The sequence below is a fragment of the Lycium ferocissimum genome, chromosome 2 (genome assembly GCF_029784015.1).
Source record: "Lycium ferocissimum isolate CSIRO_LF1 chromosome 2, AGI_CSIRO_Lferr_CH_V1, whole genome shotgun sequence".
Classification (NCBI taxonomy): Eukaryota; Viridiplantae; Streptophyta; class Magnoliopsida; order Solanales; family Solanaceae; genus Lycium; species Lycium ferocissimum.
This window is the reverse complement of record NC_081343.1, coordinates 44733102-44805190: the sequence shown is the minus strand read 5'-3', so window position 1 is coordinate 44805190 and position 72089 is coordinate 44733102. Positions and strand designations below refer to the sequence as shown.

Genomic DNA, 72089 nt, shown 5'->3' with positions numbered 1-72089 from the left:
GCAAATATCTGTAAAATAGTGAATGTGTGCTTAAATTGTCTAATGTCTTTCATATTACAAATGATTTCTGAATGATTATATTTGGCGGGAGCGGAGTAGCGAAAAAGGGGTTCATTAGAATTCTCTTGTTGGAAAATTCCATTATACATACAAGATTAAAATTATTTTTACATATAGTATATGTTGAATCCTCTTGAATTCTTCATGTATTCAATTTTTTATAATATGAATTCTTTTAGTGAGAAATTTTAGTGTGTTAAAAATAGTTCCTTAACTATGAGGGTAGGTTCAAAATAATTCCTTAACTATGCTCTTAATAGTTTTGCTCCTTTAAGTTTGCCACAAGTTAACTAAAATGGTCCCTTAACTGTGAGGGTATGTTAAAAATAGTCCCTTAAGTATAAACTTAACAGTTTTGGTCAAGTTCGCCAAAAGTTAATACTTTTAGTCTTTGGAAAAATATTCGTCGAACTCTGTTTGTTAGATTTGACGAAGCGCGAAAAAAAGGTAAATTAGGGAGAACTCACATTTAGAGGTACGAATTACTAAAGAAAAGGCCAAAACTCAGAATAAAATCGATGGACATCCATCGGTTATAGTGCAAAACTGAGGAAAAACCAACACACTTGATAATTTCAGATAATAGTGCCTCGAAACATAAAAACCGACCGACTCTGTAAGTTAAAACCTAGAGACTCCATCGGCTAAGTAAAATACACTAGACTTGATTTTTATTGTAAACTTGGTATAAAAATAAATACTTCCATTGTAGTGAGTTTGTTTTAAGAAAAAATAGTTCCAGCGCATTTTTGCCCGAAAATAACTGACGGACGTCTGTTGGATTTCATAAAAGAAATTAAAAATTAAAAAGAAAAATCATTATGTTTTCTGATAGTGTCCCTCGATTTTATCCGTCAGTTTTCATTTAGTAGTGACAATTTTTTTACTTTCTACTATTTCTAATTTATTTCTAAAGTCTGGTGTATTTTACTTAGCCGATAGACTCCCTCGGATTTGAACCGACAGAGCCTGTCAGTTTCGTGTTCCAAGACACTATTTTTTGATATTATCAAGTCCCTCGGCTTTTCCCTATAACCGACAGACGTCAGTCGGTTTTATCCCCAGGTATTTGGCCTTTTCTTTAGTAATGTATACTTCTAAATGTGAGTTCTCACTAATTTTCCTTCTTCTTTTTTTCATAATTCTCGTCAAATCTAAGAAATAGAATTCGATGAATATTTTGTCGGAGAACTTAAAGGACCAAAACTGTTAAGTGCATACTTAAGGGGCTATTTTTAACCTACCCTCATAGTTAAGGGACCATTTTTGTTAACTTGTGGTAAACTTAAAGGACCAAAATTGTTAAATGCATAGTTAAGGGACTATTTTGAACCTACTCTCATAGTTAAGGGACCATCTATGTCGTTTTCTCGAAATCCTAGCTTCACCACTAATGTTTGGGGCGGGTAACTTGGGGTTAGTGTCACGACCCAACCAGAGGGCCATGACGGGCACTCGGAGCTAACACACTGAGCACCTCTAAACATGCATTTCATAATCATTCCTGGGTGGACCATAAAGATAGCTCATGGATATCATAATCTGCAAGGATATATATCATAACATAAAGACACATCTCTGTATAATCTTCAACAATTATGTCCATCATCACCAGCCGACAAGGCAACTAAAATATTATGAAACGTCTAACTGTACACACACATATCTACGAGCCTCTACATAGAATACAAGTGACCATGAAGACCAATACCAATAGATTGCAGCTCCGAAGTAAATGGAGTGCTCCTGAGATTCCGCTGATAAAGCACCTACGGATCTGATCCATCTCCCTTCCTACCTGCGGGCATGAGTGCAGTGTCCACAATCAAAAGGACGTCAATACGAATAATGTACTGAGTATGTAAGGCATGAATAACAACATAACAAGAAATATGGAACATAACATGAGATAAGGATAACCTGTACATCTGATTGCCTCATAAGGCGAAAACCATGCATGCTTAGCTTTCAAAAGAAAACATGTCTCATATACATATATAACATAATCATTAGCCCGCGTCCGGGCCTCCCGCGTTCGGGGTAACCATCTCACGCCGCCCACTAGTGGTGCTGCCCGGCCATATAGGCACGGTGTTATTATCATTATCCATAAGCCGCCCACTACGCCCACCGTAGTGGTGCTGCCCGGCCGTATAGGCACGGTGTTAATATCTTACATCAAGCATGCATGAGAGCCCAACTAAAAGCTACGACTCTATCAGAGTGACGTAAGGTCGGTAACCTCCGATTTATATTATAAAACAATCATCATCGCTATATCTCACCTTGAAGGAACAATTATTATAAGGTGAGATCAACAACAATGAGTAAAATCGAGAAAATCGTGAAATAAGCTCAATAATCTCATAATAGCATTAAAATCATAAGCTTTGGAATTTCTAGAATTAAAATCATCATCATCATGTTCATCATAGAAAACATCTCATCTTTAGTATCACAAGAAGCTTTTAAGAATCATGAACTTCTAACTTTTGGAAGTAAGAAGGTTATGAAAACATATATGGAATCATAACATAGAAATCATGCCTTTTGAAAGAAAGGGACTAGCCTTAACATACCTTTCGGTCTCCTTAGCCACTCAACGTTTATCCTTCCAGCTCGTAAATCTCCATATAAACAATTCATACTATTGTTAGGCTCAATGTCATACATTCATCTTAAGCCTTAATTCCGTTTAGAATCTACCGAAATTTGGGAAGCATATTCCCTGTTTATATGCCTAGCCCGAAATCACAATCCAAACCAACAACAACAACAACAATACCAACATCACAACTATATTATCAACACTAATAGGCTCCATAAAACATCCCACACGATGTTTTCCAAATTTCTCAACTAACCATAACAATATCCACAATACCATAATCAAAGAATTATATTCAATTTAATCTCAAATTAATCCAAAATCTCCTTTCAAATTCATTCCATAGTCATCATCTTCACTTTAATAATTTGCAACTTCTCTACTATGATTCTCTTCTTTTATAGGACTTGCTAAACCTTCAAATCAACTTAATCATGAGAAATAGGATAGAGAACATACCTTACACTAGAATAACTTCATCCCATTCAACTTCTTCCAAGACCAAATTCATCACAACATTAAGTAGAGACAAGAACAATCCTTCTCCATGAATTAGCTTGGGGTTTGGGAGTTTGATCCTCTTTTATGAGGGTATAGAATGTTTTTGGAATGATGGAGAACCTTCAAGAATACTCTTATAATGGAGAGAGAGGTGTGGGAAATTCTAGAGGGGTGTAGAGATGTCAGGAGATTTCTAGAGGGTTGTGGAGTGTTGTAGAACGTTCAAGAATTCTCAATAACTCTCTTATTGTGGAGAGATAAGTGTGGAAGGCTCTAGAGAAGGGTGGAGATAAGAAATGGCGAGAAATTTGGTGATTTAGATGACTTAAAGGGATATATGTAGCTGCCCAATTCGGGTGGGGCTAGTAGGTCGAATTTAATGGACCTTTTAAGAGGTTTCTAGAATTTTCGCGTAGATTCACGGCTTCTGGCAGTCCGTTTTAAAATGCTCATAACTTCCTACTCCGATGTCATATTGACGAACGGTTTATTGCGTTGGAAACTAGACTCGACGAAATTCATTTTAGGCTTTTGAAACACCTTAAAACTCCTAATATACCTGGAGATATACCCCTCCAAAGTTGACCCAAAATTCTGCCAACTTTTTTTTAAATTTTCGACAAACTTATTTTCTTCGATTTGCTTGGTCCCGGAATCTTCCAAAACTCTCCATACATAATATTTATCATTAATCATACTTGATAATAGTCATGTCCTTTGGTTCCAAGGTCGTCCTTCCCGATTACGACTTACGAGATCGTAATTCATCCTTTACTTCATTATTACATACTCTCTATGGCATGTACCTTCCAAAACTTCATGGTACGTCTCTGATACTCCATTAATACGGTGAAGTACGTAGCATACTCATGCTCTGAAAGTGAGAGGTGTAACAGTTAGGATCCAGTCCAATGATATTTGCTTTAGTTTTGCTTGGTAGAGTGTTAGATGTAGGACACTTTTTTAATTAAAAATGAAAGGACAAGGTTTGTTTGACTGAAAAGGAATTTTAACCATGGTTCTTTTTTCCTAGTTTATCTCAATACTCGGCCAGAAATGTCGAAGGGTCCCAGAGTTTGCCGATAGAGACTAAGGAGCACTGTACACTTCTCCAATTTTGTCAATCCCCCATTATCACCACCTTGCCTCCCTTAATGAAATTCACGAGTCTCTCTTATCTTTCCTCTCACCATAATTACCATTTGAATGGAAAGAGTGCCGCAACTGCTTTATTGGGTGAAGAAGCTATAAAATCAAACAGGAATGCCCATAAATCTCAATCAGACTTAATATTAATAGCCAATCCTTTGAGGCACTATCCGATTCTTCTCAAAGCATCCATTTTCTCCGCTATGGATGAAATAGAAAATGAAGTCTCAAATTTACTACGCACTAATGATATCCTAGAGAAGAAGACGGCCTAAGATGATTGCACCCCCTCCTCAATAATAAGAAATGCTTGAACAATTTAAATTACTTGAAGGCAAGAAAATATGTGCCTTGGACCCATGGTGAAGTCAATGGGGGTAACGAGAACCATGGTTAATAGCTTAAAATTCCTTTTCGGTCAAACAAATCTTGTCCTTTCATTTTTAAATAGACATGCGTCCTACATCTAACACTCTACCGAACAAAACTAGAGCAAATATCACTAGACTGAATCCTAACCTGGTGATTTGTGGTCAACATTATTGCGCCATTGCATTTGATGTTTCTTGAGTCCGAAACCTAAATGATACCAAAGTACCCTTAACGCATGAATTTCCTGCGTTAGAGGACTTAACTATAACGGCTCAGTTAAGTCCTTTAGCGCAGGAAATTACTGCGTTATAGGGCCAACAAACCAATAATTCTACTGATTTTCAGTATATTCTACTGCTCATCCGTACTTGATTTGACGTAAAGTTGCATGGCGCAATAATTTGTTGTGTTATATGGTACCTTTAAACTCATTCAAACCTTATATAAAGCAGATTTTGGACGAAAGAAAAGTGAGGATGATATTAATCCTCAAAGTCAAGTACAACGGTTAGAAGCAATGATGAAAAGTCCTTCACACTAGGAAGAACTGAATTCGCAGCACCCAGTTCACCAGCAAGAGTCTATGCCGCAAAGCCAATTTGACCAGAAAGAATCGATGCCGCAAAGCCAATTTCAGCAGCAAGAACCGATGACGGAAGCAAGCCCGATTCAGTGGCATTTGAATGAGATTCCCTATCTTGATCATCTTCAAGATCGCCTTGATGCCTTTGTCTTTACTAGGGATGATGATCATATTCGTCCAAGATTGTGGAAAGAGCCAAACAATCTTGTAAAAGAGGATGTTCATATTGAAAAATGGATGTTCCAATGGGGAGATACACTTGAAAATGCTCAATTTGCAAAGATTTTGGTCATGATAAGCGTAAGTGTCCCCTGCGGGGTCGTAGTGAAAGTACCTCTCGTGGCGGAAGAATCTTTCGTGGTGGCGGCACATCTCGTGGTGGCGGAACATCTAGTCATGGGCATGAATTGATGAATCTATTTTAAGTATTTTCTTTGATGATGTATTTTAAGTAGTTTCGGTTTGTTAGTAATGATGCACTTTAATTATTTCAGATTGTTATGAATGATGCAATTTAATTATTTTGATATTCTTATGAATGACACAATTCAGAAATAACTTATCTTAAAAAAAGGATAAAGACATAACAATGATAAAGTCTCATAAAATACAATGATAAAGGTTCGTCACTTTCTGGGACGACCTCGTCATCATCGTCATTTTCATCTTCCTCTTTACTTACTTTATCTTCTTCATTGACTTCCCCTGCTTCATCTTCATCATACTCATTGTAGTCTAGACCCCAACTATCATCATTAGGAGCACTTGCTTGGTTTACGCAACATTAATATGGCACTCCACAATCTAATGTTTGAGGTAAATATTTTGGAAGGCCTATCCATTCTTGAATAACTGGATAAGAAGAATCTCGGTGAAGGTTTTTATTTTCTAATAGTTTCCAATGCTCTTCTTCATCCGCTCCACGAAAGTTAAGATAGTCCAAAGCATGATACAAGTCCTCGTATTCTACACTCTTGGTTCCCCTAGCAACTTGAAGGTTTCTCATTGCTTCTTTGAAGCATTTGTGGATCTCTTTTAGCAACATATAAATGCTGCCTTGCTTTGCCTCTTTCTCCATTTCCTCATATTAATCTATTTCGGCCGGAACTCGAATTCTTTGGGTTGGTATAGGCTTGTGTTTCCGCTGCATATACCGGAGGAACATATTGTGTGTTGGGAGTGGCAAAATGTGCCCCTTGTATATGCTGGGTTGGATAAGTTTGGACAGTGGGAGTGTTTTGGACTGGTGGTGGTGTGTTGTAAGCGGTATTTGTAGGCAGTTGGTTTGGTTGGTTCAGAGGAGTAGTTGTAGGTGGCGGATTAGTGCTGGTAGGCAGCGGAATATAAGGAGTGTGGACCTGTGATTGATTTGGTGGGTTGACGGGAGTGATTGGAGGAAAGTTGTTATTGGCGGATGCAGTATTTTGTGGAGGAAAGTGTTCAGGGACTGGAGATTCAAGCGATGAAAAACGGGGTGGATTTGGCGCGACAGTTCTGGGTTCAGGAGGTGGACTTTGGAGTGTAACAGATAAATTGGTCAGGTCCCTAACCCGATTTAGTTCGCTACGTAGGTCCTCAATTTCTTGAGTCGGGCGGGCGATATGTTCGTCATGTTGCATAGTATTTCTATGAAGTCTCGGGGGATCACTCACGATGTTTTCCAAAAGTTGAGAGAGGCGGGCGGATCGGACAAAATAACTTCATTTTCCTTCAACGGCCCAACTACGTTCGAGTAACGATGACGTCTTTGACCTCGTGATGTAAGGATGATCGGCCATCGAATATCAACACGAATCAACTCTTTTGGGAAATAATAAAAGAAACACAATAGTGTAAATGATGTCAGTCTAGGTAAAGTCATGATTACGTAAAGTCAAGTAGATCATGTAGCAAATAATTCATCAAATAAATTCAAACAAGTTGTCAAACAAATGTACATGGATATATCAAACAATAACGCGTCCTAATATGCATATGACCTCTTTGTGCCGTACTAACGTTGTTTGAAGGGTAAAGTGTGCCATAATACGTCATTCCATTGCTTTTGATTAATTAAACCAATTCTATTTCCCCAAAATAAAGTACAAAGTAATGTGATATTTATTACATCCCAAATGAATACAACATAAAGTTTTCCTAATCTAAGTAAAGTAAATGTAGCTTCCTATGTCTAACTTCCAGCTCCATTTGTGTCGTCTTCGATCTTCGTCATTTGTTGTTCTCCGATGCAAGATCCATACCTGTCATAAAACGTTAGTCCTCCTAAAGTTTAATTAATTAAAGCAAATAGTCGATATTTAGGCACAGTTTCCCTTCAAACATGCACATAAAGTATGATTTAGTGTCACTCGGGGTCGTGGACCCACTTGGACGTTTGGGTAAAGTCATCTAATGGATTTAATACACCAAGGGTATTAAACCTCCTAGGTCATGAAATGTATGCCCCTAATAACGGGTGTTGGTTTAGCTCTATCTTAGGCTGACTAAGAATTGGTTTACTAGACGCAAGGTTCCCGAGCGGACTACTCGAGTGAGAAGGCTACGCGGTCACCGGTATTCGGACACCCCGCGCATATGCCAACTCTCCTAAAATTTGGGATTTTTGAAAGAAATTTGCGGGTGCGCAAAACACACCTCGCGTGTACGTGTGATAGTGTGAGTTTCCAGAAGTGGAGAAATATGAACGGGATGACAGTTTATATCAAAACAGTAACATGTAAGCAGTTTATATCAAACAAACAATTAATAGCATGTAAAATCAGTTAACAATCAATAAAGCAATTAAAGTAAGCACACAAAGCCTATTACTAAGTCCGTTATGGTTAGAACCTAAATAGTCCCCAGCGGAGTCGCCAAGCTGTCATACCCTATTTTAACCTAAGTCAAAATAGTTTATAACATCCCGGTAATTCCGGGGTTATTTAAAGTTAAGGAGTCGCCACCTAATTATTTACGGTGAATTAGGACACCTAAAGTTCATTAAAGTAATTATCTAAAGTCAACTCTGTTTAAAATCTACGAAACCAAAAAGATTCTAAGTACGGGTTCAACTAATCTAGAGGGAAGGTATTAGGCATCCTCTAAATTCCATTAATAATGGTTAATCCGACCGGACTTAAGTGAATTAACTAGGCTAAGTGTAGATATGACATTTTAAATGTTTTGGAAAATAACTAATAAATGTATTGCTAAAATTTTGAAGTAAAATGTAATGATGTAATAATGTTATAAAAAATTAAGACTTGTAAGAATAATGATTTGTATAAAAGAGTTTAGTTATAAATAAATTGAAAAAGGTGTGAAGTGATACAAGGTTTTACAAATGTTTGAAGCAACCTAATAACTAGATGTTAATTGATTTTAATAATTATATGTTATATATATATATATACGTATATTAAATGACCAGATAAGATGGACGGGTGGCTAACGCAAAAGAATAACAATAGGCTTTCTTTAGCTAATCATTTAGTAAGATAAATATTAAAGCCCTTTGAATTAACTCCCAACCTATAGTAATTTATTCACTATTAATTAAAGACTTGAAGATTTGTGTATTAATGACATTTCTAAATTTCTAAGATAGTAAAGTGAATTTTAGTTCTCAAAATATGTAATCGTGCTGTTTCAGAAATTAATCACTCTAATAAAGAATATTTTAGGTGCTATAAATAACTAAAAAAAGGATGAAACCTATAGAAATAATTGCTAGTTTTCTCTTTAATTTAACTCTCATCACTCTAAACTAGTAATTCTACTAAGGTTCATCTAATCTAAGCAAATAAGACAACTAAAGTGTTAGTCATGTGATCAAATACATAAATAAAAATGAGATTAAAAGAGTAAAACAGAAATTGCTTTAAATGGGCTCAGCCCATTTTAAGACTGCTACTGTTCATCGTCCCTGTTATGGGCCTCGGCCCAGAATTCTGTTTATTTTTTTTGCTGCGAGTGGGCTGACTCGATGGGAGGATTTTGTTGGGCTTCGGCCCAACGTTGAATGCGGAAGGCGACGAGTCCCCTCGGACTCGTGTGTGAGATGGTCATGCATAAAACAAAAGAAAAGGAGAAGGATTAGTATATAATCAGTGAATAATGTTAAATGTATAAAAATATAAACTCAAAATAAATCAGTAGGCTATGTATATCTTTGTGTATATCTAATGTGTATCTCCTACACGCACAATCATAAGGGTGTATAGAAGGAGAAGTGGACAGCGGGGAGCAACGACGTGAAGTATCACATTAGACATAAATTGCATCTGCTGTTCCGCAACAGCAGTTTGGTCGAAAAAAAAGCAACAGTTCGGCAGGAAAAAAAAACGACATTTGTTGGGCTGAATACAGCGACTGTTTGTTTATCTCATTGAGTATGGCAACCAAAGGCAGCAATGATTTTACATAGATAGACAACCAAGAATTTGTTCCCAAAATGCAGCAATTTATGGTCCAACGACAACTCAATTGAATGGAACAACAACTCGTAAAAATATTTTAAGTATTTGGGTTTAAACTTACTACTTGTTTGGGCCAAAACCAAGCGCATAAATTGTTGCTTGAAGAATTAAGAATAAAGAGAGAGGGGAGTGAAGCTTAAAGGTTATGCTTCTCTAAAATATTTCACTACATGGCATACTTCATTTCTCACAACAAAGACTAACAAATCATTTGGGTCAAGAAGAGAATGGACACACCTGAGACTTCATTTCACTCTAATCTCATTAAAAGTTTGGTTTTTTAATTCAATAATGTCTTAAGAAAGAAGAGTTTGGACGTAAACTTTTAAATGCCCAGGCAGCTTAATCTTAATTTCAGGTACGTATATGCTTCCAATCACTTTGCGAATAGATTCTAAAAGAGCTATTTCTTCTATCCGAGCCCAGTCACTTAATCCGAATCTAACATGTTCTTCTTATCACGGACAGACATTTAGTACATCAGCCACCATAGTCACGAGTATTAAACTAAGAGTCACTTTGATAAATTCGGGCTAATGATCCTAGCAGGTTAAATGAAATATCTAAGGCCAAGTTTGCATTGGCGAACAGAGACATGGACCATGCGGGAGGGTGAATGTTAGCATGTAAATGGACCACTTAGATCTAACATACAACGAGTCTCATGGAGTAGAAAACGAGGTCAAACATGCCACTTCCAAAGGAGTTTAAGCTTTCTTAAGTGGGACAATCATACTTGATTTCTCTACAAATGATATAACCTACTCAAACAGGAACATTTGTAAGACTCACGGACAGTTTTAGAGGAACTCAAATAGTAAGGGCAGCAACAACAAGATGAATCGTGCTAAGAAGAAATTAACACTCGAAGTCTACATATAAACGGTACCAAAACAGGGCACACAAGATAAGTTCGATGCACTTAAATAGACAGGATATAGTAAGTTAAAAGCTGCAGACTAAACTCGATCTTATTTTGACATTCTCAAGGACTATCAGCGGTAGACTTATACAGGCAAATGACCGAATAATACGGCGAACGGACCTGAACGGAACCATACGAAACACTATTAACCACGTGATTCAATCGGTAAAATGAAATACTAGTCATACTAACTAGATTATCACCAATGCTAAGGTTCAAACGACCAATGAATACATGTATTATACGGACCTACCATTGATTGATAACTGATTACGAAGGGGTAAACGAGTATACTAAATCATGTCGAGCTTTTGTTAACCAAGAGTTTATTAAAGCAGTGTCTAAGTTACGAAACAGATTAAGAAAAATGACGTCGGAAAACTAACGACGATAACATTTGACTATCATTTGAACTCTCGGTGAGAGACTGACTTAACATGCTCCCTAACCAAAATATCATATAACTAAGTAGAACAGATCCCAACTATGAGTGTACCGATAAATTAAAACGAACAATGCTAACTTAGTCATCCACACATGAATTTATATGAACAAATCAGCATTACCAGACTGAAGCCGAATTAAACTAAGTTACGACGCGAACATGTAAACATTGTTAACTGAATCGAGATTAGACTAACTAAAACATGAACATGCGTAATACTACTAAGCGGCTCAAACTGAAATTTGGCCAAACTGAAACAACAATCACACGAACATATCATAAACTTCGAATTTGAAAGAAAAGAACACACTGACCTTTTGTGGGTGCAGTGAAGTGGGGACGTCACGGTCTCGAATCTACAATCGAACGCGACGAACCCGACCCGATTAAAAACAACCCGAACTTCGAATATAAAATCAAAGTAAAGTAATGTGTCGATTGTATTTTAGAGTGATGCTATCGCTATTGAAAAAAAAAAAACCCTTTCGGCTGAAGGTTTAAGGCCTTTTTATAGGTAAAAGGCTAGGGTTTTTCGGATTCGAAATTTTTGGCTCCAAACACAAGTTCAAAGAGCCGTTTGAAATGGTCCGTGAATGCTCAGATCTCTGAAAAAAGTTTTCTTGGCTTCTTGTGATATATCTGTTGGAGATTAGTCTCGATCTCTTACCAATTGATTTTCAGAAAAGTATTTTGTCTCGTTGTGTTGACACAATCGTTGAAAATAGGAGGGAAATGAGACTTGTATGGAAATGGCAAACACAATCTGCCATGGCTGAAAGAAATTGAAACTTTGTCCAAAACAAGAAAGAGATGAGAGAGGAGGAGGAAAGGGAAAAGTGTTGCACGAGAACGTACAGACATCTTGCCATGGTTGAAAGGTGATTAGGTTTTTAGCTAAAATGGAAGAGATGAGAGAGAGAGCGTGAGAGAGAGAGAGAGAGAGGGAGGCGGCTGGAGGTTTAAGGTTTAGGGAAATAAAAAAAATGGGTCGAGTCGGGTGATGTGGTGCGGGATGGACCGAATAGAGGGATTATTTGGGCTGGTTGGATTAGTTAAAAATAGTGGTAATGGGTTGGTCCGTTTGGGCCATTAATGGGCAGAAAAATGTTGATCTTTTCTCCGCTATTTAATTATTCTTGGGCTTCTAATTTAGTAACTAGTACAATATATATTATGTGAAATTATCATGTAGAAAATAAAGACTTGATAAAGTATAATTAGTTTAACGAGCATAAAATCCAAAAATGACGACGAACCGTTTTGAAATTTGTGATAAGATAATGCTAGTAACGTTGATAGTGAAGTAGTGAAAATTAATAACAATGAAAATAAAGTGTTTAGCTCGTCAATAAATTTAGAAGCCCGAGGAAATAAATTGGAATAAAAGAGGGACAAAATTGAGTGTCAACATCCAGCACCTTTTAAATCAGCATGGATGCAAAGAGGTCGATTATCAAAGGGCTGAACAACACCATACCATTTTTCATCTAACAAATATGTGTAACATCCTAATATATCTTTTTCAAAATAAGATTCAATTGTGTTTGTTTTTGTCCTACCATAGGGCTTCCTTGAGCTACCTTCGCCTTTTTGTCTATTTCTAAACTAACTGATGAATGTAATATTTCTAGGCATTCTGAAAATGTGGGTTTTTTTTTACCTCAATGAATACGATTATCGTTGTGTTTATAACGTCATAAATCCACCATGCATAAAGCATATAAAATTAGCGTCATATATGTGTGTCATATAAAGTGGTCAAACGCGTGCATTGTGTTGTCAATTAGGGTTATCATTCAGAAACGTCATAAATCCACCATGCATAACGCATGTAAAATCAGCATTATATAAGTGCATCATATAAAGTGGTCAAATGCGTGCATTATGTTATCATTCAGAAACGTCATAAATTCACCATGCATAACACATGTAAAATCAGTGTTAATAAGTGTGTCATATAAAGTGGTCAAACCCGTGCATTATGTTGTCAATCGGAGTTGTCATTCAGAAACGTCATAAATCCGGCATGCATAACGCATGTAAAATCAGCGTTATATAGAAATAAAGTGCTAGCAAGTGTTATATAACGTAATAGACGAATAACTAACAACCACACAAAATCGAGTTATTATGTCATTTTTTAACCAATTTTAAAATATTATATTACATCGTTCTTTTCAGGAGACATATTTGAAGCAATGGATTGGACATGGGAATTGGGTGAATATTGAATACTCAAATAATCCAAATGAGAGATACAATCAACGTTACAACAATACAATAACAGATGAGTGAATACTCCACAAGAGTTGAATTTTGCTCTTAATTGTTTTCGCGATGAGAACTGTCGAATGAAAATACATTGCATTAGGGATGGATATAGTCGCAATGGTTACGTCACATCAACTCGGACTGTGAGATGTCCAATGACGATGATTCTCTATGATCTTATTAATATTTGTTTTAAATAAACTAGGTGGGGTCATAGTCATGACCCCACAACCTATTGAGCTTGATATCTATATAAGTAGCCTTTCGCTACTTAGTAAACTACTAAAAATTCAATGTCGAATAGTAAAAATGTAGATTGGTCGGTATTATTTCCAAAGGATCCGAATAGTAGTGGTGATGACAGCTCAAATCATAGCAGCTATTCGGGTGATTCCTCAACTGATAACAGTGAATTCGTGCTAGACGATTTGAAGCTCCACCTTTTAATAGAGCGTAATGACGATTTTCGCGAGCTGAAATATTCAGTTCCACGTGAATATTATTGTGGTTTACGTCGCGAATGGGCATATCGGTATGCCAAATCACAACGTCTTGTTCGTGACTTGAAAAATCTCAACACTTCAATCCCAACAAGATTCTTAATGAGCATGCCTCGAACTAATCAAGATTTTAGTGAGGTTGCGATAAAGAGGGTTAGGAAAGAAAACAACCGAATGCTAGCACGACGTTGTAGATTTTACATACTCAAGTTCACCGAAGAAAAAGCATCGTCAACCAGTAGGGAACTAACATCTACAAAAAGAAGATTTGTCTTAAAAAAACACAAGATATTTATCTGAGGACGATATTAACTTCAACTGTGATGATTAAGAATATTGTGATTTTAATTATATTTTTAATTTATGATGATGTCATTAATTTGAAGAATATTAGTATGTTTAGTTTTGCGTTTATTCTTATATTTTATTATTTACTTACTTAAGCGTGTTAGAATTGACAAACATTATATACATAAAATTACATATAAAGTGCAACGATTCAAATTTTTATAGAAAACACAAATAAACTACTACATAAAAAGTGATGATTACATAATACATAAAAAGTGAAACTACTAAATTTAAAAACAAACTACATAGGAAATAATAAACCTAACCGACAATGCAACATTTCAAAATTACAAACAACAACAAGAGACCACAAATCATCCTCCAAAATTTCACTCTCTTTCAAAGCATTTGTCTCGCGTTGAGAGTCTCTTAGATTATCCTTGAAAAAACTCTTTTTTTCTTCCGATTCTTTTAGCAACATCTCAACAAGTTCAATTTTTTTCTAGAGCTTCCCTATGTTAACACTACAAATCAAACTTCACGGTATGTACATTGCTTCGTGAAGTCGCAGTATCTCTATCAACCGGAGGCTTTTTATACTTCCCCGCTACCGTTTTATCCACGGGAACTTGATTTTCCCACCGAAAATATGTGCATCCACCATTTGCCTAGTAAAATAACAAGTAAAAGTTAAGTTTTGTAAAGTAGAAAATTTAGACAATGTGACAAACAATCTATAAAAAGTTGCAAAATAAACTTACTTCGGGCACTTTACAACTCCAAAAATGACGGCCTAAATTTTCTGGGGTCTTGGATATTTTGAGCCGGCAATATACACCGCAATATCGATAGCATGAAACGATGATTCGGAGTTTTGAGATATGAGTTATGAGGGGGTAAGTATGGCAAAAGAGTGAAAATGAAGGAGAATGGAGAAGTGTTGGAAAATGGAGGTTCTGCCCTAGTTTTAATGACTTGTTTAATGGAGGAAATTCCTGCGTTAAACAAAGCCCTATAACGCAGTAATTTCCTGCGCTAAAGGACTTAGCTGAGCCGTTACAATTAAATCATTTAAATTTGTTGCATTAAAGATAATTTGGTATCATTTTTTTTCTTGGAATATTTTGGTTCATTTCTTCTTTTTTTGATCATTTGGGTTCAGGACTCATGTTTCTTTAACTTAATTTATTAAAGCAGTTAGAATTGTGGGAAACATGACAAAAAGGAGTGAACGTCTGGTTGGGTGGAAAGTGTGAACACACGATCACATTTTGAATGCAAGCCAACTTAGCCATAATTTCAGGCGAGAGATGGTATGTATCAAAAGTTAACTTGATAAATGTGTTGTAGTGTTGTTCTTCTTTGGTCTTTTTTTTTTTTTTTTTTTTGATAATCATCCATTTTAACGGTTAAACCAAACTTGCTTTGAGAAGTGATGATCAAAGGAAAAAGTTCATTTTTATTTGCAATATTTTGGGGAAGAAAGCCAACAAAAATGGATCTGACTATCAAAAATCTGTTTAAATCCATCTAGCTATATGCTAAATGGCTGCAATGTCCAATGGACAACTCATCGTGAGCATGGGGAGATTTTTTATTTTCCTTAGAACGATAAACATAACATGTTTAATTGATAAAAAAATTTAAAAAATTAATGAGGTGATTAGATAAAGTACTCCCTACTAATGTCATAGCCCACATGCTGCTGCATGACTAAAAAGCTTCATCATATGTAATTTTGAAACTTGTTAAAACTTTCAGTATTCTTTTGTCTGGGATTGTTAATAGAGGTCGTAGAGTACTTCAATAAACCTGCAAAGGTGGATTTAATCGTGGGTAATTCATCAGCATATAATTTCAATCCCCAATTCAACCAAACTTACTATTAATCTCCAATTTCAAATTCAAACTATTTGACAAAAAAGCCCATGAACTTTATTGAAGCGATAGTATTCGCTGGGCCTCCATTGCCATCAGTGAACTCCACATTATAAATCTTAAAATCTTGATATGTCCCAACTGATCAAAATTTGTCTGAACTATGCGAAATGGTTCAAATTCGACCTAAATTATGCTTTGATGGTGAATATTAGTCTTCATAGTTGATCATTAGTCAAATTTAACCTATCGATTGTAATAAAAAAGATAGATCTATCGTACCAATTATTAATTGAAGGCAAATTTGGACCATTGTATATATAGTAGTCCTAAGAACAAATTTTGACCTTTTTCCCTTGAGAAATGCTTAAACTTTTAGCGAACTAAAACCAGGAAAATAAGTTTATTTCCATGATTCATTATTTAGGCCACGCATGTAAATTGCAATGTTAGCTAGCTAGTTAGTGACATGTCAGTGTCAGAGATAAAAGTTGTGCTCGCCATATCATATAAATATCTTATGATTAAATAATAGTACTCCAGTAAATTAAGGCAAGACTACATATTAATTTAGTGAAAACATTTGGAGTAGATTAGTTCCTTCCTAGGAAACCGGTAGTATTAATTTTCTCGAATCAGACAAAAGTTAGATCAGACTCTTCTTCTTCCTTCTCGTCGTGCTCATGCACTCAAAACTCACCAAATGCTAATTCTCTCCGATCTGAAAAAAAGAAACTAATCAAAATTCACAATAATGATCCAAGTGCTATTCAGTGTAATATTCGCCGAAATGGCGTTAATCGTGCTATTCATATTCAAGACACCATTAAGAAAGCTTGTGATAATGAGCCTGGATAGTGTTAAGAGAGGCCGTGGTCCAATTGTCGTGAAAACTACCGGGGGCACCATATTTGTGGTAATGTTGTCGACGTTATACAGTATGGTGTCCATCCGTAAAAGGTGGATCGATGAAGATGGGAATGTTACACCTACTGATCAGATTCTTATGTCTCAGCATCTTCTGGAAGCTTCTCTCATGGGTACCTAATTTCATTCAATACTCCATCTTATATAACTTTTCCGTGTAAATTCTGAATCAGTTTTGCAGATTTGAGTGATTGATCAATTCGTAATATACTCCCTCCGTTTCAATTTTATTTGTTACGTTTTGCTTGTCGAGAGTTAATTAACTGAAATAGATTAATTCAATATTTTGTAATTAAAATTTAGATGTTGAAAAACTATACAAAAAACTATAAGTTGCAATTCTTCTCATATTAATATGATGAAAAAATACGTCAAAATCGATATAGGTTGATTCTTGAGAAGCGAAACGTGACAAGCAAAAGTGAACGGAGGGAGGGAGTATATACAATCATAAAACTTTTGTTGCTAAAAGTCAAGAATGTGTACTTCGTGTTCATATAATTGTACCTTATACGTAGAGATGTATGTATATCATATAGTTGCGGTCATGCATTGGAATGTGCTTCGGATCTCAATAGCAACCTTAATCTTATGTTATCTACATGAACAACTTTAATTTGTGTTCTTTATTAACTGCAAAGTGATGTTTTTTTGTTATCTCTGTAACTATTTTTCTGATACAATCATTCAATGAATTGAATTTCTATTATTATATCTGATAGGAGTACTAATATTTGGGAAAATTACGCTCATGTTTACTGGGAGAAAATATTTACGCCACACAACTCATATTTTGAGTTTGTTACCCGATTTAAGCCCATATTTGTGTATAAACACCTTTTATACAAGGTTGATATATTATGTATAATGCTTTTCCCCAGGTCTAATGTTGTATAATGTAGGATTATTAATTAGTTGTGAAAGTTGAATGAACATCAATGATTGACTCGGAACTAAAGCTTTTTCGGGGTTTCACTTACAAAGAATCATTTGTTGTTGATGACAAAGGGAATAGCTTTTGTTTCATTTGAACGTTGCAGACTGAATTATTGTCAGAAGACTGAACTATTGTCAAAAGACTGAATTATTGTCAAAAGGTTTTGGATTTGTTTGACCTCTTAACTTGCTTATATGGATTGAGATAGAAGTTGGATTTAAAAGAAAATTTGAGAAACAATCTCTATTTATGCTTTTTCTTCCTTCCTTACAAAACATTGTTTTGACAAACAAATCTCTTCGCTTTTCTGCAACACTTCAATCAAGAAGCTCTAGATGTACTTGGATGGGACTTATATTATACCAAGTGTACAACAAGGGTTATTTGTTTAGCTTTGTAAAGTTTTTCTCTTTTTGTAACATTAGGTGATGCATTTTATCTTTATTGTCATCAGAGGCGTATGTAGCATATTAGGTGTGGGTTAAACTGAACCCCAACTTTCGATGCGGAACATAAATTTATATGTAAAAACTTATGAAAATTACAATAATAGTAGACATGAACCCATAGCTTTTAAAATACAATGGTTCAACGCTAAGAATCTTAAAAGGTTGAACCCCTAAAGTTTATATCTTGGATCCGCTTCTGATTGTCATAAACAGAAAGGTATTAGTGGAAAATAATGCTTGCAAACCTTGGTGCTCTTTGAGTGGATTGAAACCTCTTTCATTCTGCTAAAATTGGATTAGATATTTTTGGGGGGGATTAGTCAAAATTTTCATTATTAAGCACCAGGTCGGTGTAAAAAATATGTACAAGTTGTTTAATGTTTATATGATCAAATTCATCCATAGGTACCTATGAAGTTTCCCAAACTTTCATATAGAACACAATTCTCCAAGGAGGTCCTGAAAAAGCAATCTCATTCTCCTTAAATATAAGTAACTTTATGCTCTCATTCCGTCATTCATTAGCATTTAAGAAGTACGCAGCGTGGGAGGGGAATCATTTTTCCAGGTTGAGGAGTACTAATTCAAACATGTCATGGTCTGTTGTTGCTATCTTTCAGTTGCCGTTTGCTTACGGAGCTGGAGTTCTCCTCCCGTTCAAACTTGATGGGTCTGAAAGATGGTTTGGGAAAACAATGGAATGATTGAAGTTACACTAGTTAAAAGAAAGATGATGCACAGTGAGAGAATTACTTTTTTCTTAGCTTCTAACTGTATCTTCCACTTCTATGATATGGAGAAATACAAACTTTCCTTCTTAGGAGATCATAATGCACATGAATGTGGCGTGATCAGGTCATTTATGTTTTTTGGCATAGTAACTGGTGTCCTCGTAAAACTTACGTCCTCTTTACCTGTTTTTTTTTTTAAGCCTTGTGTTGCTCTATTAGTGCTATTCCATTCCTGACTAATGGGATAAAATTAAAACTGGTTTCTTATGTGGTGAACTCCACTAGGTTATGCTCAAATTCTCCAACTTGTTGTGTTATCAGTATAGACATCTTCCATTTTCTTAATTTGGATTAAAAAAATTTAAGTCTAGGATGAGAATGCCTAGCGGCAAAGACAGAAAGAAAGAGAAGTGACCAAAATAATATTTTGTTTCTTCTTTGTTTGGATTCAAAACCTGTCCAGTCTAGTATAAGAAAGGGCAACATTCTTTGTTTGACAGAGGGAAGGGATGGAATTTCCTGGTCCTACCACTACAGAAGGGCAAAAAGTTTTTAGGAGAACACTAAGAAAGCTTTGGGGCTTTCAATGGACTTGATGTGTTTTCTGTTTGGGGTATCGATGCATATTGATCTAAAAGTAAACCAGGAAGTTATTATTCAAAGAATTTGTTGACTATTGAGGGGTTAATATTTCCATTGAAGAGCATGTGTTTAAAATTAAACTTTGTTTTGGTGTGTGGCGGAACAATCTATCTAATGATGTCTCTAGTAGTAATAATTCTGTTGCCTTTTTGCTCTTCATTCTTCTTACTCCACTGACAGCTTTCTTCGAAGTCTTACTTTCACATGGCACTTTCTATGCAGGTTTTTCCCTATTCCTTGCTCTGATGATTGACAGACTGCACCATTATATAAGAGAACTTCGTATGAGGAGGAAAAGCATGGAAGCAGTGAACAAGCAAAACAGAGGTTTTGAGGACGGGAAGAATGGATCTTCTGACGAGATGAAGTCTTGGGAGGAAGAGGCAAGTGCATTGCGTTTGAAAATAAAGAAGCTAGAGGCTACTATCGAGGAAAAAGCTAGAGAAGCAAGCGATGCAGAAGCCAATGTAGTTGCTCTTAAAAAGCAATCAGAACATTTTCGTCTTGAAAATGATGACTTACTTGAGGATAACCAGAATCTTCACGCTCAATTGCAATCACTGAACTCTGATAGCAAAAAGGCTTCATAAGGAATCTCGGCACATGTCATCCTGCTACTCATAATTTGAAAGTTCTGTGATGGTTTTCTTTTAATAGCTTAGTGCCTTTCATGCTCAAAATATCATGTAGAAACTTCTAAGTTCCCGTAATTTTTTGCGATTTTTCAAGGGACAAGGCTCTATTGAAGTGATCGAACTTTAGCCTTACGAGCTGCATTTCCAGATGGGGTATTTTCCTCAACTAGTTTACCAAGCCTCTGAAAGTAATTCTTGTCTATAAGCTGTTATTGCCTAGTTCATCTGTCAAGACGGCTTTCTACAAAATTCATTGTAGGTTTGATTTTGGTATCCTGGTTTTAATGTTTTGAGCTGTAATTAATTTTTAAGGAAAATTTGTGCATTCAAGTAACAACCTCTTTTTGATCTTCTAGCTTTTCATTTTCTTCGGGTAATGATGTTTCCGTTAGTTTCTCTTCGCCTAGAAACAATATCACATGGGCATAAAACTTCAAATTGGCAAAAAACGAATTATGCCTTGGCGACATTGGGAACTTCATCTATCTTATCTCCGAAGCAAAAAGGAAAATGCCTTACAATGCAAAGGCAGATTCAAAATCTAAGCTCTTAGTCAACCCTTACGATTCTTACTATTTGCATTTTTAAAACCGTAGGGTTATACCTACAATTTTATTACAATTTTACACAAAGTAATGATTCGCTTCGGAAATACTGATTCAGATGAACACATTGAACCAAGTGAAAAACAATATATCCTCCTCTCTTAGCATGCCCGGAAGGCAATTGCACCACGATGATGATGAATTGGTAGAAACACTACCAACTAGTATATCAAGGCAAGTAAAAATATGCACGCTAGTCCCTCTCTAGGTAGCCATTCCTTGCTCACTAGTTGATTCATATTTCAGATGCTTCTCCACAAAAATGTCACGAGTCGAAGAGTGGTACACTCAATCCTAATACAGCATAAGCAGATCATCGCTGCTTACCTAAATTTATGACGACTCATAAGATACGGACCTTATGTTCATTTACTCATTTAATGCCCTATAAGGCTCTTTCAAATACACGTCTATTTTATTTATTTTTAATTTTTAAACTGGTAACTATCAAATCACGCTATTTTTATGTGGTCCTCATTAGCTAGGCGCAATTGCTTAAGCTTTCTTGTCAACACTAAGCAGCAACGAATTTTAATGATGCACCACAACACATTCACCTATATTACGCCATGATATATATATAAGTATATATTATAACACACGGAAAAAAGAAAAAGAAAAAAGAGAGAACAAGCATGCCCCTAATAGTACTACATATCCAGTCACGGAGAAGCCAATATTTACAAGGTTTTTCTCTTGCAATACCTTCTGATCCACACTTCCACAATTCCATTTGCTAATGACCTACTTAAGGGCAAGTCACTACACAACAACATCTGGGAGCAAGGGAACAGGGGGTGGGAAGGCTTGCTTTTTTTTTATTTCATTAAGCAGCTTCTGCAAATCCCACTCTAAGTTTGCCATAATCAAAGACGGTGTGGTATCGACCCATAAAGACATCCCCCAAGATCCTGCACCAACAACGTTTATCGAATAAGACAGGTTAGCTGGTGAAACTTTACAAAAATAACAGAATTTGCGCATGCGAGTGTTAGCACGAGTGGAAAATATACCAGAGGGGTCCACGGGGTGGAGGAATGTCCAAAGCAGTGAAGCCACTAATACATTGTGCTGCCTGACCCTCGCCCACCTTGAGTATGTACTGTGTGACAAGACAAGATTGCAAGTTTAGTACGACTGTAAATGTTTTAACTTCACAAGCAAACAAGACAACTCAAAGAAATTGATGTATTAGGAACCTTCCACAAAGCATTAACCATCAAATCAATGCTTTGAGGTCATGTTTAAATATTTCACTAGAACAGATTAATTCCTACTGCTCTTAGCAGCAGCGAGATGCAATGAAAACTCTCGACTGATAGAACTCCCTTGATGCAAGCATGAACAAAAGATTCTACTGTCAGCCACTTAATTCAAATGAAGAAGAGTCCAAAGAGGCATTTCAAATTTTAGAGACACCAGACACTATGTATATCTATAGATATTAATATCGAACATTGTATATCTATAGAAATTAATATCGAACATTGTATATCTATAGATATTAATATCGAACATACCTCCTCGGGAGAGAGGTCAAACGTTTTGCCACCAATTGTGAAGGAAACACAAGGCATGCCAGAAAGCTTTCCACAGTCAACAGCTGATTGTCCCATTGGGCTTGGAAGTCGCTCACAGAGCTGTTAAAAGCAGGTCAGCAGTCTGGACTAAAGTAAAGAAATCAAAAAATACGTGATGGAAGATATTTACCTCATTCACGTAGTTCAAAATGCGTTCTTGAGTCTGGTTCTGTCCAAGCTGGTGCTGCATCCAAACAACCGCCATTTCACAAGCAGAGCACATAGCATCATTCCGTCCAGAAGATTTGCCAGCTTTCTCATCTACAACACTTTCAATGCCCATGCTACACGTGGAGGACAGAAATACACTCAGCACACAAGTCATAATAGGATTTGGCATATCAACTGTATGACCTAGGCGAGGAAAGAAAGGGCCTGAAGCCTAACCTAACACCTCGAGTTCCATCAAAAGTGCATAATCCAACCTGTGAGCAAATCTTCTTTGGGTGTGCCTGTTAAGATGCCAATCCATCAGAATATTGGGAAGGCAGCTAGTAATATTAAAGGGACCAGCTCATGAAAAAACCAATAAAAAGGAATACAAAGTATCAACTTAAACATATGGTTGCTCACCTCTGTTAAAAGCATATCCATTATTGTTTGCCCATACTGTTGAACAACAGCTTTGCATTGTTGGCTAACAACTCCGGAGGCCCCAATGGCATGATTAATCATAGTGATTATAGTCTGCAAGATAGAAGAGGAAGGAGACAGAGGGTAGAATGATGAGGACTGGAAATGCAGCAGTAAAGCCTTTCACTACTATAATTGTCTGGGCAAAACGCTGAAGTTTTTTCCTTTTATCATATCGTCAACCACCATAAAGGCCTTAGAGATAACAATATAGAAGCAGTTTTCAAGTTGCACTATTTTTTCCTAGTAAAGAAGATCCGCAAACAAATAAGACACTAACAACAGGGAAAAAGCCAAAGGAAGAATTTGTCATCAAAGGAAATCAATAACGTAGTATATCCCAACACTGTAATGAGAATCAATTTCATCACAATTCTGATCCTCATTTCATGGCTTAAAAAGGGAAAAAATGAGAAGTTCAAATGCCTGACTGATTAATAGTAAACTGATACTCCGAATAAAAATTAAACCTAGTCAATCCTCTCATACCGAGCCAATTTGATGAAGCTACACAAGAACAAGACTGTACAAAACATTCTGAGATAGTTCAATGTCGATGATGGTAACAAATAGCTGAACAATAGGAGCAAAAAAGGGAAAATTTGTTTTGGAGAATACCGTTGGACCAGCCAAGAGAGAAGTTCCCGAATCCGCTATTGCAGAACATCCACCCTCACAGTAACCTACATAATTCAGTATGTCAAAACAGCAAAATAGCAGGGACAACCAGGGCTAAGTGGTCTCATCAATATCCTCAAAATCTCCAAATTAATTTCCTGTTCGAAAAGAGAGAGAAACACAACATACCAGTAGCTTGGCCATCGATCAGAACATCACCCATATCAAACTGCCAATTATATTCTGAGATTAAAAAATCGGTTGCAGAAAGTCGAACAACAATTTTCCAAAGATATAAAGACAGTTACCTGCCAGTAACCTTTCTGTGTGACTGGGACATAAGTGTGTTTTCCCCTATGGTGGTTAGGATCAACCCCACCAAACACAATTTCACCGCCTTTCTCTTCCTCAGTGTTTCGGTTGAGCCAAAATGAGAAGACAGGCTCCTTGACAAGACCCTGTTTGACCATGTTGTACCTATAAAACCCAGAAGAAACTCTCAAGATCAATATCAGGTTATCAACTCAACTTTCTTATATAGGGAGGCATTCAGGAAATCCTGCGATCCAGAGGATGAAAGAACATTTTGAAGTGATAATAAAATGTCCAAAGCATGAACTTAGTCAATAGGAAATTGAAAAAATATTTCAAAAGAACGCAAAGAAAATAAACCAACGCACCATACTGGAACAGAATTTCCAACAGAAATCTCACGGAATCCAAGACCCAATATACCATCAAACTTGGCTACCAAAAATGTCACACTGGGTTCTCTAGTCGCCTCAATGAACTCCTGTTGGCATTAACAACCTCCATAGATGAGGGACCATATGTCCAAGAAATCTATAAACCAGAAGACAGAAACCACATTTCACCTGATTTTTCACAACAAGGTCACCAACTTTGACATTATCTTGACTGAAGAATCCAGATATTGCTCCAGTGCCATAATGAATTGCAGCAGACTTCCCTGTATGGCATATTAAGCAAAAAAGGTGTGAATTAACAGGTTCTTATTACAACACCAATTCAACATGTTAACCAACTTAGAAAGTAGACACTGAAGAATGACCAAAGGTCATGCCCGAACACACAGCAGACATCAAGTTTCCAGGAAATTTGAATAGATATCAAAACTCAAAAAAGGAACTCCACCATAACAGGCTCCTTAATAGACAAAACACTCCACCATAACAGGTTCCTTAATAGACAAAACACTTCAAAAGGCACATTTTTTTATTACCTCATATCATAGAATAAAAAATGAAGAGATAACACGAGCAGCATCTTTTGGACGGAGAGCATGTTATCAAATTATATTTCTCAAGAGAATTGATGTACATCACATAATTGTATGACAACCATAAGAATGGTGAACGCCTTCTTTATTTTGTTTTTGTTTTTTTTTTTTTTTTTTTTTTTTTTTTTTTTTGGTTCGGGACCTATTACAGGTCACGTATACGGCCAATAATGGCGCACTTCCTCTTATAGACGATGAGTTTCAATTTATGCCACACTATAATATCCTTATTAATTCGTTCCAAAAAGAATGACATGTTTCTATGTTTGAAAATATTTAAATTTAAACTTCCCATTTGATCCTTAATGAGGAGCTTTTATAGCCACACAAATGTTGTGGCATGTATAAGATCGCAAGTTTCAAGAGACCTATTATTGCCACACAAATGCTACGACATACTTAAGAGTTTCAATGATAAACTGTTCACATCAAATATAGATAAAGGTCAGACACGAACCATTTTTCTTATAAGTACTTGATTGGCTTGACTTATACTTGGAATGGAAAAAGCAGGGAACCTGCACGAATAGAGTAGCATAAATATTGATGATCATCAATTATGGCCAATGTTAGCTTTCTTTATACTTTCCAACAGTAACGGTAAAAGAAGCTTACTGAGAAGTAGCACTTTGCTGAAGGCACCCACAAATTAGAGCTACCAGTATCAAAGATCACAGTAAACTTCTGAGGGGGAGTGCCAACACCAATCTCCCCAAAGTACTGAGCATCCATATAGTTTTTCAGTGCTACAATGTCTGTATCCTCGGATGACCCAAGATTACCACCGAAATTGTACTTCCTAACAGAGGCCCTCAAAGCTTCCCCCTCCTTGGACTCGACGCGAGCAGCAAGTCGATTGTTTTCATCAAATTTCATCTTTTTTAAACCAATTCTAACCAAGCCATCATTTGATGTGGAGAAGGCCAAAGGAAATAACAACGATGACAGGAAAAAGGCGACAAGAAAGGCTTTTGCTCCCATATTGACCTATGCAAGTTCAAATCACCATTTTGCATTAATAAATTTGAGCCAATCAGTTAGTGAAGACAAATCTAAAACATTACATCAACAAGAGTAAAAGCTCAGTAGATTAGATCTTTCATGTTAAGCCTATCGCGTGTTTTTGCCAGCTATGAAAATTAAGACCGACAACAGCATGCAAGATGGATAAATGACTATCTAATGAAAACTTAAAAACTAATCAATCAATCAACTAAGCCTCAATCACAAACTTGTTGGGGTTAACCATATGAATCCCCTCATATATTCTGCTCTATTTCGCCACATTTCACTCAGATACTCATAAGTTACTTGTGTTTTAAGGCAAAATATGATTTCACTTATGTTTATCCAAGCAAATATATAAGGCAACTGCTATGTACAATAAAATAGGAAAACCAACTTACCAAAGTGAAAAAAAAAAAAAAAATGAACGAATTATCAGACATAACTTGCCAGCTTGGTACACATTCAAATGGTATGAAGGTAGCTAAAGATTGGAGCTTTGTTTATTTTCTCTTCACTAATCATATAGCTTACTCCCTAACAACAAAACCAACACACACACACACAAAAGGAATACTTATACACAGTGGCAATTTTTCCCCAAAAATTAGGTTCTATAACAGCAGCCCATCAAAGCATATAAACATTGTTAAATGTCATAAAAGAGGAAAATATAACATTAAATAAAAGACAAGAAGAAACAGACACCCAAACCCTCAACTTTTCATCAACTTGCAATAGAAACACAATCCTCCATAACAGCAAACCGAGCTTCACAAAAAAACATAAACAAATTTAAAAAAAAAAAAAAAAAAAGTTCTTTCATTGCTAGAAAAATACCCAACCGACTTAAAAGTTCTAAAATTGCGAGACAAATATTATTATATATGAAATAAAACCCAAAACCTCTGATATCTCACAGAAACAACAACAAAAAAAAAAAAACAAGAATATATTTTAAAATGATTTAATTTAAACAAAAAAGAAAGAGAAACAGAACAAGTACTCACCAGTTTGATGCAGCAGGAAAAGGAAGAAAAGGTGAATAAGAATAGAAGTTTGGAGATGTTTTGCATGAATAAATAGGACAAGAAAAATGAAAAAGGAAAAAGTAATCAACTTTCAAGCCCCACTATGCTGAGATCAGCTACAGTTCCTCATAAACTCTCAACCGTTGGATTTATTAAATTTAGACCTTTGATTACCAGTTACAAAATCGCTTTCCCAATATTCTTATTTTTCAAGAACAATTCTTAGTTAAAAAAGATTTAGCACACAATCGGAGCCGTTAGTTTTGCAATCTACGGTGGAAACAGGGTCATAGGGATAAAGTGGGTCCAAGGTAGAAGATTAAAGAAAAAGTATTTTTTAAGTAGTGATAAGGACAGATTAAAGTGAGTGAAAAAGACACCAGAGAGTGGAGAAGAGTGGGGGCATGATGAATAACTGAAACCTTACGCGTCAGAAATGTATGAAACTTCTTTTATTTGTTGTCGAGCTTTCTACGCGACACATTGCTTTTTCTTACGTCATTCTGCCCGCTTCAAATGGAATACATTACTCCCTCCGGTTTGAAAAATTGTCCACTTAGCAGTATTAAGTTTAATGCAAAATAGGTAAGTTCAGTACCCCTGTTAAATAAGCATTGGACTTTAATCACTTGATACTTATAAGAGCAAACTTGAAAAAAAATTAATTATTTTTTAATTTAGTAAGTGAACAATTTTTTTTAATCAAAAAACAAAGGGTAAGTGGACACTCTTTTTTAACCGGAGAGATAATTTGTTTCAATACCAGCATTGGAGAACTATATTTGGATTTGAGCCGCTTAGGATCCATTCAGGGAAAGCGCTTCCTACGGAGAATTTTTTCATACCAAACCTCGAACCCGAGACCTTTGGCTAATAGAGGAGCAGCCCTTACAATGAAATATTAAATATCTTCTAACCGTTTATTTATTCTCATTATCTCTAATTTCAATTATATAAAAGGTTTGAATTAGAAAAATTTTAGTTTAAAATGATATGAAAAGTTTAAAATTTGTTTGAATAAGTTATAGCGAATAATCACTTTTCTTTTGCTAATATTTCGTAAAATTGTGTTTTGGTTAGAAAAATTAGTTTAATAATTTTACTGCAATTAAATTATAAGTTCGATCATTTGTGTAATTAAGCGAATCAACAGTGCAAGAGTATCGTTTTTCCTCAATAATTTGAACAAGATCCTAGTCCATATCTCACCGTTTGTATAATGACAAAGTGCTTCAACAACTTTAGACCAAAAATAATAATTCAATTCGTACATGAGGGACATACAAAAAACACTATAATTCACTAAGACTAATGCGGCAACAAACGAGGAAGGTGAGTAAAAGAATATGTTCCCCATGCCTTGTCGAAAAGAGCAGAAGGGAATTGGAGAGATCATGCCATATGTTGAATACAGTTTGATATAAATGAATATTATTAACATCAAGCTCAAATAATTTAGACAGTTTCTGATATTTGGCGCAATCTTTATAACTTTGGACTTTTTCACTGTGCAATAAGGTTGCATCACTTAATGGGCAAGAAAAATGGGAGCCCCCACGGCCCCACCCGCTTAAAAAGGTAAAATAATATGTAAACTAAGCTATGGCAAGTATTGTATAGATGACACTGCTTTATCTTAAAATGGACAAAATTGGTAAATGCATTATCAAACTTTTAACTAACAGTCAACTCATTGATGGCACTGCTTTATCTTAAAATGGACAAAATTGGTAAATGCATTATCAAACTTTGAACTAACAGTCAACTCATTGTCTAAGTAGTACCTTTCTGTAAAATTGTGTATTATTTTGGTTAGAAAAAATTGTTTAATAATTTTACTGCAAATAAATTTTAAGTTCTATCTTTTATGTAATTAATCTAATCAACAATGCAAAAGTATCATTTTTCCTTAATAATTTAAATAAGATCCTAGTTCAAATCTCACCATCTCGCATCATGACAAGTGCTTCGAGAACTTCAGACCCAAGAATAATAATTCAATTTGTACATAAGAGATACTAAACAGTATCTATATTTGGTAGTCTATCTAATAAGGCGACAAATGAGGAAGGTGAGAAAAAGCATTGGACTCTGTCCCTTTTTGAAGAGAAGAAAAGGAGCTATATAATTGGAAAGGTCATATGATATTATGATTAGAGTTTGATATAATTTTGAATATTATTAATATCAACTCAAATAATTTGGGAAGTTTCAGATTATTGGCGCAAAATTTATAACTTTGAATTATGTCACTTCTACAATAAGGTTGCATCGCTTAAGGGGCAAGAAAAATGGGACTCCCGTGAAAACAATTAATTACTATATATAAAAAGTGACAATGTAATGGGTTTTGTAGTCAGTCCTTAGTTATTTTTGAACTTTCTTGTTGGGAAGCTTGCTAATCAAATGGTGTGCACTTACAATTTTGTCCTCGTATTTGATATTTATTGCATCATATGTCAGAGTATGTTTTTAATAAATCAAGACACTTTCAAACCTATTTTGGTAATATACATGGTCCCACAAATTAACTTTTTGTAGGTGTATGTACTTTTTCAGTCCCACAATTTTACCCCTACTTTATTTCTTTATTACTTGAATTGCCACATTCATTTCAATTGGGTAAATATAACAAAATTGAAATCCTTTAAAATGCTTCAAAAATTGTCCAAAATGATGATGTCATATATGACAGAAACAATTGTGACAAAGATAAGCAAATACAATAATTTTAGAGAACTCATTTACTATTGAAAAGGTACTCTGTGGTAAATTTTAAGATTTGTTAAATTTTCCATTCTCTTGTTTATTAATGATCTTCAATTTGTATTTTGAAAATATAAATTTAGGTATTATATTTTAACACAATTTTGTATGATAGAAAATAAGTTTCAAGATTGATCCTCAAAATAATAGAAACAGAAGGAACAAAATCATTAGCTATGTCGCCGCATTGAGATATGAGTAAATTATTTAAATTTAGTCGATCCTAACTTTTTTGAGATTGATAGCTTAGTTATAAGGTTATTATGACGTAAAATTTACAAAATAATATTCCACTAAAACTAAGAAAAACGAAAAAGAAATACCATTTCCTCAAATGCGTTTTTTGAAAGGAAAAGAAAGTTTAAATTAAGAAAAAAAATTAATTTTGATACTTTTAATATATTTTTATGATTTAATTAGAATTAGCATCTATTAAAATAAGTTAAGACTCAATTTTTTAATTTTATCTTTATTTATAGTTAAGTTCGCTAAATCTCTCAATGAAAGAATAAATATAGTGTGTATAGATGTATTTAGACCTAGGCTTTAATCATCATAATTTACTTGTGTAATCCCATGAAATTTCGGGTGGCTAATCAATATATATCAAAACAATCTATTTTTATTTTAAACTAAAAATTATATGTTAACAAATTCATAAAATGTTAAAATGTCTTTTCAGTTTGCAATTTTAGTAAATTTGAAATTGTTTTACATACTTCAAATTATGTTAGTTTATAAAACATCAAGTTATTTATGCCTATTTAATAGTACTTATTTCATGCAATACTTGCTTCCTCATAAACAAATTCTTTTAGTAAGTTATTCAATTATATGACCATCTTAAATAATTAACAACACATAATTAAGAAGCAATCATATTAAAGGAGTTGTGCCAAACAAAAAACGCAACACCAATTAATTTTTTTTTTTTATCTAATTAAAACTTTTGTGAATACTCTTTATCTTGATTTTGAGTGCACGGGCTCTAGGGACTAGTTACTATTATATGTACTGAGCTATGCCAAGTATTGTATGACGACACTTGCTTTGTCTGAAAATGACAACATTGATGAATGCATCATATATGATCAACTTTAACTAACAGTCAATTCATGATCTAATAATTAGTAAATTTTCAAACGGGGTGTGCTGAGCAGTTGGATTGGAGTGCAAATAATACAAGCTGATGCAGCACATAGCATACAGTGGATCAAAAGCAGGAGATGGAAACAGTTTAGAAAAGAAATTGTTGCTCCTGTTTGGGGAGCCATGATCTGCTATACATGGCAAGTGAGGAACTCGAAGATATTTAGGAATATAACTGTAAATAAAGAGTTTGTAATAGCTCAGGTCCAAAAGGACATTAGGGGAAGAATAGAGAAACACAGGAGCTCTAGGAAAGCTAGGAAATGTCAATACTTGATACAAAAAGTTTGTAACTAGAGAGGTGGACCGGCGGTGCTACCTAGAGGTTCAATGGCTGAAACACCTTCCTAGAAGGTGGTTAAGGCTTTGGATGCTCTTAGTGTGTATAGTCTTATTTTGTTTGTCTGAGTAATACTTCACAGGTTATTGCCAAAAATTCAAACGGATACAGTTTACAAGATAGGGTGAAAATTATTTACACCCCATAACTATGCTTTAAAATTCAAACTCCTCCCTCAATTTTGAATAATAGATATTCTCTCCCCTTTATCCTATGGAATGACTATTTCACACTTACTTTTTTCAATCCTCCATTTATGTAATACATTTTTATATTATATATGATTTTTTTTTAATCTAGGTATTTATAAATTCTTATTTAAGTTCATTTACATTATAAGTAGAATAATACTTTTATGAATTTGCAACAAAATCTAATGCTATTTTTTATGATTATTATTTCAAAATCATATGCAATAAGTATGTGTATGGGTATACATACATACATACATACACACACATATATATATATATACACACACACACACACATACATGTATGTGTGTATATTTAAGTTTCACTTCTCTCTTATTCTCTATGTTCATACAAATAAACAAGTTTTGGTTGTCACTAATAAAAAAATCCTTAAATTATAATAAAATTCATTTACAGTTTAATAAATCATTTTTAAAAATTTGCCTCTATTTTTAATTGTTATTTCATTACTTGCATAAATATGTATTTATAAAGTTCTTATGACTTGTTAGTTTTCACTTGTAATAAATATTAAAGTTTTGATTTTTTTTAATAATTTTTTTTTTGTTTATTTTGCTAATTTATTTTATTAAGAATATCGTTAACTTATATACTCAATTAGTAAATCTTACTTTTTCTTCGCCTAGAAGATAATATTTATTTTTTATAACAAATTTATTACATAAATTAAGAAAATGAAAAATATCATGATTTAAAGAAGTAAAAAGGTAAGACAAAAGTAATAATGTAAAGGGTTTAATAGGCATTTAAAAAGTCAAATAGGATTGGGGGTGAGGGGGGGGGGGGGGGAGGGTTTGATTTTTAAAGCATAGCTGGGGGTGGTAAATGATTTTCACCCTTACAAGATATACTTAGATTTACCCCTTATGCATATACAGTTTACAAGATATAATTAGATTTACCCTTCATTACCTCTTCTCTTTTCATACTCTTTTCTTTATCTTCAGAAGATGTCATATTAGGAACTATACTTATGCACGGATAAATATGTCCTAAAAAAGAATGAAGTTACAGTAGTAGATATAATATAAACACATGTTTGGGTAATTGAAAAGAAAAAAGAATACGCAAATCTCACATCAATTCAAAGTCATATATATTTGAAACCGTTAAGCTTTATAACTTTAGGGGGAAAAAAAAAAGTTATTTTTTTTTTTTTTTTTTTTTTTTTTTGGGAGAAACAGGAAAAAGAGATAAGTGAATAGAATGAGTTTGGAGTATGTACTTTAATGACACATTTTATTGATGTCGTAAAATATTTCTAATAGCATTTGACATTTTAAACAGATTTAGCATTTTGTAGCGGTTTCTACTGACTTGGCTATCTTCAATTTGAATCACTTGTACATTTTTAAATCTGAACCCGTCGACTCTTTAGGTAAGATTAGTTTATGAATTTAGGTTTGCGCGTTGAATTGATTTTATGCATAAATATATAGAGCTAGTTTGAATTAGTTGGAAAAAAAAGTGGCTTTTAAGCATAAGTGCTTAAAATACTTTTTAAGTGTTGAAAGTTATTTTATCAATAAGCAGTTACGTCTTTGGATAAAAGTGCTTAAAGGATTTTTAGAGCTAACGGTAGTATTGAAATTAACAGAAAATATAAGAGATAAAAGGGTAAAGTTGTTGGTCAAACCAAAATGGCTTTTAAAAAAAAAAAAAAAAAATTAAAATTGGGGTTGAGCAACTTCTTGGTTTTGTCTTATTTTAAGCACTTTTTAACTTAATTTTAGTTATTTTCTATTTTATCAAACACCCAAATAAATTAAAAAATGACTTATAAGCTCGTTTGACCAACTTATAAGCTAATCCAAACGGGCTCTATGAAGTTCGAAACATGGAACCGTATCTCAGGATGCCACTAAGTTGCAACATAATTTTCATGTTCAAAGAAAATAACACTTTGATGGAATGATGCTAAAGAAGAAGGGAAAAGGAAGTTACCTGGCCATCGGAAATTTTAATGGCCCATATTTGAGTTATTGCTACGAATTGGCTTTTCGGTCCAAATTGTTGACAAGCCTAGTCCAGTAGCCTAATCACTATAAGAGATCAGACTTGATTGTGGCGACTAAAGTTGCTAAAGGGCGATGCATGTACAGCTGTTGCCAAAGGTTCTTTGTGACGACTGTGGGGTCGCCACAAGAACGACACATTTTGTAGCGACTAAGCTTGCAACAAAAATGAAACAAAGAGGCGACGAAAAAATTTCATATTGAGCCTTCAAAAAATATCCCAAAATATGTCTAATATGTGTATAATTAGTAAGTATACGTTGATTGAGCTTTCAAGAAATATTCCAAAACATATATAATATGTTTATAATAATTGTATAGTACGGTATAATTAGTAAGTATACGTTGATTATAAGTTCATTAACACAAATTATACAGCAGTGATACATTTTCTAAACACATATTGTAATGATACATATTCCACACAACAATGATACAGTTTTTATATGTATGACACATATCATATACAATAATGATACAATTTCTATACAGCAATGATACAGTTTCTATATATATGTTGGAATTAGTTGAAAAGAGGTTACGAAATGGAATTATTTTTAAAAGGCTAAAAAATGTCTTTTAAGGTTCTTGGGCCATCCAATTGTCAATAGTCATCTTTTTGCACAGATTTCCCTTCAAAGGCGTTGGTCTTTAATTTTTGTCCCCTCAAATTGATGGTCTTTAATTTTTGCCCTTCGCTTAAAAAAGTGGCCGAAAATACCTCGAGATTTTGGGTTCGAAACCCAGCTTAGTAAAAAAAAATTCGCAAGGGAAGGCTTCGCGAAAATTACCTTATATGGCGGTAATTTGCCTTGCGAAATTTTGTAGGCAATTTTCTTTTTTACTCTACTGGAATTCTACAAAAGTTAAGGTGTAACTCTTGCCCGAATAGGCCTAATTTTGTTCTAAATTCTCTCATACAAAATTATTATTTTTAACTAAGTTGGGATTCGAACCTGAAAACTCAGGGCATTTTTGGCAAAGGGTAAAAATTAAAGATCAACAATTTGAGGGGCAAAATTAAAGACCACCCCGGAATAAGGACAATCGTGCAAATTGTTTGGGCAGATGGCCACTTGTGTCCTTTTCGAAGAAAAATTCATGTACTCGAACTATGGGATATTTGCAAAACTGTAACAGTATTACTTGATTAACATTTTGTAACAGTTGCATTTTATAAGAGAATTCTTCTTGTTCCAAATTTTTAGGGATGTGCTGCTAATTTCACGCTTTATCTCTCTTCCAAAGAATGATTTTGCCATAAATAATAATTTATAATAAATGTGATCTTCCTATTTTCTTGCTCATAACATATCTTCTATAACTGCTTCTCCTACGGGTTTTCCCCTTTCTACTCCGGCCCCCCCTCCCCTATTCTTATAATTTCATTATACCTTATATAATACGTTTTATATACCTAGTATCATCTTATTATGTCTCATATAATAAATTTTATGTCTCGTATAATTTTGTGTGTAAACTAATAATATTTGTATATGCAATTCTAACTTATATAAAAATTGTTTTTCAGATGTGTTTTTTTAAAATGTATTTGCTGGATTTTTTTAAACAATAGTTGTAATTTTTTTTTTAAAAAATTAACGATCTTTCTGTATTGTTGATTCTTAACATTAATTAGTTAGTTAGATGTAAACACGGGAAAATATTTACCTATTAATGACCATATCTGGGATGCCAATTTAATGTGCTAACTATTGCGCTCTCGACTCTCATTTCCGATCCAATGGGAAGAAAACTCTCTAAAGATGTGGTTATATCATTTGATTTTAAATAAGAAGTGTGGATTTTTTTTTTTTTAAAGTATTAATAAGTGAGAGTTTGGGTACGACGAAGGGTAAATTTGTAATTATGCCTGCTTAAAAGCCCTGGCTTCCTTTGCTTCCTCAATCTGCTTCTTCTTCCTGAACCAAAATTGTCCATTTTTAGCTCTAATTTTTCCCTAATCACGGTGAGTTCTCTTCTATTTGTGCCGTGGTAATTGTTTTTTGGTTTGGTGCTTCTCTGTTGTTGCTTCAACCATTCTACTTTTTTGATGAGGCTTTTGATGCTATCTTTTTCTCTCCATGTTCTTTTGGTAGAATTTGTACATGCATGTGCCATCAGCTTATAATATGTTTGTTATCTTTGATTTTCTTATATTTCACTTTAAGTTCTTTTATGAGATAGGGATTGTTACTGGATCCACAAAGTGTTCGACAAAATTTCTAGAAAACCCTAATCTACTGTTCCTGATCAGGTATTCCTTTCATGTAGCAGAGGTCGGATTTCCTTTTGGGTGTAATTTTTTAATTTCTTCTGCTGCGATGTTGACGTTCTGTCAACAACGTTACTTTGACTCCTTTTTTGAAATTGAACCAGTTGGGTGTTTATTCGTTGTCTTCCTTGCATCTATGATGAGAAAGTTTTATTGATAATATGTATTATTGCGAATACGTTATTTGTCTATTAAGAAACGACAGAGGAAAAGGTTTAAAACTAAAAATCCAAACATTCTGTTCTCCCATATGAGCTAATAAGAATTGGATATTGTTAACTCCTTAGGTTATACTATTTGTGTCATATGTGTTTGATAAGTTTCCTGAAAGAAATCAGTTTTTTCATTAACTATTTAGATTTAGTTTTTGTATTTTGTATGCCAAAAGGCAGAGGAAGCTCAAAGGGACTGTCCATATATGTGCTTCATATAGTTCAACTTTATCCTATAATAAATAAGTTGTTTCGTGGAACTGTTCAACTACATTTGTAGATTCTTTGTTTCTTCAATTATACATGTAAAAAAAAAACTGAGTTTTAGAGTCAGACTTGAAATTTGTGAAATTAAAATGGCGAATAGAAGAGAATAGGTGTAAGTAAGAGTGTTGGAAGTTATGTGATAAAGATGGTATAATGATTTCGTTACTTGATGACTACAATGGGAATACAAAATCTTGGAAAAAAGTAAGACAAACCCCAAATTAATGAGTTTTACTATCCTAAACAACATCCACATTTTTCTACAATGCAGATCATTTCTTAATGTATCTCAAAAAAAAAAAAAAAAATGCAGCCTTCTTTTTGGTGAGCTCAAGTTAATCTTTATTTTCCAAATAATTTGGTTCAGTACCATCTCAAGCATTAATATCATACAGTTTGTTTTCTGTGGAGCTATAACATAGTTACACCAAAGTATATGCATAGTATTATGGCATCAGCTTATGTCATGGAGCTTCAAAATTGAGTATTTTTTTTTCTTTTTCTTATTTGCACAAATCAAAGAAGGTTAGAAGTCTAACCTTCTTTAGAACTGGCACTGACATGAATATGGTAAGAACGTCCATCAAACTCTAGCCCAAGTTTAGGAGGTCTAAATAAGCTCAGCAACTATTATTCCTTTATCTGTTTGCTAAGGCTATACTATTTTCTTACTGATCGTTGGAAATCAAAGCACATTATATTCCCATTCAATCAAAGACCTCCAACAAGGAACACTAGACCTCCAACAGGGAACACTAACTTCGAATTTCCACTACTAAACTGTTCACAGTTAGCTTGTCAGAGGAGTACCTACAGATTTAAGCTCTCCCAAGTTCAAATGATTCTTCCTACTTTCCATCGAATATCCCCCATACAGAGAGTGGATTCATGCAATATCTACTTTCTTAATCTATGTTGTTCTTTTTAAATCTTGAGAATTATGGCTTGTACTTTTCTCATGAAATCTCTATTTGTTGCTTGCTAAAAGGATATGTTCAAGATCTTGTGCAGTTAAGGATGGGGAATATGTGAAAGATTACTATGACTGCACCATCAATTAATGCCTATGCAATCTATGGACCAAAATAAAAATGAACTTCTTTTAGCAAAGAATGAGGCAAAATAGTTGTGTCTTTTACTCTCGGTCTTCCTTTGCAAGGGTATTCAGTACTTACTTCAGAAAGATATGTTCATCTAAAAAATAGTTTCAAAAAAATAGTTGTGTCTTTTAATCTCGGTCTGCAAGGGTATTCCTACTTAAATTCATAAAACTACTCAGTACTTACTTTAGAAAGATATGTTCCTCTAAAAAATATTAAGTGTAGGACTGCTGAGATTCTTGCGTCAAGGTTCTACTGCTACTGTTCCTTAAGTTATGAACTTACTGATGATTTCGCTGAAATTTGATGATGAGCTGGTTTGGTCTAATGAGTTCGGAATGCATATTACTATTTTCATGCAGTGAGGGTTCATAGGAAATTAGAAAAGGAAAATTATTGTCTGAAATAATTACTTCTAGATCTATCTTTTGACATTGGTATTTGCCTTTTCCAGTGTCCATTCGAGTTTGGAAGTTAGGTGCTAAAGAATTTCATCCTCTTAACATATTTATATATTGTAGACTATAAAACTTGAATGATTATAACGTTGTCTGGTATCTTTGTTTCTGCGTTTTGCTTATGCTAGATGTTTTTCGGGTTCACTGGGATTTCATAAAGAATTGCTTTCATGTGCAGATTACGTGATTTAGTTAAGGCCAATTTGAAGGTATTCACTCAAATCAACCAAGGAAATAATGACAAGGCACATAGTGGACAAATACAAATATGATTGTCTATCAGATCGATTAGGTCAGTGAGGACTTCTACCTTTTGGACTTCCAAGGGACAGGACCAACACACTATAAAATTCGGATTGCTTATTTTATTTGCTTTTATTAGTGTATTGTTGATTACACCCTTGTTCTTTCTTTATCGTTGGTTATTTAACTCTGCAGATGTTGGAGTTAAGCACGTCAATCTGGCAATCAAATTTTATTCTTAGTGTATGCCGAATTGAATTATGTCGCTAAGGTGTTTAGTCAATAATTCTTTAGAGGAGGTATGTAGCCTCTTCTTTGAGTGCATAAAGTTGCATTTGTTAGATGAGAAGTAAAAAGGAATACCGAAAATTTGAGTGGCTGAAGCTAAAGCAACTACTTTCGAAGTTAGTGATTTGATCTTTTTGATAACTCCTTTTTTGGAGAACTCCAAGCTATTAAGGAGACGAAAAGCTATGTAAAGTAAAAGAGGGTCGAGGAGAGGTCCTTGAAGATCACTTGCCCAGCTCTGGAAGGACATGAGTGGACTGGATTTGTCCAAAAAATACAGGGCGGAGTTAACTTATTTTTTTGAGAAGGTAAAACAAAAATGTCTCGGTATTCGATCAAACAGAGATATTAGTGATGCAAAAGCTCATTGATCAGTGAAGTATTTAACCATCAATTATGTTAAATGGAAAAAAAAAAAATTACCTTCAGATGTTATTGATTATAGTTTGTGCATCTAAACTACCTATCAACAAAAAATGAATTGTCTAAACTACATTTCTAATTAGATTTTTTAAGGCAACATACTTGATCATTCTTCACCAAATTTATAAGTAATTTTCCGATTATAGTGACATATAATTATTCTTAAGGCGATATTCTATTGGAGATTCTGACGAGAAGAAGACCAGTGAGGTGCAAAAGAGAAAGTTATTGCTTGCTTGATCATCAAAAACTAATGTTGACAGCTACTGTGACTTTAAATTATCGAAAATGTTAATCTAATTGTAAGTTTTTAGTTTGCTTGTTCTGTAATGACATATCTTCTTGGTTTTAACTTTATTTGTAATCATGTAGCTGTGTTTTTTGGAATATGAAGCCAACATTAGGGGTAATAAAGGCAAAAAGGTAGAGAGTAATGCATGTTTCATGTTGTATCATATGAGATTATACCTCCAGCTAAAGCAAGTAACTTTTTGTCTTTCCATGTGAACGTAACAGGCATTTGGCATGTCATTTGAGATTTGTTCATTTTTAGCATATAGCCCCTATGTTCATGAGTTTGTGATGTACCTATATTCAATCCTAATTATTACTAGCTAACTATGTGGACTTTCTAGAGGATGTACGTGTCTATTATTTGCAGACCCATTTCAATTTAATTTTAGGTGCTTGTGCTTTGGTAAAATTTTAATTTCTCTCTGTTTGCATGTCGTTCTTCTCTCTACTTTCTGGTTAGTTCTATTTTTCTGTTCCATTTCTGCTTCTTTTTTGTTTCCACTATTCTGAAGTTGTTTCCATATATTCACAAATTTCATCAATTTCCTCTCTTTTTTCCATTTGAGTTACTCTCTCCTCTTTGGCCCTTTCATCTTCACTTCAATTTCTACTTTTGTGGTTTGCTTTCATCAATTTCAGATGGTCATGCTTCTATTGACGTCCTGCTGCTGTTAATTCTTTTATAGGGAGTTGGAAGGTTTCACACATTTCTTAAGATTAAAGGAATTCTGGTAAATGAGACTGCTTTCTGTTTTTCCTCATGCACGGTGTGTCGTTTGGGTATTTAGATCAATCTAATTTTCTTTGTTTTTGCAAGGGTTGTTTATGGGCGGACGGTGAATAAATTTTGAAGTGAAGTTTGGTTAAGCATTGAAGCCATGGAAGCTGAGAAGATCTATTACAGATGTTTCTGCCACTGAACTTGCTTATTCACTGGTAAGTGCTACTGTTTTGGGAATTTTAACTCTCTTCCCCTTCCTGCTTTTCCTCTCTGCTTTTTTCATTTTTCATTTTGTGATTAATTTTATCCTTAGGTTTATCTTGAGGTTCAAATTGAAATTACTAAACAAAGTTGAAGTTGAATCCTGTGGGGTTACGTCAGAATGTTGACCGTATTTTTCTGCCAATTTGAGTATTTAAAGATGCTAGGTAAAACTGCATCTGGTTATTTTTTAATTTGAGTTTATCTTTTAGGAAAGAACTGTATTATGAGTTGGAGCTGGAAGGGTATGAGATGGGGAGAAATTCATAAACAAGATGTATATTCCAAGCAACAGAGTTCAACTAGGTAACTTGGCCAAGATGAATCTATTTGAGGAAGGAGAGAAACAGAATATGCTTTTCTGGAGTTTGTTTTGTAATATGACGTCATATTCAGATATCACCTCAGGAAACCCCCTATAATGTGGTTAGTGTCCAACCTATTGGACGAACTTTGCGCACTTTTCATTTAGGAACTTAGTATTAGTGGATTTTAAGTGTCAAGTATTTAAGTAGACTTAACTGAAAAGGCTTTTGTATGTATTTATTTTCCCTGTGTGCTAACATCATTTAGTACATGCTTTTATACCTTTTCAGCTACTCGATATATATCTATCTATACATGTTTTACCTAGAGGATAGGACACAAGAATCGGGTATTGTGGAAATTATTTATCACTCTATCTTCTTATAAAAGGCAGAAATGAAAAGAGAGTTATGGCAGAGTATATTTGGGATAAAGAACCTACCTCTGTACCCTTTGGTTTTCTTTAATTATATTTGGTGCAATAGTCTTCGGTGTTGTGTTCAACCACCTGGGAGACATTTTAGAATTAATACAGCTTTACATAAAGGAAAAATTATTTTGTTATCTGTCCTTTACTTGGCAGGAGGTCAAAGATCATAAAATCCATTTTATTCCTTTGTTTTGCTGGAATGCCATCTTTAGCTCTTAGATGACTAACCTTGGCATTTTGGCTGTCATGCTATTAGAAAATATGCTAATGCCGTAAAGTGTGCTAACATAATTCATAACACTGCCCAGTGTCTCATACCGTGTCAGTAACTGTTTGAATCTACTCCCAACAACAGTTGAAGTGCTTTCACAGAAACTATATCCTTAACTTCGTCAAATCTTCTAAGTTGTCAAGTTGTATTTACACAGTTGACAGATCTTTGAGAACGCCTCCATGCTAGGACTTTAAATTCGCGTATGTTTACTGGATTCTCTAATTTGGTTGATCTTGTGTTTAAAATATATATTTTTCCCGAGAGCATACTTGTCTTTTGATTTTTTAGACATTGAAGGATGCCAGAGTCCATAAGGTAGGTATAATTTGGATGTGTTGGAAGTGAAGTGAACGCTAGGTTTTATTTGACTGCTACATGTTTTAATTTTTTTTCCAGCCTAATCTATGTTATCAGTTGGAATCTTCAACTTTGTCTTCCATATTTCCCCAGACAATAATGTTTCATACCTGTGGTCTCCTGATTTGTTTAGAAACCTTGTAATTTATATTTTGCAGGTTAACCCCTTGCAGGAAAAAGTTCAATCTTTTTCATCCTCGATGGTTTCCTCCGTCACATGTATTTGAAGCAGAAAATTCATTTAGATGGATGAAAATGGCTTTGCGTTACCATTAGAAGATATTATTAGTTTGATAATTCTCCTGTTTGTGTAATTGTAACTAAAGTGATAGAATACAAGTACTTTTTGGCTATATTGTTGTAGTTCAGTTATAGAGTTACCTTAACTAATTTACTCATCTGTGTTGAACCTTTTGTTTGTGATCTTGTAATTGCACAAATAATGCGCGCAACTATGTCGAGCATACGCCCGTGCACGACCCATCTAGTATATGCATATAATCCTCCATGACCTCCACGTCATTCTTCGTTTTCCTTTTTATTTTATCTCATGTTTCCTTAATTTTTTTTTTTTTTGTGTTTGCCTTTAGGCACTAACAATTTCCATGCGAAAAATCTGTGAAACACAAAAGAAGAACATTAACTTCCACACATCAATATTAATTGAAATTAATACCCACAAAATTTGAACCATTATAGCAATAATGGAGAAAAGCAGCTTATTTTCAAAAGCGCATGTACAAGCATATGATACTGGTCAGAAAAAAATAAGGCGTTCCCTTTTGCGTTTCACAGATTAATAAAAAGATATACTGAAGAAAACACTAACCTAACTTAAGAGAGATGATTCACTAAGCAGCAGCATGCCAACAATTTTATTTTCATATGGTGATTGGTGAGTATCTATATATATGGTCGTGTCACGATTTAATGATGAAAGACCCCTTCAAGTTATATAATTAAGTTAAAGGGTCTTTCAAGTTGCCAAAACTGTTACAAGCATGAAATGTAACCGGAAAATATCTTCATTCCTTCCAAAAGGGAGATCACGAATTGAATGAAATGAAGAAATAAGTGAAAGAAGTCCCAAAAAAAAAAAAAAAATCTTTGGCCAAAGAACTATGCCACATCATCATGCTATTGACCACAAATAATTTTTTTTATGTGCATATATTTAACAAAATTTAAAAAAATTCATTTGTACATTTAAAATATACACATATAAGTATCACATTTGGTTTTTTCTTTTATTTAAGATATAAATTTTGGCGCTTCAAAATTTTCTCTCATTTAAATCGCAAAGAGAATAAACAACAACAAAACATATTAAATTTTATAAAATCTCTTTTACCACTTCTACCAACATTAACAAATGATTAATTGACAGCAGTCACAAATATCAAAACGTTTTGCGAATTGAAAAATATGTTCTTAAAATTCCATCATAAACAAAAATTCCTATCACTTCTACGGTGGCGGAACTATGATTTTTTAAGGCGTGTCATAACATTAAAAAAAATAAATATACGATGAAATTAAGGGGGTTCAACACATAGTATATATACATAAAAAAAGTTCTTTTTTTCATATTTACACAGTGTAATTTTTCGACGAAGGGGTATCGGTTGACACCGCTTGGGTGCATGTGGCTCCGCCACTGCTTCTCTGTGCACTGCATATTGCTCTACTTTAGGCATAACTTAAGAACTCCCTGAAATAGAGTAGAAAAATAGAAATTCATACCGCAATATAATCAATATCACATTTCATATTTCTAGTTTACTCAAAAACACCACCTTTCTGCAAAACTCACAAAAATACGTATTAGCAACAAAAAAAACTCATAAATGTAGTTGCTATGTTGGATAACTTCCATTTCTTAATCTACATCCGCAAATTGGCAAGAGGTTATTAGCTAAACATACTAACTAAATAAACACTAAAAAAAAATGAGATGTTAATAAATCTAATAAATAAGCAATTATAAGTGGAGGAGAAACGTTTGAAACCTTAGAAATTAGAACACATATACATATTAATAACTTAATGAAAAATAATAAAACTGTTGATTGATTTTAGAGCAGCAGTTACTTACACTGCACTTGCACATAATCCATCGGCATTTGATCAAGTGCTTAAAGGATGTTATCGTAGCACATGAGTTGAGTGTGAACTGCTGGATTAAAAAAAATGCTAGCATGGATATATTTGTATCTTGCTCCTATTAGAAATCAAAAGGTTACCATTATTATTATATTTCTTATGGAAGAAACAAAAATATCTATATGTAATAACATTTACGTGAAATAAAAAAGGCATGAAATCCATATAAGCATATATAAAAGCAACCTGAGGAATAAGGTTGTGTGTGTATATATAGAGGAGTTTAATGTTTAATGGTGAAACCTTTTAAATTCCATAATTAAGTGGTATTTACATTTCCAGATTAATGCTTGTTAAAATTCATGCTACGTCGGCATTAATTTCCTAATGAAAACCAAACAACTCTTTGAGTTTTTTTCTTTTTCTTTTTCAATTGATGATCACTGACAACGTTTCTGTGACTTTATTTTCCGTTATTACTCCATTTAGTTAGTAAGAGATATTCTTGGTTGTTAAATAGTTTGAATGAGGGGAATAAAAGAAAACAATTAAATTACAATAATTATAAGGAAAGTAATGACAAATAATGCTAGTAAATGATGAGGAGTCTTTATTATATGTGGGGGATGAACCTTTAATATTTTATTTTATTTAGTAAAATAGAGAATGAAGAGAAAAAGGTCAAAAAATTGAGAAAAAAGATAAATACTAATGAAGGCCATAGAGAGGTGCCACATCACCTTGTCTATGCCTAGCTTTATATTATATATAGATATAGATAGATACTCTCCATTTATTGGAATGAAAATACAATGTTGGTGTGATTTTAATTAGGTGTCATAACTTGTAAATTAAATTAGGAATTATAAAATTAATTACTAATTAAGAGTAGAAGTTATGAAGATGAAGGGGTGTGAGTAATGGAGATGACTTTTAAATTAAAATAAAATAATTAAAAATTATATAAAAAGCCAAAAAAAGGAGAAAAAAGACAAATAGGATCCTTGGCCATAGAGAGGTGCCACATAGGATTGTCTATTCCTAGGTTTATATTATATATTGATTGATTGATTAGGAACTATATTTATGCACGGATAAATATGTCCTAAAAAAGAATGAAGTTACAGTAGTAGATATAATATAAACACATGTTTGGGTAATTGAAAAGAAAAAAGAATACGGAAATCTCACATCAATTCAAAGTCATATGTATTTGGAACCGTTAAGCTTTATAACTTTAGAAGAAAAGAAAAAAGTTATCTTTTTTTTTTTTTTTTTTTTTTTGGGAGAAACAGGAAAAAGAGATAAGTGAATAGAATGAGTTTGAAGTATGTACTTTAATGACACATTTTATTGATGTCGTAAAATATTTCTAATAGCATTTGACATTTTAAACAGATTTAGCATTTTGTAGCGGTTTCTACTGACTTGGCTATCTTCAATTTGAATCACTTGTACATTTTTAAATCTGAACCCATCGACTCTTTAGGTAAGATTAGTTTATGAATTTAGGTTTGCACGTTGAATTGATTTTATGCATAAATATATAGAGCCAGTTTGAATTAGCTGAAAAAAAGTGGCTTTTAAGCATAAGTGCTTAAAATATTTTTTAAGTGCTGAAAGTTATTTTATAAATAAACATTCGTGTTTGGATAAAAGTGATTAAAGGATTTTTTTTAGCTTGGTAGTATTGAAATTAACGAGAAAATATAAGAGATAAAAGGGTAAAGTTGTTGGTCAAACCAAAATGGCTTTTAAGCAAAAAAAAAAAAAAAAATAATAATAATAAAATTGGGGTTGAGCAACTTCTTGGTTTTGTCTTATTTTAAGCACTTTTTAACTTAATTTAAGTTGTTTTCTATTTTATCAAACAGCAAATAAATTAAAAAATGACTTATAAGCTCGTTTGACATGAAACTTATGCTAATCCAAACGGGCTCTATGAAGTTCGAAACATGGAACCGTATCTCAGGATGCCACTAAGTTGCAACATAATTTTCATGTTTAAAGAAAATAACACTTTGATGGAATGATGCTAAAGAAGAAGGGAAAAGGAAGTTACCCGGCCATCGGAAATTTTAATGGCCCATATTTGAGTTATTGCTACGAATTGGCTTTTCGGTCCAAATTGTTGACAAGCCTAATCCAGTAGCCTAATCACTATAAGAGATCAGGCTTTATTGTGGCGACTAAAGTTGCTAAAGGGCGATGCATGTACTGCTGTTGCTAAAGGTTCTTTGGGACGACTCCAGGGGGTCACCACAAGAACGACACACTTTGTAGCGACTAAGCTTGCAACAAAAATGAAACAAATAGGCGACGAAAAAAATTCATATTGAGCCTTCAAAAAATATCCCAAAATATGTATAATATGTGTATAATTAGTAAGTATACGTTGATTGAGCTTTCAATAAATATTCCAAAACATATATAATATGTTTATAATAATTGTATAGTACGGTATAATTAGTAAGTATACGTTGATTATAAATTTATTAACACAAATTATACAGCAATGATACATTTTCTAAACACATATTGTAATGATACAAATTCCACACAACAATGATACAGTTTCTATATGTATGACACATATCATATACAATAATGATACAATTCTACATAATGGATGATACGGTTTATATATATGTTGGAATTAGTTGAAAAGAGGTTACGAAATGGAATTATTTTTAAAAGGCTAAAAAATGTCTTTTAAGGTTCTTGGGCCATCCAATAGTCATCTTTTTGCACAGATTTCCCTTCAAAGGCGTTGGTCTTTAATTTTTGTCCTAATTGATGGTAATTTTAATTTTTGCCCTTAGCTTAAAAAAGTGGCTGAAAATACCTCGAGATTTTGGGTTTGAAACCCAGCTTAGTAAAAAAAATTGGCAAGGCAAGGCTTCGCGAAAATTCTGCCTTATGGCAGAATTTGCCTTGCGAAATTTTGTAAGGCAATTTTTTTTTCACTCTCCTGGAATTCTACAAAAGTTAAGGCGTAACTCTTGCCCGAATAGGCCTAATTTTGTTCTAAGTTCTCTCATACAAAATTATTATTTGTAACTAAGTTGGGATTCGAACCTAGAAACTCGGGGTATTTTTGACAAAGGGCAAAAATTAAAGATCAGCAATTTGAGGGGCAAAAATTAAAGACCACCCCGGAATAAGGACAATCGTGCAAATTGTTTGGGCCGGATGGCCACTTGTGTCCTTTTCCCGAAGAAGAATTCATGTACTCGAACTATGGGATATTTGCAAAACTGTAGCAGTATTACTTGATTAACATTTTGTAACAGTTGCATTTTATAAGAGAATTCTTCTTGTTCCAAATTTTTAGGGGATGTGCTGCTAATTTCACGCTTTATCTCTCTTCCAAAGAATGATTTTGCCATAAATAATAATTTATAATAAATGTGATCTTCCTATTTTCTTGCTCATAACATATCTGCTATAACTGCTTCTCCTACGGGTTTTCCCCTTTCTACTCCGGCCCCCTCCCCTATTCTTATAATTTCATTATACCTTATATAATACGTTTTATATACCTAGTATCATCTTATTATGTCTCATATAATAAATTTTATGTCTCGTATAATTTTGTGTGTAAACTAATAATATTTGTATATGCAATTCTAACTTATATAAAAATTGTTTTTCAGATGTGTTTTTTAAAATGTATTTGCTGGATTTTTTTAAACAATAGTTGTAATTTTTTTAAAAAAAAATTAACGATCTTTCTTTTTAATGTAAGTCATATGTGTATTGCATAATTTGAACGCTCCGGTGACAAAATGGCATATGCAGTGTGTAATAAAATTATGCATGTCTTATATATATATATATATATATATATATATAACCTTATAACCTCGTGCAAATTCTCGAGAACTCGCATCAACCAAAAAGGAAAAATGAAAATGAATGAGGAGATGAGTAGTAGCATGTGTGGAGGGGGGGGGTTGCTGTATTGGTTGAAGAAGAGAGAATTGCGCGAAAGATAAATGTTTATTAGTTAAAGAAAGATAATGATGAATAAAGATGAGTATATTCCTTAAAGAATGGAGATAAATGATAGTAGTAACAAAGAATAAGCAAATATAGTCAATCCCTAATTTAGGGGGATTTTTTTTTTTATAAGATTTTTTTAAATATGGCATAAAGGTATAAAATCTGTCATTTTTGAAGAATTTTAAAAGATGTGCTAATTATGTTCCAAAATTCAAAAGCTTGACTTAACGTGTAATTTTTCTTATAACAAGTCTTTGACTGTCCATACGTCGGCCCACTCTCTAAGTGATGGGCCACCTATTGGGTCACACTAACGCAGATCTGAGCACTGTCAGGGCAGATCCATATTCATGAGTTGATGGCCTATTAAATTCAATGAGCATAGGCAGGCAAGAAATGCAGATTATATGAGATAACATTAGTTCAATTGGCACGATTGGCCCCTATCTTTGGGTGTCTTTAATTTTTGTCCCTCAAATCGCTGGTCTTTAATTTTTGTCCTTCGTCACTTTAAGTGATAAAGAAGTGGTCGAAAATATCCATGAGAACAAAAAAAAATGAAACTTACATAAGCAACTACCTTTTAATAGGTTGAACAATACTTTTTCTATATTTACAAATCGTAACTAGTTTTTGAGAAAAAAATCACAATCCAAGGTTTCTTAGCAAACTATGCCTAAACGAACAAAGTTACATAGAAAGTTATGTTTCTCTCTCATTACTCCATTCCAAACTTTTAGAAATACTTCCAAATATAGAAAAATTTACACCGGAATACAATGAAATAATTAAGTTATCAATGGAATACAATGAAATATACTCATAAATGACATTTAATTGCTGAAATATCTTTGAAACATTTATTGGTGGGCATAGAAACTATGTCTTGTCCGGCATAGTTTGTAGGATACTATAGAACTATGCCGTATGATATAGTTTTTATGAAAATCTTGCCTTGCGATTTTTTTATTTTTTTGTCTCTTCTGTGTTCGACCCTAGAATCTTCCTAAGGGTACTTTTCTCCCAAAAATTTTCATTAAATGAAAAGTAGGACAAAAATTAAAGACCAGAGATTTGAGGGGAGAGAAAGAGAGAGAAAGAAAAGAAGAATTCAATTAAATACAGTCAATAAAAAGGACAAAAAAAAAAAAAAAAAAAAAGAAGAAGAAGAAGATAACATTAGCATGCATCTATATTATGCAAATGGGCCAATTTTCGCAGAATCTTCCTAAGGGTACTTTTCTCCCAAAAATTTGTTGAAAGTAAGGACAAAAATTAAAGACCAGAAATGATAAAAATGCATGCCGCAAGCAAATCGGTCGTGGCACAATTGTTGAAGCCCAAATGGATTTCCAAGTCAACGTTACTAGAATTTTCTGAACGATTCATAATATAAGAAAATAAATATTTAAAATAGTTAAAGAGGTTCAACATCTATAAAATAATTTTAACCTTATACTATAGTTTTTCGACAAAGAGGGTTCGTCACGCTAGCTCCGCCAATGCCCCCATCCGCCACCAGATAGTTAACATATGAGAATTGATAAAAGAGGCGTGCGAAGTGTCTGAAAGAGGCGAATCGCATTGAATCTATTGTGTGCATGTACGCATTACCATTATGCCAAGGCTTCTGTTTTAGCATGTGTTGCAATTATGACTAAAAGATTCATTATTAAAGTTCCAGAATTTTGTCTAATGTCTCTCCATCTCTCTGTAAACAAATCAATGTTGTATCAATCACGAATTTGTGTTTCAAAGCTTACTAATTTAAGTGATATTAGTTAATTACGTTTTCCAAATTAATTGATTTACATTACTTATAAACACCTCAGTGATTTAGCTGTGCCAACACCTTTCAGTGTCTCTTCGCAATTCTTATGGCATGTCCAACAAGGACTTGAACCGCAATAATTAAAATATCCATCCTTTAGAGCAAGGTGCAAGTGATCTCGTCTACTCACATATCTAAATATCCCATTTATGTAAACTAAAAGTTACACAAAATGAGATATTTTTATGATAAAAAGAGGAAGAGAAACGCACATGGGAGCATGTGTGAATAATGATAATAATAAGGTCGTTGGTAAACGATGTTGTACGGTGGATATAGTACGGTTGCGACCCACAAAGTCACACGTTCGATCTTTTTATATCTTTTCTTTGTTTAAAATAATAGGATTATTAAATTGATACATGATTGGTAGGCACATCATGAAATTAAAAGTCCTATGTGCCCGGAAGTCAATAACGTATCTGAGTTGTCCAATAAAATACTCCGATTTTAGACTTCTCTTATACGCGTGTACCTTTTTTTTTTTGTCCTTAGGCACAAAACTTTTACTCAATATTGCAGTCATCCACGAACTTCTGTTTATCACAATTATGCAGTCACTCTCAATTTGTATTAGTAGACTAGAAATAATTTTTAAGAGAAAAAGGTCTAAATTTGTTCATGTATTATTCGAATTTGCTCAATTTTATCTTCTATTACACTTTAGGTCAATTTATATTTCTGTCTTTAGCAAATTTTTACGCGTTTGTTCTTATGTGAAAGCGGCGGATTAGCGAGTCTAAATTCTTCAAAAAAAAATAATTCAAATTTACCATCAATTTCTTACTATAATTAAAATTATTCTCAAGTTAAAGCTTAAATAGAGGTCAAGGATTAAAATGTGACTTTTTCTTAATAATGAGATAATATTAAATCAAACATTTAATAAAAGGCAAAATTGCTCAAGTTTAATTAGTATAGGGATAACTTTGGTACTTTATCCTAAAATACCTCATGTTCACATCTAAGAACATGCGTGCTTTGGATATTCAGCTGCTCGATTTATTCCGTTTACTAATCTTGTGGTGAATATAACCCACGTCATTTATTTATTAATTTCTTATCCCTCAGAAAATAAAATATAATTCTCGTCCCTGCTGTTTTTAAAGACTTATGAAAGTTTATAAACTCAGTGCCTCAATGACCATTGTATTCAAAATAAATCTTATGGTCAGCCCATATGATGTTGCTACGAAGGAGGCATTTAATTTGCTGCATTTTCTTTTACAATAAAAGATTTGCTATTATAAGTAGATTAACACTTTTGGCCCCATCGCTAGCTGTTATACCATCATTTTGTGAGTCCAACTATTGAAAAAGAGAGTGAACTCTTTATGAAAATAATAACAATAAATAAATAAACAAACAGTGAGATAGGAGACAGGAAACCATCTTGAAGGAGGCGAAGTCAAATGAAGACGTCCTTGTATATACTAATAAATCAAATCCTTTTGTTCTTTTAAAAGTTCTTTGGTTACTTCAAAAAATCTCCGGACATGAATGCATCGAGATCATGGAGGACATAATGGATTTGACCAAAACAAAGAGAACTAAAATGTTAGGATATCCTTAGGTTAACTTAGCAGTTATCAGGGACTTGTACGATGTTTAATTGGCAAATGAATTTAGTTGTGTAACTATTAGTATTGACGATTTAAAACTTTTTAATTTACACATATAGTGTAACTTTTCAATTTGCAAAGGAGACGCTACTTTTTATTATTAGTATTTAATTATACACTACGAGTTTGTGAGTGTAAAAAATATATATCAGTCAATAAAATTTAACTAGTTATAACATGTAGTTTTCATCTAGTTTCATGCTACCAATTTATATGTATTGCAAAGAAAGTAAACTTTGTTTTTAAAACTATATCCATCAGATTCCAACTTCAATTACCCAACATAATTCTGTAATTAATGGAGATCCAACAGCTCGATGAATGACTAGAGAATCAAAAGGAAGTTGCTTTGAAGTTTCAATAAAGTTCATGATTTCAAACTTTTCAAGCCTATCCAAAATAGAACAACCTTTACGTGTCAAACAACTATAGCCTGATTTTATTGACTATTCCCCAATCACTGCAACTTCCAGAATATTAACTTTCTGACGTTTGATTATTCTTTTCTTCTTCTTGGATCTTGCCAACTACTCTTTTAAGTCCTAATTTTTTCCAACTTACTAAAGAGCAGGAGAAAAAGGAAAATAACAATGACATTCACGTAAAGACAATTAGTACAACAGAAGATGATTTGATTAAGCGACTAAGAACACTGCATTTGCTTTTGTGTGTATACCCCAACATCCAAAATCAGAATAAAAGAATGAAAATAACTTTTTTTATCTCCTATACCCTTTACCCCCCCCCCCCCCTCCCCGGGCCTCAACGATAATAATACAAAGCAAAACGATATGAACATGTATATTCATTCCAAGTTTCAGCCCCTAATATCCTAAGGAAGAAATATTAAAAAAGAATGAAGAGGAATATTGGTAATTGACAGCAAGTTTTACAAAAGAAAATAATATGGCTCATATTTTCTTCATTAGTTCCCTGTGAAACTACTAGTGTTGTTATTGTTGCTTGACGGAGCGGACATGGGGCTGTTGCTGTTGTTCGGTTGAGAACCACCGATGATGGAGGAGATAGCGGCAGCAAGGGCGGCAGTGAAGTTGGGGTCAGCGGTAATGGCGGCTGTGGCAGCGGAGAGTGTGTCATGAGAAAATGAGGGGTGGTGAATATTGTCTTGAGAAACTTGTAAACCTGAAAACTTTGATTGGTTATACAAAGCTTGGCCTAAAACCTGTGGCATTTGTGCACTTGACATTGAGGCAACGAAATTCGGCTGATTAAGTCCAGCTGGTAAAGGAAATTGGAACTGATTACTAGCTGGATTAATTCTTTGATGATAATTAGCCAATGCAGCATTTGGATTTTGGGCTGTTAGGTCCAATGTGACGGTAGGAAATGGAGCTGATGCTGAAATAGTTGCCATGCTAGATGAACATGGTAACATGGCCCTTGCTAGGAAATTTGTATTCATCATGCCATCAGCACTTGGCATGGAACCAGAGAGTAACATGTTTGCTGCTGCTGAGGTTGTGGATGCCATAGCCATAGCTGCTGGTGGTAGGGGATGGTTATGTGTACCTTCATATGTTGTTATTAAGATTGTCCTGTCTTCTGCACACCTTTGTACCTGAACATTTACAACAATTCTCCACGTTAGAATTACTTCTACATATATCATTATACTTTTATTCGCTAACAGTACAAGAAAATTCAATTATGTAATTTTTTATATTGTCCGTGTATACAAGTTAGAAAGGAAAAAGTAGAGCATATATAGTTGAGTACCTGTTTGCGCACGGGACAACCAACAGCCATGGTGCAACGATAATAAGCACGTGGACACGGATTGCCTTTTGCCATCTTTTGACCATATTTTCTCCATTGGCAACCATCACTAATCTGCAAATTTTCCAACAAATGATCAGCAAACTTTGATGCAAAAACTATTATTATGATCAATAATAACAACAACTAACAAGTGATATACCATGGGAGCTTCTGATCGGGCACGGACGGAGACACGAGCTTTCCTCATAGTTGCTTCTGTTGATTGCTCAACAGGTTTCGGTGAATTCATCAATTTAGGCACCTTGTTTGGTGCCCAACTCTCAGATCCTGGACTTTCTTCCCGGCCAATTGCCTTATCCCTTGACATTAATTCCGTATTGTTGCGAGGTGATCCAGAAAGCGTTCTTTCTTCTGATGAAGAGTGGGAATGAGATGGCTCCTCCATTGGATTAGCTTTGGAACCACTTGGACCAAGCTCCATGAATTGTCTTGGAACTATGGTCTCATTATTCTCTTGCTTCTTTTCTTCAGGCTTCACTTCAACAACCTAAAGAAATTTAATAATGTTAACATTTTCCATGGCATATAGAGTTTAAGTTCCATACACACTATAGGTGTAATTTTTTTTTTCTTGCATAATCAAGTTATTTATATGGTAATTATTAATTGTATACTAGTTTCTATAATGAACATTAATTGATAACCAAATAAAAATAGGGCTAATTAATCTACGATCGTAAAATAAATTACACTAAAGTTTAAAAGTTTATATATTAGATAAGTATATATAAGACACATGCAATTATTTAGACATCAGGAGTAGTATTTCTTAAGGTTTTTGGGAATTGTACCTCATGGCCATGTGCACTTTCAGTTCTTGAAATCAGTTGCTGCTGCTGCTGCTGCAGCTGTTGTTGTTGCTGCTGCTGCTGTTGCATGAGTGTAACAAGATGCATCTGAAGTGCAGAATAACTGTTGCCAACTTGAGTAAGCATCCCTTTTAAACGTTGATTTTCAGCATTCATCCTTTCAAGCTCAACTTGCAATTGTGCCAACTGCTATATAAATAAATTAAGAAAAATAGAAATTTATAATTCAATTCCCAGATCAAAAATACATATATGTGACAGAAAAAATACAGTACTAAAGTTTCATTAATAGAAATTTGAAGCCCACAAGTTTTTTTTCTTTTGGAATAATAAACTAGTAGGAATAAGTTATTGCAAATTACCTCATTTTTAGGTCGTTTATCTTCAAGTAATTCCGATGAAATCCCATCATCTACTGTTGATTGATCACTTCCAGCGTTAGCAGTCACAAGTTGCAAACCAGTCTACATAAAATTAAATTACAAACAATTATTATCAGTTGAAATTATTCAAATGAAAGACGCAAATCCAAAATTTAAACTTTATAGGTTCTAACTCTACCTGATTTTTTGTACATATTAATAAAGGTCAAAGCAAATCCAAAATAAAAGGGATCATCACTTACATTTACAACATAATCAGTCTTCATAGAATTGTCAACGTGAGAATTTTCCTTCTTTACAACAAGACCAATAGGTTTCTTCTCAGAGAAGAAGTCAACTTCATTAACCATGCCACGTGTCTCATCAGCCGAGCCGGAAAACATTTCACCGGCGTTGATATGATTCAATCTTGGACTTAAATTAAAACCAAAAACAGGTTTATTTTTAAAAAAACCAACTTTATCAGAAGAAGAACTATCAAGGGTAAGACCCCATCCTTTGTCCATAAATTTATCAAAAGAATTGGTAAGCTAGAGAATATAGAGCAGTACTAGAAATTTAGAAGATCAAAAAGCAAAGAACAAACAAAGTTGGAAAGTGTATGTAGAGATAGAAAGATGATAGATATTGAAGAGCCTAAGAAGTTTTTTAGCAGATGCAATGGACGCTGCTATAAAAAGACACGAGTTGGGTGACTTCTGCGAAGGTTACGTAGACCAAGAGAATTACTTTTATTACTTTATTTACAAAAATAAATTAAAACTAAACACTCTATCCCCCCAAAAATTGTCACTGTTGCTATTTGAACACTCAACATTTTTTTTACTTAGCGACAACTTTTTCATATAATTTCAAATACAAACTACCATATAAATTATACTCCCTAAATTTTTATATGATATATTTTATTATTGACCAATTAAATTATTTTAAAAAAAAAAAAAAAAATTTGAAATTTATTATAAAAAAGAGTTTTATTTAAAAAAGAATTTTGTTTCAAAAAAAAAAAAAAAAAAAAAGAGTTCATCCTTTAAAAAAATTATTTTATTAAGGGTAAAAATAAAAGTTTCAATCTTTTTAGGACATGCTAAATAGATTGGGACAATGAGTGTAGTTTATAATAATTTTTATGACATTTTATAGCTATGCTTGTTTTATTTAAAAATATTTAGAAATTAATTTATAAACTTCCTCAAAAAAAAAAAAGAGTTCATCCTTTTAAAAAATCATTTTGAGTAGCTTTTATTTAAAAACAATTTTCTTTGTTGGTGTTTTGCTTAAAACATTAATTACCATAATAAAGAAGAAAGAAAAAGAGTGGTCAAAAGTGAGAAAAGAGAAAGAAAAAAGGAGGCTCTAGTCTATGGTGAAAATTCAGTTGACGTAAGGTGGTGCGTCATGGTATTGGTGACAGGTGTCAAAAAGTGGGACCCAAAAGTAGAGGGAAAACCGGGGAAGGGGGCTTTCGTCTCAAATGGTCAAGACTGAGTTTGACTCGTTCGTATTAAAGAGTAAAAAAGAAATCCACCGGCCCGAACGGTGCGGCGCGTCCCACGTGATCGAAAAAGAAAAAGTATGAGAATAAAGTCAACCAATTTGACGGACTAACTTTTCGGGTCACACTGACGACTGGGTATCCTCCTTTTTTTTTTTTTTTTTTTTTTAAATTGAATTTACTCAAGTTTACTTCAAAACTGTTGTAAATATGATAATGTGGATGTCCATAGCTTCTAGGAGTTAATTCACCATTATGTGCATCATTAGTTATACCACACCTCCACTACTCCCTCATTTATTTCCCACAACCACATATTTTTTCCACTTTCTCAAGGGTTTAATGCCATATTCAAGACAATCTTGTAACCCCCTCTCTATGGAGTAGTATAAATTGAGATATGATATGTGATGTACTACACACTTGAAAGAAAAGAAGAAAATCATCTTTACATTGTTTTATTCTATATTGTTTCTCTTGTTCTAATATTTTATATTGTTACTTTGAGCTTGGTTTTGCAACACGTTATCAGCACGAGGCTCAACGATTAAAGATAAATAAAATTCCCCAGTCTTCAATTGGATCCAAGATGAGTAATGGAGATATGTGTCTTTTGAATAGTGCTACAACTCACACTATATTAAGAGAAAAGAAATATTTCTCTCATTTAGTTATGAAAAAGGCCACGCTAATACAATATACGTAGTACAAAATTAATTGAGGGCTGCGGAAAACAGACTTATTACTATCGGAGGAACAATATTGGCCATCAATAATGCCAATCATTCTGACAATTAGAGAAACTTATTAAGTTTCAGGTTATTCGCTAATGGCTATCATGTTAGACTCGCCAACGAAGGGGAAAGGTTGAGTACCTTTATATTATTACAATGAAAGTTGGGGAAAAGTTTGTGCATGAAAAATTACCCGCACTTTCTTTCGGGTTGTACCATACAAGTATTGGTGCGGTTGAAACACATGTTGTAGTAAACAAAAGGTTTAATGGTTCTAATGATTTTATCATTTGGCATGACCAGTTGGGCCATCCCGATTCTAATATGATGCGCAAAATAATTAAGAATTCACATGGGCATACTTTGAAGAACCAAAAGATTCTTCAATTTAAGGAATTCTCTTGTCTTTGCTTGTTCTCAAGGAAAATTGATTATTAAACCATCAGCAACTAAGGTTGGGATTGAATCCCCTGCATTTCTAGAACATAGACAGGGTGATTAATAAGCCCGTTAACCGATTGAAAGCGGACCGGACCGGCAACCGATTAGGAAACCGGCCGGTTTCGATAAAGCTTCTTAACCGCCACTCTTTTATTTTTATTTTTAACCGTAGGTATATTTAATATATTCCATAAATTGGAAACCGTTTACGCCGGTTCTTAACTTAAATATAAATCTTTTTTTTATTTTTTGTATATTGTAGGTATATTTATATATGTTATATAAGTTTATAACTAAAGTTTATATATTATATATATAACTATATATATAGATATATATATAGATATATATATATATATATATATATATATATATATATATATATATATATATATAGATATATTTATATTATAAGTATATTCTTAGTATATTTAGTTATTTTTCCAAGTATATAACTTTCTATTTTTTAATTTAAGTAGATGTATATTATAAGTATATTCTTAGTATATTTTAGATATATTCCTAACTTAATATAAGTAAAAATATGAACACAAGTAAATAGAAGAAAGCTCAATGAGCCATATATTTTATTCATTCATGGATAACATTTATTTGCAAGTTGTATTTTTTTTTTTTTAACTTGCACATAATAGATGAGTTGCAAAAAAGTAGTAGAATAATAAAATAAAAAAATGTGAATCATTCGGCTAATATCCGCCATATCATATTCGGTCATTGAGATATCTTCAAAGTCTTCCATATGGTTTATTCCACTTGCTATCGAATCTTCAATCTCTTCCTATTCGCCTTCCACCGCTCCTAAGTTTTGGTTGCGTCGCTCCGATCTAATCCAATCGCGAATACAAACTAGTACTTGCAAGCTAAATCCGGATAATGAGTGTCTATGATCTCCAATTTGTTGTCTTCCTTGGCTAAATGCACTCTCCGAAGTCACGGTTGATAATTGAACCGTAAGGATATCTCGAGCCATTCTTGAAAGTACCGGATGACTCGCCTTGTATTTCTTCCACCATGCTAAGTCGTCCAAATCATCTAGTTGGCCACATTTGGCGGCATCAAATAAAGGCGATATTCATCAAAGTTTGCATTATGAGAAGGAGTTGGATGTGAATGTAAAACTTTTAAATTCGACAAACCCTTTTTGCTACTTTGAGAAGTAGTAGGGCGTGGGGTAACGGGTGTAGTACTTTCTTCCAAATTAGAATAATGACTAAAAACTTTTCTAAACTCGGCATCAATCGCGAGCTCGGCTTCATTTAAAGATGGTTCAACTTCCTCGTCAATTTCTAAATAGTTATAAATTTGACCAACCAATGCTCTAGTATAAGACATTTTAAAACAAGGATTTAAAAGAGAACCCAATATAAATAAAGTTGGGATGAAAAAATACTTCTTAAATTTCGTTGTCATATTAAAAATAGCCGCTTGATAACCGGATTTATCTTTATACTCATATAAAACTCTAGCTATTTTCGCTAAGTAGGCTAAAATTCCGGTTACCGTGGGATAGAATTGTCTAGAAAAAGCAAGAGTTGCATTATAAATTTTTTGTAAAAGTTCAATACATTCCTTAACATCTTCCAATCGGTAATATTTAACCAATCATCACTATCCGTATTAAAATGGTTGTGAACTTATTGTATGGGAATCCTATAATCATATGCTTGTTGTAACATAATGTAAGTGTAATTCCACATAGTGTCAACTTCTACTTGAATTTTCCTAGGTCTAAGGCCATTTCGCACACAAGAATTCTTAAAATCTCTCATTTTTTGCTTATTAGCATTACAAAAAAGAAAAGCAACTGCATTTCTAACTTTTTGAATAGAATCTTCAAAATAGTCAAGACCATCTCTAACAATCAAGTTTAAAATGTGACAACTACATCTCACACGAAAAATATTTTTCAGCGGAGGGTTTAATTCCTTTTGAAAGACCAACCGCCTTTGTATTATTAGAAGCATTATCTAAAGCAATACAAAGTGTTTTTCTATAAATGTTAAAAAATTTCATAATAGTTGACATTGAATCCGCTAAAAATTTTCCATCATGACGACCTTTCCCTTCATCATATAAAAAAGCTATAATTCTTTTTTGCATCACCCAATTATCATCAACCCAATGACATGTAATAGCAAAAAATCTAACTTGTTAAGACTAAGACCCAAATCGGCGGTAAGAGAAACATTACAATTTAAAGAATTAAATACATGGCGCAAATAAAATCTATATTTTTTTTTATATAAATCTATAATATCCGCTCTACAAGTACTTCTAGGAATACCCTCAAATAACGGATTATAACAACGTTGAATATAAGTAACAAACCCCAAACCCGAAGGAAAGGAAAATGGTAGAGCATCAAAAGCAACCATTTTAGCTATTTCTACACGATTTTTTTTCTTGTCATAGCTAAAATTTCTACTAGTTCGTGGGTCTATTGTTTGTTGAATACGCCCCACATTTGAGCCCGTTTTCTCTCCCCAAACATCCTTATGTCTAGATCTCATATGACCCGTTAGTGAACCCGTTCCACCATCCTTACTAGTTTGTTGCCTAAAAATAAACTCTGTCTTACATAAGTTACATGTAGTTGTTTGTCTTTCCTTATCCTTAGTCATAAATTTCCAAATTCTAGCGGTTGGCCTACGAGTTTTTGGCGGTCTGTCTTGTGTATGTGATTGTGCAGGACCTGTATCTCCTATAGGATTTTCGGAGGTTTGTGTTTCATCATCATCATCATCATCATCATCATCAATTTCATTAAAAGTGTCGTTATAGTGTTGTTGCATTATCTCATGATCTAAAGGTGGATTATTTCGACCAATATCAATACCTAAATTAGGCGTTTCGTTCACAAATGTTTCCTCATTAAACCCACCCCTAACAATACCACTACTACCCGCACCACGTCCGAATCTCTTCGACATTATTAGATAGAGTTAATTTAAATCACACTCAAATCAATCACAAGAAAATAAATTGCAACAAATTAAATTGCTAGAATTAAATTGCGTAAATTAAATAGCGAAAAATAAAAATAGAGTTGGAACGAAGGTACCGAATTGCCGGATTAATTTCCACCAAAGTGAAGGCGGCTAGAATTGCAAATCCACCAAAGCTTTGGAGCTACTTCGGATTGTTGCAAAATCACCAACTCCACCAACAATTTGTTTTATCATTGCAAAATTAATAATTGAAACTAGAATAAAACTTTATAATATTTAATTGAGAGAAATTTAAATTGGCTAATTGTTGCAAAGTAACTATAATTGAGAGAAATTGAGAGAAAGAAGAGTGAATTGGTGTGGATTAAAATTGAAAATGGGAGAGGGTTTATATAGGGGTGGGGAATGGGTTAAAGTGTAAAAAAAAAAAAATGTGGTGAGGAGGAGGGGGGGGGGGGGGGGCCAAAGGGGAATTTGGAGCCATTGCAACGGCCATTTTGCAAAATGGACCGTTGCCCAACCATCCGATACGCGATTATATATATTAAAAAAAATTGATTGGTTAACCAGTTTTAACAAGCCGGTTCCGGTTAATCGATCCCAAAAATTGAAAATCGGACCGGTAAAAAAATATCGGTAGACCGTTAATCGGTAAACCTGTCCACCGGTTCCGATTTAACCGGTACGATTACCGGTTTTAACCGGTCCAACCGGACCGGTTGACAGGCTTAGGGTGATATATGTGGGCCAATTCACCCTCCATGTGGACCATTTAAATATTATATGGTCTTGATTGATGCATCTACAAAATGATCACATGTGTGCTTATTATCAACTCGCAATATGGCTTTTGCGAGATTGTTGGCTCAAATAATAAGGTTAAGAGCACAATTTCCAGATAATGCGATAAAGAAAATTTGTCTTGATAATGCTGGTGAGTTTACATCTCGAGCCTTTGATGATTATTGTGTAGCCCTTTGGAATAACAGTTGAACATTCGGTTGCTCATGTTCATACTCAAAATGGTCTAGCAGAATCAATGATTAAACACCTACAATTGATAACCAGACCATTGCTAATGAAGACAAAACTTCCTATTTCGGTATGGGGACATGCTATTTTGCATGCAGCGGCACTTGTGCGCATAAGGCCAACCAGTTATCATGAATTCTCCTCATTACAATTGGCTTTTGGTCAGGAGCCAAATATTTCCCATATTCGAATTTTTGGATGTGCGGTATATGTTCCAATTGCTCCACCGCAACGCACAAAGATGGTTCCCCAAAGAAGGTTAGGGATATATGTTGGGTATGAATCTCCTTCAATTTTAAAATATTTAGAATCGATGACTGGAGATTTATTTACAGCAAGATTTGCTGATTGTCATTTTGATGAATCAGTATACCCAACATTAGGGGGAGAACATAAGCAGTTGAAAAAGGAGATAGATTGGAATGCATTATCACTATCTCATTTAGATCCTCGAACAAATCAATGTGAGCAAGAGGTTCAAAAGATGATTTATTTACAAAATGTCGCAAATCAACTGCCAGATGTATTTACTAACCTTTCAAGAGTCACTAAATCTCATATTCCAGCTACAAATACTCTAGTTCGAGTTGATGTCCCGATAGGACAAACGGTAAATGCAAATGAGTCTAGGCCACATCTGAAACGTGGTAGACCAATCGGTTCCAAGGATAAAAATCCTCGAAAAAGAAAAGAAATAAATGATCAAGATGATCATCATGTGAGGGAAATTGCTCAAGAAGAGCCCAGAGACAAAACAAATGATAAGCCCACAGAGGAGGTCCAAATATTTCAAAACAACAAGAGGGAAGAGATCTCGATAAGTTATGTCTCGACGGGGAAAAGGTGGAACCGAAATGATATTGTGGTCGACAATATTTTTGCATATAATGTTCTTTGTTGAAATAATGCAACAAGATGAGGATCTTGAGCCAAAATCCTCGATGAATGTAGACAGAGAAATGATTGGCCAAAATGGAAGGACGCAATTCAAGCAGAATTAGCTTCACTTGAAAAACGTGAAGTTTTCGGACCAATAGTCCGAACACCTGAAGATGTCAAGCCAGTGGGGTACAAATGGGTGTTTGTGCGAAAACGAAATGAAAAAGGTGAAGTTGTAAGATATAAAGCACGACTTATGGCACAAGGATTTTCGCAAAGGCCTGGTATTGATTATGTGGAGACATATTCTCCTGTAGTGGATGCAATTACCTTCAGGTATCTAATAAATCTGGCAGTTCATGAAAAGCTAGATATGCGACTGATGGATGTTGTCACAACCTATTTATATGGCTCATTGGACCACGTTATTTTTATGAAAATCCCTGAAGGATTCAAAGTGCCTGAAGCATACAAAAGTTCGTAGGAAACTTGTTCAATAAAGCTTCAGAAATCTTTATATTGATTGAAACAATCAGGGCGGATGTGGTACAATCGTCTCAGTGAATATTTTCTAAAAGAAGGATATAAAAATGATCCTATTTGTCCTTGTGTTTTTATAAGAAGTTCTGGGTCTGAATTTGTCATAATAGCTGTGTATGTTGATGACTTGAATATCATTGGCACTCTTAAAGAGCTTTTAAAAGCTATAGAGTGTTTGAAGAAAGAATTTGAAATGAAAGATCTAGGTAAGACAAAATTTTGTCTCGGCCTACAAATTGAGCATTTGAAAAATGGAATATTTATCCATTAATCAACATACACTGAAAAGGTTTTAAAGAGTTTTTACATGGATAAATCACATCCGTTGAGTATCCGATGGTTGTGAGATCGCTTGACATAAATAAAGATCCATTTCAACCTCAAGAAAATGATGAAGAGCTCATTGGTGATGAAACTCCATATCTTAGTGCAACTGGGCACTGATGTATCTAGCTAATAATACCTGACAAGATATATGTTTTGCAGTGAGTTTATTGGCAAGATTCAGCTCCTCGCCAACAAGAAGACATTGGCATGATGTTAACCATATATTCAGATATCTTCAGGGAACAATTGACATGGGATTATTTTATTCTTGTGAATCCAAGTCAGATATGATCGGTTATGCAGATGCAGGATATTTGTCTGACCCACATAAAGCCCGATCTCAAACAGGTTATTTATTTACATAAGGAGGTACAACTATATCATGGCGTTCAATGAAGCAAACAATAGCTGCCACTTCTTCAAATTATGCGAAGATGATAGCCATTCATGAAGCTAGTCGGGAGTGTGTTTGGTTGAGATCAATGACTCAACATATTCCGGAAATGTGTGGTTTTCTTTTGAAAAGGGATATTCCAACTATATTATACGAAGATAATGCTGCATGTATTGCTCAACTGAAGGGAGGATGAATTAAAGGAGACAGAGCAAAACACATTCCACCAAAGTTCTTTTTTACTTATGATCTTGAAAAGAAAGGTGAGATAGATATTCAACAAATTCGCTCGATTGATAATTTGGCAGATCTGTTCACTAAAGCATTGCCAACCTCGACATTTGAGAAGATGATATACAAGATTGGAATAGGTCGTCTCCGAGAACTAAAGTAATCTTTTCATCAAGGGGGAGAAAATACGCATTGCACTCTTTTTTCCTTGGTCGAGGTTTTGTCCCATTGGGTTTTCCTGACAAGGTTTTTAACGAGGCAACAAATAATGCGTAACGAGACACATTATCGGCCATCCAAGGGGGAGTGTTGTAAATATGATAATGTGGATGTCCATAACTTCTAGGAGTTAATTCACTATTATGTGCATCATTATCTGTAGTTATACCACACCTCCACTACTCCCTCATTCATCTCCCACAACCACATATTCTTCCCATCTTGTCAAGGGGTTAATGCCATATTCAAGAAAAATTGTCTTTCTCTTGATATGCTAAAGTGGACAAGTAAAAGTAAAAATTTATTTTTAGTATAATGAACAAGTAAAAGTGAACATATTAAGGTAGTAGTCTCAATAAACTTAAAGAAAATGATTTGGAACACTTTATATATATATATATATATACACGGAAACAAATTTAAGTATATCTAGTGAAATTGGAACACTATATATATATATATATATATAGTGAAATCTGATAAAATGGAATCTGGGAGGGTATAGTGTACACAGACCTTACCTCTATTTTGTGGGATAAAGAGGTTGTTTCCGGTATACCCTCGGCACAAGGACAAGCAATAAAAAAAACAGTACAAAAACAGAAATAACAAAAGAGAATAAGCCATATACTATAAAAAGCATGGCAGGCAATTTGAAAAAAGGAGCAGTAACTATAACTAATTAATACGATAATCAAAATAACAAATAGTAGCAGAAATTAAAGGACAAGCACCTACAAGAATAATATTACTACTAGTAATATATGTTAGGGCATATTTCAAAAAAAATTAAAGAACATGTAAAAGTTTACGTAACTCTAGGATAGCAGATAGTGTGTACTAAAATTTAATTATATCTTATGGTGATAGAGTACTGTCTTTTATATCTTGCGTCTGTGTTGTTTCGTTTGACTTTTGTTGGCACAATATATATCTAAAAACGAAATCATACATAAAAAAAAATTATCCGAGCCTACCGTTTTTGTGATTATTTAAACTGTAATGGCGAAAGTTCTCCAATAATTTTTATTTTTTTGAAAAACTTATTACGAGTTTTGTTTTTGAAGAAACCTTTTCAGAGCATTAGTGGTTTTATTATTTAGATCATGTTTCATTTTTTTTTTTTTGTGCGGATTGTCCTTCAAAGGCACTGGTTTTTAATTTTTGTCCTTCGAATGTTCAGTGTTCAAATCCTGGCTCAGTTAAAAAAAAATTGCAAGACAGAGTTTCCAGCGAAATTAGGCCTATTAGGGCAAAAGTTAGGCTTTAAGGCAAAGTTTTACAAAATTTCAGCTGAGTATAAAAAAAAAAAAAAAAACCTTTAGTGCAAACATCTGCCTTAAGGTAGAGTTTGCCTTATACCTGAAGGCAAAACTCTGCCTTAAGTAGAGTTTGAAGTCAAACTCTGCCTGATAAGGTAGAATTTGCAGTCACACTCTATCTGATAAGGTAGAATTTGCAGTCACACTCTATCTGATAAGGTAGAGTTTGCCTTAAGTTAAAGTTTGAAACTTTGACTTAAGGTAGAGTTTTACAAGCAAACTCTATCTTGCGATTTTATTTTTTTTAATTTTTGATTGAGCGGGGTTAGAACCCGAAACCCAGAAATTTTATGCAAAGGGCAAAAATTAAGACCTCCCCGAATAAGGGCAATAGTGCAAATTTCCCATCGTATTTTAGCATTTATATATCTTTTACAATAGTTGGGTGGAGTTTCAATTCGAACTCCAACATATCATGTGAGAATTTCCCATATAAAAGTCCAAAACTAGGCCCTCTTTCTTGAAGCTTCACATGTAACGAGTTTTTGTGTGTGTTGATATTAACTTGTCAAAGTTTCAAAACTCCAACATAATTTTTCTGTGTTTAAGTTAATGATAATTGTATCTAAATTTTATTTTCGAATTAAAAAGTAGCTATTTTTCCATTAAGTTTCAATTGGTGGAAAAATATTTTACAGCATGATCAAAAGGTGAACAAAACCTACACTATTTTTACTTTGGATCATGAATTCTTGAGTACCAGATAGTTAAATATTCATATGTTTCAATTTGTTTATCTTACTTTTCTTTTTAGTCTGTTTAAAAAGAAGATGTCACTTTTTATATTTCGTAATTCTTTGCACCCAACATCCTAACATAATACATTTAAGACCGCAAGATTCAAACGATATTTTGATACATTACACACATTTTTAATTTAAGATCATACGATTTAAAAATCTTCATTATTTTTGTAAACTTTTGTATTGCGTCAAAATAAGACAAACAAATTAAAACAGAAGGAGTAAAAAGAAAATTCATAGTTTTATTTTATTTTTGTCAAAGAAGAAAGAAAAAGACTCGAGGGTGCTTTGTGTGTGTCGTAGTCGTGTATGACTGCTACGTGAAATTTCTTAGGACCCACGTCGTTTACACAAAAAAGCCTTATTTGGTTCCCTATTAAAAAGGTAGCACCCCAAACGCGTTACAGATCCCTAGAGGAGGGACCATCTGTTGACTCTTTTTGCTACATACCTCTCTAGATTTTAGAGCTGGTTGTTAATATCCTAGTATTTTAGGATTTGTTATTTTGGGCCCCTTTAAATCTCATTTACATATACTTTCAAATATTCTTTTTTAATTACGAATGCAAGTACTCTACTTTTTTATTTCAAATTTCATCAAATCATGATCTAATGCCTACTTAAAATTTTAAATCAGTAGTGTACAAGCTTAACTTGTACATTCTTACATACCATAGGCTTTAGCAGAGATGTATTCGCGTTCACTGACGAAGAAAGTGATTGACAGTTGTTTACTTTGAATTAATGCATGAGGGTAAGTTGGATTTTGGTTCAACTTTCTTTGCAATCTAGAAATCTATTTTGTCTAGTTAGATTGTGCAGTCTCCTTTCAATTGATAATTAAGCTAATTAATGGTGCGTTAAATTGAGTTTAAAGTCAATGAAGTGGGCTACTTGATGAAAGTAGCCTCCCCTACCTATTAACATCAATCATCGACCTCTTAATACTCACTCTAATGAGTTTTTTCCCTAATTCCAACCAGCTGTTGACTTTCATTAACTTCTGTGATTTGATTTCTAAATTACTTACGTTGATTTTTTATTTTTATTTTTTAAATTTATCAGATGCATCTGAAAGGACTAATAAATTACGAAGTTTGATATGTTACACCAAAAGTTACACACAGTAAAAGAAAATGGAGAACAAGAAGTTATATTGATTTTGGGGAGTTCAAGAACAAGAAGAGTTATGAAGTATGAAAAATAAAAAGGAATTACTTAAAAACACCCTAATTTTTATAATTGATTTGAATTGCTAGAAGCAAAGAAAAAGGTACTAGTCATTTGAGACGTCGGTCATATTTTTGGAACGAGACAATTGGATGGAACTTGTATTTCTGTACACTTCTAGACCAAAGAAAATTGTGAAACCCTTAACCCCCTCTCAGAAATTGGTCATAAAAAAAAAAAAAGAGTTTATATCAGTTGACATTGTTCTATATTCCTATAACAAATTTCTTTTGTTCATCAATAAGGCTTCTTTTATTAAAAATAAAAATTCACCGTCGATCTTTCCTTTCATGTTTCCTTCCACTACTCATAGAAAAACTAAAAGTTAATTTTTATTTGTTATTACATTTTATCTTCATTTTCCCAAAAAATTAACCCAAGATAGCATGATAGCTAGCTATTGTCTTCATAAAAGTAAGGTAATACAAGGTTATTATTAAAGATTTAACTTAAATGTACTAACAATATAACTTTTTTTTTTTGGCTATTATAACATGTTCCTTCTTATATTTTACCCGCCTTAATTTTTAGTCAGCGTCTCACTGGCCAAACTTATTTTGAACAATTATACATCTTATCTTTCACACGACCTAATAATACATAAATTCTTTTACCCAATATAAAAGTTAAACTCTACTTTTAAAAATGTCGAAGGCTGACAATTCCTTCAGTTTCATTTTCTTCCTATATAGTATTATCATTATCATAGCTGGCCGAAAAAAGAAAATGAAAACATTGTTATTTGCTAGCTTCTCGTTATTATAATGATAGGCTAAAGTTTTCCCTCCCAACAATCTGTGGAACCAGTGGCGCTGACAGTGGTCTGAAATTGACCATACTTATGGATCTGTATTTCTTGACTAAACTAAATTAGTCTGAATACATACTAGAGAATCTTAACCATAAACTAAATTAGTCTGAATACATACTAGAGAATCTTAACCACCTATTAGGAGCAAACTGACGAATAATCCAACAAAAGTTGGTGTGTAAGTTGTAACCCATGGAAAAAATTTGTGCCACCGTCTAATTTGAACAAAACTAGATTCCAAAGAGAAGGTCACAGGAGACAATGAAGCCATTTAATTTAGGGCAAACTTACGGGGACCACTATCTTTTAAGAGTTTTTAACAATCCGTCTGTATATTTTATATATTTATATTTCGTAGCTAGTTTAGGGTAATTCGTTGTATTTGAGTGTATTTGAATACACTGTTCAAACGTATCCAATCTTATCTGATGTCGCGTGTATTTGACTGTATTTGAATACATGCAACCTTAATTTCTCTGAATACATGTGTATTCAAAATGAATGTATTCCTGTGCATTTAAATACACGACGGAGCTGTGTATTTTTATATTGATGTATCCTTTTATTTTGGCTGTATGTGAATGTATTAGCTCCGATCAGCAAGGTCGCCATTAGATGTCGCAAGTTTGAATGTATTCGACTGTATTTACACTCGAAAAATAATGAAATGAAGAATACAGTCAAATCCGGTCAAATTTCCTACGAAAATACAAAATACACTGCATTTAAATTAAAAAGGAAGAATACAATCAAAACTTGTCTGATCTCCGGCGAAATACAAAATACCACTGTATTTACACTAAAAAAATGAAGAATACAGTTAAATCCTTTTAAAAACACACTGTATTTTCTCAAAAAAAAAAATTAAGATACACTGTATTCATACATATATGCAACAACTCCACCGGAGATCGTACAAATGCTACCTTATTGAATAATGTATTCACACTATATTTACATTAAGAAAATGAAGAATACACTCAAAAGATACATTGTATTTCATAAAGATCTACAGGGTTTGATTCTTTAGATCTGGTCGATGGCAGCGAGGAACCAGAAGGAGGAGATAGAGTGGTCGATGCAGGCAAAGGAGTTGACGGAGGACCGGCGGTGACGGTGAAGAACCAGAAGGAGGAGATGTAGTGCTCGATGGAGGGCACCGGAAGAGTTGATGGAGGGCACAAATGATCTAGTGGATTTGACTGTATTCTTCATTTCGTCATTTTTTCAGTGTAAATACATTCAAATACAGTCGAATACATTCAACCTTGCGACGTCCGGTGGCGACCTTGCTGATCGGAGCTCGAATACATTCAAATACAGCCAAAACAAAATGATACATCAATATATAAATACACTAAAATACACAGCTCTGTCATGTATTTAAATGCACTAGAATACAATCATTTGAATACACATGTATTCAAAGAAATTAAGGTTGCATGTATTCAAATACAGTAAAATACACCCGACATTAGATAAGGTTTCAACTGAACAGTGTATTCAAATACAACAAATTGTCCTAAACTAGCTACGAAATGTAAATATATAAAATGTAGCTACGGATTGTTAAAAGCTCTAAAAAGGTAGTGGTTCTTGTGAGTTGCCACTAAAGGAAAAATTACTTGGCAGCTGAGGAGACAATACCGGCTGGTGATGGACTTCCTTCACCAGATGGCAACGGAGAGAGGGAAAGGAGAGAGAGAGAGGCCAGGGAGAAGCTTGATACAGTGGAATAACTTTATGTATTTGGTATAGTTACGAAGAGTAATTTACAAAATTATTATAGCTATGAAATATAAATAAATTAAATAATAGTTATTATCATTAATTACCTCTTAGAGGTAGCTATGCCAAGTAATTTTTCCTTGAATTTATTCTCTTTATACCTTGACTTACCATACTGCACTCTTATAATGGATCAAGTACTTCACGTACGAGAATACAATTAACCGGATCAATTAAATCAAATAATTAAACACTCAAGGGTTATTAATAACGGAAGTTTACATGCAAGACATTTATGTGACCACTAAATTCAAGAAACTTGTTTACAAATTGTTAAAATATGAACTTTTGGGCCTAATCCAATCCAAAAACTAACTCAAGATGTGAGGATCGGGCAACGCAGGAATGCCCTTAGTTGGTCTTTAGTTTTTGTCCCTCAAATTGGTGGTCTTTAATTTTTTCCCTTCGCCTATACCTTGAGGTTTGGGATTCGAACTCCGGCTCAGTAAAAAAAAAAAAAAAATCGCAAGGCAAAGTTTTGTATCAAAGTTAGGCTTGCAGGCAGAATTTTGCCTGCTTCAGGCCGAGTTTCAAACTCTGCCTTAAGATAGAGTTTTGGGAAAAACTTCTGCCTTAAGGCAGAGTTTTGATGGCAAAATTCTGCCTTGCAAATCCAAACCTCTGCCTTGCGAAATTCGTTCTTTTTTTTACTGAGTTGGGGTTCGAACCCAGAACCTCGAGGTATTAGGCGAAGGGCAAAAATTAAAGATCACCCCAAAAGAAGGGTAATCCGCACAAAGAAATGGTGACGATCGCTCAAACTATATAAAAAGACCACCCATCTCGTAAAGGCCCGATGTGGAGTGCAGACCATTTTAATATGGGTGCCAACATTGGGTAACAAGAATTGGGGTTAGTCTTGTTCTAATACCATGTTAAGTTATGGACTTTAGACTTAACTCAACCCAAAGCGTAGGTCAAAGGGTGAGGATTGCTGAAATCATATGACACCACACATGTCGTAGGAGCCCAATGTGGGACTCTTCAACTCAAAAGAACATATATAATTCTAGCTAGGCTATCATACAATTCACACACTATTAGAAATTTAATATCTTAGCCAGTTTTCGCCAACTAATTAATTATAGAATAAATCCAATTAAAGTTGGTATAATCCAGGGAAAATTTGTACATGTGCAAGGTCTAGTTTGAACAAAACTAGCGATCCGTGAGAAAGGAGGGAAGAAAAGGCAAAGCACGAGAAGCATAAGAATGTCTTGTTTTCTTGCATGGTTGGATTCTTTTTATTCATTTTCTCTTTTGGAAGAGGGGAAAAGTTTTGGTTTTGTTCATCGTTTAGAATTTGGAAAATTGGATAGTGGAAAAAGGGTAGTGGTCCAATATAATCAAAAGAATGGCTGCTACACTTTAGGACATTCAACTCATTGGGATCTTCAAAAAGAGCTCTGGATTCAAAAGACTGCTTGGACTAAACAAGAAGTTGGACAATCCGTTTTCTTCATTATGACTAGAGGCAAAACAACGTAACCAAACAGCTATAACAGCCATAGATCAAATTAAATTGCTTCAATTTTTCTATCACATGACAAATTGACAACTACTAAAATGTCATTTTGTCTTCCCTTTCAAACGATTGGTCTTATCTAGTTTATTTTTTGTTGGTCCAGTCCTATTTTGATATCCTAATTCCAATTTTTATTGTTGTTATTTATGATATTCTTATTGTATTTTATCCCGCATAAAATAATATATAATTTCTGCATAACTTATAAATGCATATATATACTATTTATGAGCATCTACCAAATGTTGCATAAAATTATGTAGAAACTATGTTTTCTTATACAACCAACCAAATACTGCATAAGTTATGTGTGGATTACTTTTTCTATTCCCGCTAAACATTAGTATCATATGCAGAATTTTGTGCATGGTGTGATTTTTTTGCAATAGTTCCAAGTTCCAACCAAAATTTTCTTTTTGCGTTTCATCGACCAATACAAGTTCATTGATTATATTGACTTTGCCCTATTCTTATGTTTCTTCAAAGGTCCCAATTTTTATTATTATTATTCCTTCATATGGAAAAAAGGGTAAACAAACAAGGAAGAAGAGAAGCAGTGACAGTCAACATATGCGGGTAACAATTTGTCTGGTTGAGACATTTATTAGTACTTATATTATCAATTCTTGTTATTAAGTGGTTCCCATGTCAAAGATAAAAGATACTCCTCTATCTCTTCCACAGTCCAAAACAAAACCCATATTGTGAGGTCTCCTTTCTAGCCACCATCTCATGACTTTCTTAATTCCTCTATTTTAATTTTATATTTGTATATATAATAGTTGAATATAACAGTTGAATAGTACGTATATATATTCCACTACCCTGACCACCTCAAAAACATGCAAAAGAAGTACATACTCCAATTAACTACGTCCTCTATCATCAAAAAGGAAAAAAGAGACTGGCTAGCTAGAAAACCAAGAAAGGAAGAAGTTTGAAAAAAAATAGATGCCTTATTTGTGACTAAAAGAACATTACTGTAAAAGATTTTTTTTGTTTTATATATGATGTAAAAGTTTCAAAGAATGGAGGCAGGGGTGTCAAAACATGTTAATAAGCCGCTTAAAAGTTACTTCGACTGAAAAATATTGGTAAAAATAAGTTAAACAATGAGTCATAACTCAACCTGTCCAACTCTTACCAAGTTAATTTTATTTTCTTTCTTTGTTTAATTATCTAATAAAACTTGTTTTTCTCATGATATATATCTCTAGAATAAAAAAAGACATTTAAGATTTGTCATGGGTTAATTTGCGCTATTTATTAACCCATCTTTTAGATGAGTTGAATTGAACAAATTAAAATACACCGAATTAATAAATAAGA

General features: G+C 33.8%; 4 protein-coding genes and 1 long non-coding RNA gene across 14 annotated transcripts; 2 read left to right on the top strand and 3 right to left on the bottom strand.

Annotated features, from left to right (window-relative positions):
• Positions 1-6355: 6355 nt before the first annotated feature.
• LOC132047629 (extensin-like) lies at positions 6356-6892 on the bottom strand. The gene has a single exon (XM_059438647.1). The coding sequence runs from the start codon at positions 6890-6892 to the stop codon at positions 6356-6358; it is 537 nt and encodes a 178-aa protein (XP_059294630.1).
• Positions 6893-16492: 9600 nt separating this feature from the next.
• LOC132039598 (uncharacterized) lies at positions 16493-20705 on the top strand. 2 transcript variants are annotated; one of them, XM_059430107.1, is made up of 3 exons: positions 16493-17080; positions 19949-20357; positions 20456-20705. In XM_059430107.1, the coding sequence occupies exons 1-2, from the start codon at positions 16795-16797 to the stop codon at positions 20314-20316; spliced, it is 654 nt and encodes a 217-aa protein (XP_059286090.1). In that variant the 5' UTR covers positions 16493-16794; the 3' UTR covers positions 20317-20357; positions 20456-20705. The 2 variants fall into 2 exon arrangements, with proteins under 2 accessions (XP_059286090.1, XP_059286082.1); XM_059430099.1 differs by having other exon boundaries at positions 16496-17080; positions 19949-20705.
• An 811-nt stretch (positions 20706-21516) lies between these two features.
• Positions 21517-27273, bottom strand: LOC132039589 (aspartic proteinase). Its single transcript, XM_059430089.1, has 14 exons — positions 27113-27273; positions 25713-26084; positions 25555-25615; positions 24673-24767; positions 24478-24590; positions 24106-24274; positions 23987-24026; positions 23798-23862; positions 23120-23233; positions 22934-22998; positions 22677-22830; positions 22487-22606; positions 21980-22068; positions 21517-21877 (listed from the first exon to the last, which is right to left on the bottom strand). Exons 1-14 carry the CDS (start codon positions 27176-27178, stop codon positions 21793-21795), a joined length of 1608 nt encoding a protein of 535 aa, XP_059286072.1. The 5' UTR covers positions 27179-27273; the 3' UTR covers positions 21517-21792.
• An 8146-nt stretch (positions 27274-35419) lies between these two features.
• LOC132039575 (uncharacterized) lies at positions 35420-41941 on the top strand. Of its 8 annotated transcripts, none has more exons than XR_009410411.1 (5): positions 35420-35587; positions 35806-35875; positions 39052-39909; positions 39996-40114; positions 40373-41941. It is a non-coding gene; the product is annotated as an uncharacterized LOC132039575 (long non-coding RNA). The 8 variants fall into 8 exon arrangements; XR_009410422.1 differs by having other exon boundaries at positions 35790-35875; XR_009410398.1 differs by adding an exon at positions 38109-38472 and having other exon boundaries at positions 35420-35875; positions 38626-39909.
• A 9924-nt stretch (positions 41942-51865) lies between these two features.
• Positions 51866-54733, bottom strand: LOC132039563 (WRKY transcription factor 6-like). 2 transcript variants are annotated; one of them, XM_059430053.1, is made up of 6 exons: positions 54323-54733; positions 54060-54161; positions 53680-53883; positions 53028-53375; positions 52826-52939; positions 51866-52667 (listed from the first exon to the last, which is right to left on the bottom strand). In XM_059430053.1, exons 1-6 carry the CDS (start codon positions 54584-54586, stop codon positions 52014-52016), a joined length of 1686 nt encoding a protein of 561 aa, XP_059286036.1. In that variant the 5' UTR covers positions 54587-54733; the 3' UTR covers positions 51866-52013. The 2 variants fall into 2 exon arrangements, with proteins under 2 accessions (XP_059286036.1, XP_059286028.1); XM_059430045.1 differs by having other exon boundaries at positions 53680-53886; positions 54323-54732.
• Positions 54734-72089: the final 17356 nt, after the last annotated feature.

Bases quoted from the DNA above. Each gene is read 5' to 3' on its own strand.
- LOC132047629 (XM_059438647.1), bottom strand. From the start codon at position 6,892: ATGCAACATGACGAACATATCGCCCGCCCGACTCAAGAAATTGAGGAC.
- LOC132039598 (XM_059430107.1), top strand. From the start codon at position 16,795: ATGATCCAAGTGCTATTCAGTGTAATATTCGCCGAAATGGCGTTAATC. The intron at 17,081-19,948 runs GTACCTAATTTC...CTTTCTATGCAG, and splicing joins TCTGGAAGCTTCTCTCATGG to GTTTTTCCCTATTCCTTGCT.
- LOC132039589 (XM_059430089.1), bottom strand. From the start codon at position 27,178: ATGCAAAACATCTCCAAACTTCTATTCTTATTCACCTTTTCTTCCTTT. The intron at 25,616-25,712 runs GTAAGCTTCTTT...CTATTCGTGCAG, and splicing joins CAGCAAAGTGCTACTTCTCA to GTTCCCTGCTTTTTCCATTC. The intron at 22,999-23,119 runs GTGAGCAACCAT...GCATCTTAACAG, and splicing joins TGGATATGCTTTTAACAGAG to GCACACCCAAAGAAGATTTG.
- LOC132039563 (XM_059430045.1), bottom strand. From the start codon at position 54,586: ATGGACAAAGGATGGGGTCTTACCCTTGATAGTTCTTCTTCTGATAAA. The intron at 54,162-54,322 runs GTAAGTGATGAT...AATTTTATGTAG, and splicing joins AGACTGATTATGTTGTAAAT to ACTGGTTTGCAACTTGTGAC. The intron at 53,887-54,059 runs GTAATTTGCAAT...TTATTTATATAG, and splicing joins ATAAACGACCTAAAAATGAG to CAGTTGGCACAATTGCAAGT.